Source organism: Rattus norvegicus, chromosome 1 (assembly GCF_021556685.1).
Source record: "Rattus norvegicus strain SHRSP/BbbUtx chromosome 1, alternate assembly SHRSP_T2T, whole genome shotgun sequence".
NCBI classification, from domain to species: Eukaryota; Metazoa; Chordata; class Mammalia; order Rodentia; family Muridae; genus Rattus; species Rattus norvegicus.
Genome location: NC_141534.1, coordinates 210,471,854 through 210,535,374, shown reverse-complemented (window position 1 = coordinate 210,535,374; position 63,521 = coordinate 210,471,854). Strand labels below are relative to the sequence as shown.

At 51.0% G+C, this 63,521-nt stretch overlaps 3 protein-coding genes across 85 annotated transcripts in view; 1 reads left to right on the top strand and 2 right to left on the bottom strand.

The window, feature by feature from the left end:
* Positions 1 to 9,271, bottom strand: part of Tnnt3 (troponin T3, fast skeletal type) — a 17,016-nt gene extending 7,745 nt beyond the window's left edge. For 12 of the 44 annotated variants that reach the window (XM_087621636.1, XM_087621669.1, XM_087621625.1 and 9 more), the window contains exons 1-2: positions 9,174 to 9,233; positions 6,337 to 6,375 (exon numbers count right to left, since the gene is read on the bottom strand). Coding sequence is in view for 21 of the 44 variants with exons in the window: in XM_087621381.1 (XP_087477507.1) it covers positions 203 to 241; positions 2,458 to 2,472; positions 3,720 to 3,734; positions 3,919 to 3,936; positions 5,177 to 5,194; positions 6,144 to 6,157; positions 6,341 to 6,357 (136 nt within the window). In the remaining 23 variants the exon portion in view is untranslated. Of the gene's footprint in view, positions 1 to 202; positions 289 to 1,986; positions 2,053 to 2,457; positions 2,473 to 2,680; positions 3,185 to 3,689; positions 3,735 to 3,918; positions 3,937 to 5,147; positions 5,195 to 6,143; positions 6,158 to 6,305; positions 6,376 to 9,173 lie in introns of all 44 variants that reach the window. The other 32 variants (XR_015661854.1, XM_087621381.1, XM_087621443.1 and 29 more) reach the window with 16 other exon arrangements.
* Positions 9,272 to 11,092: 1,821 nt separating this feature from the next.
* On the top strand, positions 11,093 to 16,910 carry Prr33 (proline rich 33). Of its 4 annotated transcripts, none has more exon segments than NM_001432566.1 (3): positions 11,093 to 11,173; positions 14,867 to 15,074; positions 15,647 to 16,910. In NM_001432566.1, coding segments are annotated over 2 exon segments (222 nt in total). In that variant the 5' UTR covers positions 11,093 to 11,173; positions 14,867 to 14,873; the 3' UTR covers positions 15,668 to 16,910.
* Positions 13,401 to 47,132, bottom strand: Lsp1 (lymphocyte-specific protein 1). Of its 37 annotated transcripts, none has more exons than XR_015630844.1 (12): positions 32,820 to 33,042; positions 32,408 to 32,544; positions 23,724 to 23,870; positions 21,671 to 21,832; positions 19,619 to 19,715; positions 19,195 to 19,287; positions 18,948 to 18,991; positions 18,714 to 18,795; positions 17,953 to 18,087; positions 17,560 to 17,740; positions 17,321 to 17,427; positions 13,401 to 13,764 (listed from the first exon to the last, which is right to left on the bottom strand). XR_015630844.1 is itself a non-coding variant. In XM_087573393.1 (12 exons), the coding sequence occupies exons 2-11, from the start codon at positions 32,419 to 32,421 to the stop codon at positions 17,338 to 17,340; spliced, it is 942 nt and encodes a 313-aa protein (XP_087429519.1). In that variant the 5' UTR covers positions 32,422 to 32,544; positions 32,805 to 33,042; the 3' UTR covers positions 13,401 to 13,764; positions 17,321 to 17,337.
* Positions 47,133 to 63,521: the final 16,389 nt, after the last annotated feature.

Here is a 63,521-nt window from a genome sequence, read left to right as displayed (position 1 = left end):
AACTCCATGGCGGCTGCACATAAAGCCTTAGCACCTTGTCACTGAGGTCCCATGCCAGGGAGAAAAGGAAGACAGACAGACATGGACAGATAGAGTAAAAGGGCTGGAGAGTTGACAACACAGACACTGGACTGTTGGTCCTTCTTGCCAGAGGCCTGTGCAGGTGGAGCAGGGGGCTGCAACAGCGGCTGGCAGGCCTTACCTTCCTCGTCCTCCTCCCGCTCCTCCTCGGCGACAGCATCTTCATGGTGTGGGCGCAAGCGCACATGCAAGAAAAAAGCCACGCGGCTGCAGAAGTGCAGAGGCCACACAGCAGCGGTGGCCACACGGAACAGCAGAGGCAGGCACGCACAGAGCCCCGTGCCTGAGAGTGGCAGGGCAGCTCCTACACCTTCCCATAGGCTTCATCCTATTCGTGGAAGCTTGCCGTCCAGGCTGGCCTCTAACTCTCAGTGTAGCTAAGGATGACTTTGAATTCCTTCTGCCTCCACCTCCCAAGTGCTGGGATGAGGGGTCTGCTCTGCCACACCTGGTCTATGCAGCACTGGTAACTGAACCCAGGGCTTTGTGCATGCTGGGCAAGAAGGCTGGGCTCTGAGGAGAGAGTGTGGGGACTGGAGCTAGGTTTCCCACTGGGAAGATCCTGAGGCTGTTCTCTACCTTCCAGTGTCATGGAATCTTCCGTTGCCTTCTCCCACCTAGTCTTGTACCTGGGCACATACTATGGTTTTGACAGTCACTCATTTCAAACTCTTTGTCGAAGTCTTTGTTCATAGATCCTGCCTGGGATCCAAAAATATTTTCTGGCTCATCCGTATCTGTGAGCTTTGACAGGTTCAGCCCTAGGACAGGGCCTCCTGATCCTGGGAACCTGCCCTCTGACCTCCAAGAGGCTTTTTCCCATGCGTTTTGGTGGGGCCTCTCTTCTTCCCTTCCTTTAGAGCCTTGCTAGGCCGGTTGTCCTGAGGAAAGGCTACTTCCTCTGAGTGTGACCCACTCCAGCAGAGGTTGGGACTGGTATTGACCACGGCTGCTCACCATCACCCTTCCTTGCACTGTCCATTAGCCCTGCGCTGGCTTTAGCAGAAGCAAGACCACTGACACATGTGCATTCTGTCTGCCTGGAAAATGGTGAAGCCTGACAGGGAAGCATCTGGGACTCCTAGTACATTTGCACTTAGCCAGGAGCCAACAAGCCCCATCCACCTTGTGGGTGGGGGGTCTTGCTGCATGTTCTGACCAGTGCCCTTCTGGAAGACCTAGTTCTTACCCCTCTGAAAGACATATGGTTACTTAACAACCAAAGTGTGTTGAATAGGCAGCTTAGATCTACAGGAGAACCTGATACCACTCTTGCCTAACATCTTACGAGTGGCCGCCCAGGGAGCAGTGGAGAGCTGTAGAGCCTTCGCCTGCATGAGGTCCAGGGGAGTGGCCTGGGGAGGAAGTGAGGGACTGATGGGCTCACCCTACCCTTATGACATTCTGAGGACAGGGAAGGATGGTGTGCTCCCAAGAGTTGTATGAGAGGCAGCTGCATAATGGCAAGGTAAGGCTTCCCCCGTGCTCTGTCTCTCCACCCTTCTGTCTGTCCATTTGTCTGCCAATAAGTCTCAGTTCTAGTCCCAGGGAGGCCTGGCAACCTGAGATGTGTGGCCTGAGAACATCCCTTCGTCCCTCTCCTAGCATGCTCTTATCCAGGTGCTTCCTTTCAGGCCCAGCCACCAGGAGCCTGTCAGCATGTGAACGGAGGGGCTGAAATGGGTTCCCTGAGTCCAGCCCCTCCTCCCTTCCCCAGTGTAACAAGCCCTGCTGCTAGGCTGACAGCCCCCCTCCTCCAACCCCGTCAATTCTGCTTGACGGGTGTGTCTGGCTCAGGCCCAGGCAGCAGGATGGGATGCTGGGATCTGACTGATTGCCTGTTCGCATGCATGGCCCCTGGCTGTTCCAGGTCTCTGACATCCCCACCTTGGGCCTCAGCCTGACTGTCTGCTTCACCCTACTTGCCCCTCCACCCTCCCTTCAGACTCACCCCTCCTTACTTTCCTCCCTCTGGCTTGCTATCTGGGGTAGGTTGGAGGCTACCTATCCAGCCTCTTTGCTTTGCTCTACATGTCCTGATGAGGTCACAGAGGGTCCCCATGAATCTCTAGCACCATCTTCCTAAGTAAGACTGACTCTGAAGACCCAGGGCAGCCCACACGCCCCATTCAGTCTTCCTGACGGAGGCACAAGAAGAGCCTTGTTGCTCCTTGTCCTTAAATGCTGTGACTGAAACTCACACTGTCTGCCACCGAGCCCAGGAGGTTAGGCTAGCTTCCCCATTCTGTACTGTCCTCAGCCCAGAGGCCAGCAGGGCTTAGTTGGTAGTGGGTGCATTGGTAAGGGAGTGAGAGACAGTTAATCAGAGAGGGGTGAGGGAGGAGGGGCATGGCTGTGAGGTGGACCTGGACCTACCTTCTTGGACTTCCTCTGTGGAGCAGCACCAGGGGAGGAGAGAGGGAGGGAGGAGAGAGAATGAATGAGTGCAAGGCAGTGTGGGAGAGAGGGAGAGGGACAAACAGGTGTATAGCAGAGATGGGTGAGTTACACGGCACCCTCTTGTTCCTTTTTGGCTGGCTCCTGCACACACCCCCACATGGCCACATATGTCATGTGGCATTGAAGTCACGTCACATACCTGGTTCCGGGGCTAAGGAGGGCCACGGAACAAGAGGCAAAACCACGGGTCAGAGGTCAGAGAAGGGATCCAGGTTAAAAGGAAACAGCCGGTCACCGAGGGGTGGGATACGTGCAGGGAGCGAGCAAGATACTGTTAGAGTTAGCTTGGGGTCACGACACCCTCAATCCCATAGCCCAGATTCTGGGGCCCCGGCTCAGAACTTGGGAATAGGAGGGGCTGAAGAGAACAAAACTCACCCCCAACCTGTCCTGCCTCACAAGTAGGGAAACCGAGCTGAGGGTTGGGAATCGGGTTCTTTCTTTTGTTGCAGCGTGTCATTTAGCTCCTTCCCTCATCTTCCCACCTCCTGTTTGTCCTCAGCTGGGCCCCAATCTAGAGCTGAAGCCTACTTGGAGGCTCTGGTACCCAAGGGGAGCAGAGTCTATTCCAAATACTTCTTTTCTTGCCATCCCAGAGCGAGGTGCTAAAGCCCTTTCCTTGGACCACTGCATGGTATAACCCCTAAAGAGGGTTGAGATGGAGAGTGTGATTGGGTTGATGGGGGACACAACTGGCTAGAGAAATTGACTAGGGAGGAGGCTGCGGTCTGTCCTCACATCAGGCCCTGAAGCAGGGCCTCTGGCTAGTGCTGCATCTCTTCCTAATGACCTGAGCTCTTTGGACATTTGGCTTGGTGGATCTGGCGTAGCAAAGGTCTCAGTCATCACCATTGGCTTTCACTGACTTCTCTGGGAGAAGGAGACTCAACCCACACCTGGCTCTATAGTCTCTCCCATCACTCCTGTACTAGGCTGCCCCCCTCTAGCATTGGAAACAGTTGGCAAAATTTGGGGTAGCTGTACAGTTTGTGGGGCTTCTTGGAATTCTCATTCTCTTTGGTCAAGCGTTGGCCATAGTTAGTGGGTTATGTGGGGCCACATGGGGGGCCCCTTGGTTGGCTGGTGCCACCTTGCTTTCCTGCCCCCTTCCCCACACCACATGGCTCCAGCCAGACCCTGGGCTCCACATGGGGACCAGAAGTCCTGTATCCTCATACCTTCCTCCTGGACTTCTGCAGCCGAGGAATGCCAGGGAGTGCAGGGTGGCAGGGAGGAGAAAGGATAGGATTAGAAAGGAGCACACGGCAGGCCCTTAGAGACTGAGGCTGAAGTCTCAGCCCTGTAAGAGGGAAGGTTACACCAAATTCACCATTAGAGAGCAAGGGCAAGTGGGGGTCAAGTCCTAAGCCAACTCACCTTCCTCCTGGGCCTCCTCTGAGGATGAGCAAAGGTGACAGAGAGATAGCATGTAGGGAAGAGAATGAACAAGGGCAGACATTAGAAACAGGGGCTTTCCTGGGTTCTCTTGGGCCAAGCAGGATGAGCAGGTCAGATTCCCATGCTTGGCCCACAGCGGCTAGCCACAGTGAACCGGGACCCTTAAGCATCATCCACCAATGTCCCTGTGGGGTACTGAGTTTGTACCTTCCTCAGGCCTTGCCCTCTATACCCTACATCCCATGTCTGGGGTTTGTAATTCTATTCTATAGGGCATGGGAGTGAGGATCTGGGTGAAGCTCTTGTGTTTAACCATTTCTGACCTAGGTGGTCCCATCTAGCTGCCCAGAATGAATGTAGGTCAAGAGGCTTTGAGAAAACAAGACCCTTATGGCCAACCCTAGGGAAGGGCAGCCCCCAGGGCCACCTCTCACTCAGAAACCAGCCTTTCCATCTACTGACAGCAAAATGTTTGCTCAGGTTGTTAAGGTAGCAGGTATTTTCAAAATATTTTGAAAACACAGCACCCAGCAGCCTTTGCAGGATGGCCTGTCTGGTGAGTCTCGTGAAGTCTCCTAAGCTGAGCAGGTGCCAGGAGCAGACAGCTTGTCAGGCCTGGGAACTGCTGTGCTGGGCTGCTCCCAGGTGCACCGAGACTCAAGGTTTTGCCCGCCCACACCTGCCCAGGCACGACAGAGCCAGGGAGGGGTCTCTGGCAGCCCAAGGGTACAGTGAAGGAGAGATGCTAAGAAAGGCAGAGAGAGAGAGAGAAAAGGATAAAGACAAAGAAGTAGAGGAAGACGATGGAGACAAAGAGAGACAGAGAAAGCACTGGAGAGACAGATAAGGAGACTATAAGAGAAGCTACAGTGACTCTGAGGGGTTACAGTGCATGAGGTCAAGACCTTTGTTATTAATGAATGAGTTTTAATGGCCAGAAACACACCCCGCTTCACACACCATGGACACAGTGACCACAGGGCATGTGTGAGTGGTTAATGAGTGTCTATTAATCCACCGAAGAGATAGCGGATTAATGGTTTAATTAATGATCAAGCCATTGACCATTAATTAAATAATGGCATTATTAATCAATAACAGTTAATTAATGATGAGTGATGATGGTTAATAGTGCAATCTTGAGGAAGGGAGTAAACTGTTAATTGTCAGCTCAGGGAGGATGCCCCAAGGCCTTCCCAGGGATGGGCTTTGAGAGGCCTCTGACTTCCTGAGTTACCTTCCTCTTCGTACTGTTCTGCATTAGAATAGAACAAAAGAAAGGAGCTGAGTTAGCAGAGATAGGACTGGAGGGGGTGAGACGTTTGAAGGACACATCCGCCTGCTCTGACTGTAGATAGCTGGTACTTGTACTAGCTAGGGATCAATCAGGTTTGGGATCTTTGGCCCAGAGATGCTTTGTGGTAGCTTAGGGAGATGGTCAGTCAGCAAAGTGCTTGCTATGTAAGCACGAAGACCCGAGTCAGATACCAGGATTCAAATAAAAGGCCAAGTGTGGTTACACACTCTTATAATCCCAGTGCCGAGGAGGCAAAGACAGGAGGACACACAGGGGCTTGCTGGCCAGCCAGCCTAGACTAATCATCAAGCTTCAGGTTCAGTGAGAGAGGACCCGACCCCCCGCCCCCATCTCAAAAGGCAAGGAGGAGAGTTCCTGAGAAAGGACATCCAAGGTTGATCTCTGGCCCACACGTATGAACACATGTGTAGCACATCTGAAAACGCGCGCGCGCGCACACACACACACACACACACACACACACACACACACACACACACACGAACACAGAGGCTTTGTGGCCTTAGAGGGGAAAACATTTCAGCCACAAGGGAGACATTGGATGTCTCTAGATTTCATGTCCTGCTATGGCCATGTGAGTGACCAAAGGTGACAGGGACAGGGAAGCTGCCCACCCAGACTCGAGTTCTCAGGGCTTCACAGACACGCAGGTATACAGGTTTGGGGCAGGTCAAGGTGTGAGCACCACAGGAAAAAAAGTAAGCCAGAGATTCAAGGTTGTTTGGGAGAGGGATGTCTCTGAAGCTCAATGACTGATCTAGCTGGTCAGGGAGTCTTGGGCAATGGGTCCCCATTGGGTCCATAGTCAAAGTTCGCCTCCCACAACAAGAGTGACTCTTCGTCTAGAGATGGAAGTGTATAGAGAGAAAGTAGAGAAGGTACTTACCCTCAACTTGTTCACTGTCATGGTGGAGGGTATAGTGGTGGGGAGAGAGAGAGAGAGAGAGAGAGAGAGAGAGAGAGAGAGGGGGAGAGAGAGAGAGAGAGAGATGAGTTTGAACTGTTGACTTGAGGCAAATGTCTGTAAGTGCCAAGGGTCCCATTCCACCAGCAAGAGAGGTGACCATACAGCAGGGTACTCACGTTTCCTCGTCAGACATAGTGGCGGTGGGTTGTGTCTGGAGAGGGAACATCAACAAAAGGGACAGTTTAGGAATTGCCTTGGTTTAGAAGCCTCACAAAAGCAGGCTCTCGGAGATGGGGGCCTAGAGGGAATGTTTATAGACTGCAGTTGAGGATCCCCTAATTGACCTTTCTCCCTATGACTCTGATCCCCCTTCTTCTCTTCCTGGTTCCAGCCTGGGACTTAGACTCCATAGCTGATCAGCCGTGGGAAGGTTGTCATATACATCCAACCCTGGCCAGATGCCCCCTGTCACCAGCATTTTCACGGAATGCCATCCAAAAATGGCAGAGACAGTCACAGGTTGTGGGTAAGAGCTTCAGGACCCTCTGGATCTGGGGACATCCTTGCTTGTCTGAATTGATGGCCTCTGGCTAGGGAACCACCCTAAAAAGGCTGAGCCCAACTTTAAGGGTATAGATATTCTGTCTGCCAGCTCTTCTTCCCTGAGTGAGCTCAAACTTCCTGCTGTGCCTCATGTTTGCCTTAGAAGTTCAAGCCCCTTTTGGGGTACCCCGGGTCCTTTTTTGTGTTCTCTGAAATCCTCTGAGCTACCCCTTCAAATTACAGAGTCCATAAACGTTCAGTCTCTATCTCCCATTCCTGTGAAATATTTGGAGACTGAACTCACAGGGGTAGGACATGGGGACTGGACTCACAGAGGTGAGCCTGAGAAACTTCTCTGTGGGAAGCCTGAGCTTGACAGCCATGTGCCGAATGGATTGAGCTAACAGAGCTTCAGGTCTCCTAGCACCTACATCTGGGACTGGATGCACAGGCTCAGGCATGATGGCTACAGAAGAGAGAGAGAACTTGGTTCCTGTGAATTGGTCATTGTACATGCCTACAGTGTCTGGGGCCTGGGAACCTTCAAAGAACTGTATCAGAATGTTGACTCAGGGTTTGACAAACAAAGGTCATAAAAACACAGCACAGCTGACTTGAAGACAATAGCTTTGGCGTCCCCAGGGAACACATAAGAAAACTTGTTCAGTGGCTAAAAATGCACCAGCAGCCCAATGCTAAGGTGGGAGCTGTTTCTAAGCCCCGTTGATAACATTAGCTTTCCCAGAACAACTGAAACTTCCTGCAAAATTAACCCACAGATACCTGGGAGGCCCGTGGCCAAGCACCAGGCTCAGCCCTGCCTCTCCCAGAGCCTCTGTGTAGACTTCACCAACCATAAGTAAGCCACCTGGCCAGACCTGCCCCATCTTCTTGCTCTGCTCTGATCTCTACCAGTCCTTCTAACTGCCTTCTTTACTGTCTTCTGCACTCCCCACCTCCAACAGGGGCACTCTGTGGGGTGGGAAGGCCAGTGGGGTGGAGCAGTTGAGCTGAGGTTTTGCTACCTCTGGTGTCCACTGGACCCACACACCTGTCAGCAATGGAGGGAGGGGGTAGTGTGTGTGTGGGGTGTTGTGCCAGCAGTGGAGGGAGGGGTAGTGTGTGTGTGTGTATGTGTGGTGTCATGCGTTTATAAGGAGCCAGTGGCAGCTGAAGTGTCCAAAAATAGGCATCAAAATTAGCAAGACTCCTCTGTCCTGAAACCCAAGATGGCAAGTGGGCAGGATACTGAGAACAACCCAGCCATCTTGGCTCCCCTCCTGGCTCCTACGGGCATCCATCCAGCAAGGACAGCCTTGCACCCTTCCAAAGTGAGGTAGCAATGCCCTTGTTTGAGGTTGGGAAACTGAGGTTTCTGGTCTTCTATAGAGGTCCTGAAGGCCCACTTGAGCATATCTATGCCTCCCCACCCCCATTTCAACATCCCTGTAAATTAGGGAGAGGCAGAGGTGGGGTGTCAGGGACTGGATGGGATGACCAATAAACAACAAACGACGGAGAGTGAAAACAGTTGTTCTGTAGGGAATTCTGGCCTTAGAAGAGGGTGCATGAAAATAGCCTGCGAGGTCAGTTTCCTTGGGGATCCATGCCAAGGTCCCTTCCTTCAAAGGTGACAAAGCCCAAAAAGGGGTAAGGGGCCCTTCACTCACTTGCTGTAAGAAAGACCCTTGTCACTTCCCACTTTGGGCCTAGTCTCCTCTGACCAACCTTGCTTGGTCCCATCTCCTCCAAGGATTCCCAAGGACATTCTAGAAAGCTCAAACTCAGGAAGTCAGGAATCCCAGCCTGGAGACTTAACAAAGGCGGGGGGCCTGGAGGGCTCGGGCCCACCTGTTTTCCCAGCCACACGATCAGATATGAGCTTCCTGCTTAGGCCCAGGGCCTTTCATTCCCTGTCCGGCTTCAGCTTGGCTCCTGATTGTCTTCACCTGAACCTTAGGAATCCGCCCCAGGGGCTCACAGATACCTCTCACTGGAGTTTCTACCTAGGTGAGGAGATAAGCCTATCTGCAAAATGGACCCAGCTCCCTAGGCTCCCGGGATGAGCTGAAATCACATTCTTTTTCTAAGGTCATTCTTTCAGAGTCCCAGAGTGGCTTCAGCCAGCTGCCAGGCAGGCAGCTGGAGGCAGTCCTCAGAGCTCTGGACAATGTCCCTTGATTTGATCCTTATCTTACCCTCTTCACTTCTCCCTAGATCATACCTTAGGAGGGCTCCTTAGTTCTGAGTCACCCAGGAGCCCCACTCCTTCCTGCTTTGCATGCCTTTCTATTCTGGTTTAGAGTAAGGTCTTCTATGTCATCCCAAGTTCTCAAGCGCCATGATTCTAGTCATCAACATTTAACACAGCAAGAGGCACAGGACCCACTGAATCCTTATATGCTAAACAGCCAAGCCCTGACACAGTCACCCACTCCTAGGCAGGCTGTTCCCATCCATACCCACCTGCAGTTGAGTCTGAGAAAGGTTGGGGGCTCCTTGTGGACAGGACCAGCAGCAGGCACTGTCCAACGGCCTCACCCCTTCATGTTATAGTGACATCTGATCTTCTCTGGCAGCCCATTGGCCAGCAGATGGGTGGCTGGGGCACGGGGCATGGGAAGGGGGAGGGTGTGCCCAAGCAGGCCCCTGACCAAGTATAGGAATGCCCCAGAGGAGGAGGCCCAAGGAGGCAAGGATGGAGGAGACAGGCCTGGAGGAGGAGGCAAGGTCCCCAACTGTTCCAGAAAGGTGTCAGCTGCTATTTTTACCCACCCTCCCCCCTCAGCAATGGGCACATGCTCGATGGGCTGAGAGAGGAGGAAAGCATTGGGTCTAGACCAAGGTTGTTCTTGAGTCAGGCTGTTGGGGAAGGGTCATCAGAGCCTGGGTTTTGAGTTCTTTGGTCCCCTGTTTCTCTGCCCAAGGTGGCTTGTAGAAGTGGGTACTTTGTTCAAGATAGGTGTACTCTATGTGGTACCCCCTGAAGCTCTGCCCTATTTCTCCATCATAGAGACAGCTTAAGATACCCACAGAATGAAGAACCCTGAGTCCCTGGCCCATGTCATACACAACCCCTTAGAGGCCAGGTCTATTTTTCAAGTACACATCACTAGAACACATCATATGAGAAGATAGGAGAAATGATGACCTAAACCTTGTCCATGGTTGTCCACCTTCTTCAGAGACTGGGGAAGGCTAGGCAATGTTTGGACCCTTTATTGGTCTGGGGGCTCCATACTAAGTTGTGGAGACCTGGAGGTCATATCTCTGTCCAGGGACATGGGCCCTGCTGAGCAGACCTGGTCATGAACAGACCTGGCCAAGTGCCTGGCTTTTCTTTCCTCAAGACTCCAGGGGGCACCATCCAACCATGGACACCTCTCCTGGGCCTTGTGTGCCCAGATAACCTCTAAGGAAACTGAAGCATCATGTAGCAAGAGATGAACTGGAATTTGCCATTCACTCTCTCAACCCTCCCAGACCCCATGAGTTGGACATGGCTGGTGGGGTCCATGGATCTGTTCAGTTCAGGGAAAAAGCCAATGTGAAGTGTAAAGTAATGGTAGGTGAACCCTAGGGAACACAGACAGGGCTCTGGTCCTTTCACATCCTAAGGTTAGAGACATCAGGATGACCAGCAGGAGGTTCATAATATCCCAGTCTTAGCTGAATCTTAAGAGAGGTTCTGGAAGGTTTGGATGGACCCACCACCCATCTCCTACATGTTAGGGACAGGGCCATAGAATGCTAGAGGCATACAAGATCCATCCAACTTGTGGTCCAAAGCAGAGTGGGGCCAGTCTTCTAGCCTGCTGGCTCACAGAACAGAGCTTCTTTCTTGCTCTCCTCTGTTCTAAGCACCTGCCCCTTAGAGGTCCCTGGAGTTGCTGCGCTACCTCAACCTTCTTGGCCAGAACCTATGCTTCCCTCCATACCCATCTACACCATTGGATAGATAGGGTTCAGTGAGCTCCAAATAGTGTGGACGCCCAGCTCAATCTGGCCTTGAGGGTCATGTAGAGTTTATGAAGCCCTGCACTAGTGCCAAAGGGACTCTAAATCTCTTCTGTGGTTAGGTCAGCCTCTCTTCTCATCTGGCGCTACTGAGACCAAGCATATCACTCAGTTGAAGAACACAGAGAGCAGACATGGGGGATTTAGACCAGTCTGTGGTTGTTGAACCCCTGAATCCAGAAGCTCTTGTCTGAGAGGAATGGGGGCCTTAGAGGCCTATAGGTGGGTATGTTACCATCTCTGTAGTGGCTCCTCATGGCCAGCAGGGGAGGATGGCTGCCCACTTCAGAAGCCTTTGGCATACGCTTTCAGTGAGGTCAGAGAGACCGGGCAGGTCTTATTTTGAGTAACAGTCACCTCCTCCTCAGGGGAACAGGCCCAAGGTACAGCGGGACAGCAGAGTGGGCACTGCTGGATCAGCTGTTGCCAGCCACCAAAGACTTGAGCAGGTAACACATGCAAGGTAATATACAACAGGTCCTACTTGGCTTGGCTGGGGCTTGGTGGGGAGAGGAAATAGGACAAGAGGCTCCCTGGGAATCTGGAAGAAGACCGGAGCCTCTGGTGGAGGTAGGGGACAAAGTCTGTTGGATAGGGTATGGAATTCTATCCAGGAGACTGAGAGGCAGTGGCTTTGAAGAGTAGTTGTGGGGGATCCCTCAAAGTCGGTGAACATCTGACTTTGACGGAGCCTAAAGGACAGAGGAGGTTGCGAGGAGCCTGTCCTTCAAGTATCTTGACTCCAGTGGCCTGTACAGTTGACTCCTGGAATAGTGGGGTTTTCAGAGTCCACTCAGTCTGGCAGACTGGGAGTGGAGGAGCCCCTGGACCCTGAGCCTCACCCAGCGCCCCTACTTGACCCCCTGTGGCTGGCTCTGCCAAGCCCAGGATAGTATTGGCTGACATGGCACTTGGGACTCAGCCATTGTGATCTGGGTGGTAGCAGCTGTCTCTATGAAAGTGCCTCCTGGTTCTAAAAACACACTGATTGGCTGGCTCTGCAGGTATTAGGGCACTCCCTGAATTCTAAAGTGAAGTGGGCCTTTACTTTAAGCAGGGCCTGGAGAAAGAAGCATCAGCTATTGGGCCTTTCAGGAGGCTGGCAGAAAGATGGAAGGACAGCGTCCTTGTGTCTCTGGCAGGGTGGGCAGTGTTACAGCAGAAGGAAGATGCCACATCTGAGGCACACCTTGCACCCTCCTCTTGAGGCCAAAGAGAGAGGCTGGGAGAGTCAGGGGAGCATGGTGCAATAAACGCTTTGTCCTCTGTCACCTGGCATGGCCATTTTGGTCCTGTGCGAGAGTCTTGTTCCCCGTCCTGTTATGGACCTTGAAGCAGCTCCTACCTGCTGCTCCTGGTCGACACCTCATTTGAGTAGGAAGGGCCGGAGTGTCCTCTGTCCAGAGAGAAGCTCCTGTTTGAGCAGAGTAGGGCTTGATCGTGGTGAGCTGTGAGCAGGCGGGATAAGGCCAACCTGTCTGTTTCAGCAACTGTATCTGCTGAGTTTTAATTGTTCAGAGCTATGTGTTCCTACCAGTGGGGTTTAAAGCTTTTAAAGTCAAAATTCTGTGTGTCTAGGTGGATGTTACAGTCAAGGTTAGGCCACCATTAGTCAAGAAGCTCTAGATTCTAGAGACAACAAGGTTTAGATTCGGGCCCAGGGTAGGCCTGGCAAAGGGAGGGTGTCCCTGAGGGACAGCCCAACTGCCATTCACTCACTTGTTCAGCCCTTATACACTCGCTCATCCTCACACATCAGCTCTTATAGTCACTGTTTCCCTTCCTTTCTTCTCTTCTTTCACCATCCATCTTCTCATATACTTATCTATCTATCCATCCATCTATCCACCCATCTTCCCACTCAACTACTTACCCATCAACCTATCCACTCATCCACCATCTATTCCCCCATCCACCTGCCACGATTTACCTACCCATCTATCCATCCATCTCTCCATCCAGCTACGTGTGTATCCATCTATCCCTCTATCTACCCATCGATTATCTGTCCTTTCACCTACATGTTCACCCATCCATCCATTTACCTATCCACTTATCCATCTGTCCATCACCCACCCATGAACCCACCCACCTACCCGTCTATCCATCTATGGATATCCAATGATGGATGTATCATTCTCCCATCTACCTACCCATCCACCTACCTAATAACTCACCAATCATTCATCTTTCTACCCCTCCTGTTCTTCCCATCTATTCATTTATCATCTATCTACTTACCTATCTGTTCATTCATACATCCATTAGCTACCCATCCAAATTCATCCAACAACCCATCTGTTCACCATCACGCCTTCAGAGAGCACTCTCTGGATACTGAGATGGGAAACGCCTGGTGGCATCACTTGTCCTTAGTAGACACTACCAGGAACAGATTGAAGTGCCCTTGTTCAGGTGCTATGAGGCGTATTTTGGTCCAGGCAAGGAAGTGTCACTGAAGTGTTATGTTCTGGAAGAGGAGTAGGCCACATCCATTATTGATACCCCAACTTGGGCCACCTCATACCTCCGATCATAACATACTACAAGGTCATAAGACAAGACAGAGTGGTTGCCCACAGAGCTGGTCAAGTCTCAAGTGGCCAACAGATGTGGCCCTTTCTGTTTTGATCACCACGTTTCCTCCTGTTAGCGAGCACAGGAGATCCAAATGCATAGGGGACACTCAATGCACTTTATTACACAAAACGAAGGATCCATAAACAGGGCAGGACTTGGAGTCCTGAGCATTCAGCATGGGGACAGTTACCCCTTGGATCTGGTTGGGATGCTTGCCTTCTCTCCTCCATCCTTCCTTGGGAGCTCTCGGCTCCTCTATGGGCTGGTCCCTTTAGCTGATGATGAGAAGCAGAGTTGGAGGGTTGGTCAGAGGATGAGAGGGCATAGAAGATGGAGGGTCCAGTAGCAAGAGGAGAGGCAAGTGGCAGCTGGGTTGCTGGAGGCAGGAGAGCGGGCCAGACTGGCAACAGGAAGCAATTTCTTGGTCAGGGCTGGGAGTGGCATCTGGTTGGAGTCTATCCTAGGAACATAGGCAAGGGTATGGGGTCCATAAGGCTAGAATTAAAGGAGCGGCATGGCCTGTCCCCTCCGCAACTCTACCTTCCTAGTGGCCATCAGACCCTACTATACCCTGTATTATCTGGGGGAAGCTCTTGCCTACAGCGGTCAGTTACCTGGGAGGCCTGCTGTCAGGGTGAACAGTATTCTGGGCCTGGGCTGGCTTAGAAGAGAATACTGACTACCTACTGAGGTGGCCTCCATGAATAAAACCCAGAGTTGCCCCAATTCCCAAGGACCAGTTCCCTAGAGGTAGCCCAGAAGCTGGGAGCAAGTGTGGGAAGACACCTCCAGCCCCCCTTCCAGTGTTTGCTCCAGCTTCAACAGGGCCAGCCCCTACTGCAACAGCCACAGGCTTCCTTCCACCCCAAACCAGATGGCCTCCAGCTTGGCCCAGATGCCATTTGTCAATGTCCTTGCAAACACGTGGCGCCCAGAAACCAAGATAGGCAGCTTGGCCAGGACCACCCTCAGCAGGAGGGCCGTGGGGATATCCCATTTAGTATAGCTCAGCAAAAACTGCTCCCATCTTCCAGCTAATCTACCTCTAAGAATACAGCCTCAGCTTGCCTGAGCCTTTGGCTGCCCCCCCTCACCACTGTCTCAAAGTACACGGACCCGCCTGTGGTCAGGCTGGCGACAGCATGGCGCCCCTCACGTGTCTACAGGCAGCCTGCCCTCCACCACTGTCCGGCAGCTGGCCAGGCACAAGCAGTTTGCTTGCAGTTCATCAGTGGGTCTCTGTTCCCATCCTGCACTACTTTAAGTCTGGGGCCAAGCTGGCACTCAAAGGTGGGCCAGAACCTTGAAGGCAGATAGTAACCATTGCACTCACCAAGTGACCTGGGGCTACTGTAAGTTCACCTCCACAGCCAGGTATGGTGAAGCTACCCACCATGACTAAAACATAAGAAGGTGCAGTTTTGGGGAGCATAGGAACTGGGGCTTCTAGCAGCTGAGTCTACACATTCTCCCACCTCCTCATACAGTAGGAAAACACCCAGCCCCTCCTGTGGGCAGGGGAGGGAAGGCAGTCTGACCACTGTTTCTCCTCTCTACCCCAGATCAGGGATGCTCATTTCGGTTGTGTCGATACCCCCGGCAGCAGGTGGCCCAAGACCTGAGCCCTCCCCTGGGCCCCCGCCACCCTTGCTGCCTAAACCAGGAAAGGACAACCAGCGACTTCAGAAGCTACTGAGAAAAGCTGCTCGGAAGAAGATGGTGGGCACGGTCCCCACCCCACCTGGAGCCTTCCGTACCTCCCTGTCCCCTGTGAGTGAGGCCAGTCATGACCTGGAGACCCCAGTCCTGTGTCCTGCTGAAGCCCCTCACACAGTGGCCCCTTTACCCCGCTCTCCACACACCCCCATTATTCATCACGTGGCATCACCCCTGCAGAAATCCACTTTCTCTTTCAGCCTTCCCCAGCAAAGGTCTCTGGCCACTCACTTCAAGGCATCTCCCAATCTTGAAGCGCCAGCCCCAGAAACTGCCTGCCCCCGCGGTGGCTTTGCCCATGTATCTGCCCCTACAGTAGGTGGCACCCACATCACTCAAGTGCACATCCGGCTGTCACCATCCTCACATATTGGGACTTCTGAGTCCCCCAGAATGGCCCTGGATGGTGATAAAAGCCTGTGTACTTCTGGAACCCAGTCTCTCATTCCAGTGGCTCATATTCGTCCACTGCCCACTGGGGTACAGTCAGTCAGTCCTGGGCCCGAGGAGCCCCCTATAACAAGGCCACCATCTAGCTTTCAGGCCTCAATAAACAGAGAAAGTGGTGCTAGGGTGGTGGTGCCCATAGCCCCTACATACCGCTCACCTGGACCCTCACCTTATAGCCCAGCTTCTGCAGCTCCTGAAACAAAATATCCAGAGGAGCTGCCCACAGCCAGGCCTGCCATGGAGCCCAATCATGTCTCTAGCCTCCCGGGAGCCTCGGGCCCCTCAGGCCCCCAACCACGCCCTGCTCCCAAAGTTGCACCTAAGCCCTCCCTTAGTGGCTGGACACGTCTAAAGAAGCAGCTGATGGAGGATGCAAAGGAGCCTGCTTTTCCAGAGCCGGAGCTGAACCTGGAGTCAACACAACCAGAGGTGCCAGCCCCCATGGGCCCACAGCCCCCCGTGTCCCGAGCCTCCAGGATGTGGGATGCAGTGCTGTACCGCATGTCACTGTCTGAGTCCCATAGAGGCCAGCCTGTAGGGTCTGGAGATAGGGGCCACCCTCCGACCTGCCTCAGCCGCCTGCCTTTCTTGTGCCGACCTCGTTTCAATGCCCGGAAGCTACAGGAGGTGGTCCGGCCCCCTCCTACCTTCCACCCAATTCTGGAGCTGCATTCCCAGCCCAAGAATTTCAACCGGACTGCTGCAGGTTGGAGGCTCCAGTGATGAAGAGTGGCCTCTGGGACTCTGGACTGTGGTAGACAGAAACTGGCTGAGGATGTGCATACAGAGAAGAGAGCCTTGGCCCTCACAAGTGAACAGGATGGGTCAGCAGGGTGCATGACCATGGTAGCTGGGTGCTAGCTGCTAAGGGGAGGAGCCTGTTGGACAGACACAGATCAGTTGGTGGGAACTGATATGGCAAGTGAGAGAAGTGACTGAAGCTGGGAACATGTGGCTGGTGGTGGCTTGGGGTTGGGAGAATGTAGACTGGAGAATGTTCGTGGATGGTGGGTGCCTAAATTCAGGTCTAGGGTCTTGTCAGTGCAAAAGGGCTTGGATAAGGGGGTATTGAGAGGTACATAGAACTGGGCAATGGAGGAAGGATTTTCTATGGTTCCATGAATGTCCCTTCTGATTTCCTGACAGCAAGGGCTTACTGAATGCGTGGTGTAGTGAAAAATCAGCCAATTTTAACAGTTGGGTAAGGGTAGGTCGAGCTAGAGGGCTACAGAGGCAGGGGCCAGGCATAGAGGAACCCCTAAGATCTGCCAGACTCTCATCAGCTGTGAGAGGAGGGATCCACAGGGGCCAGGAGTGGCTTCCCATTACAGCCACCAGGATTCAGCCAGGGTCGAGCTGGCAGCCCCACCCAGGATGTGATTACCCAGGGTATTACGGTTGTGGATGGAGCCACCAATAAATGTATGTACGCTACACAGACATCAGTTTGTGTTCTTAAATGGGATGGGGAAAGCAGCAGAGTTCTCGGGGGCCTTCTGTTGGGTGGAGGGGCCAAGGCAAGGTCTCAGCTCCTTTACTGGATTGTAAGATAACCCACACTCTTAGAGCTAAGTCACACCACCTTCTCCAGTGCTGGTTCACACAATCACGAACCCTACTGAATGGAGTAGAAGTTCTTAAATGGCATTTCGAGTCTCCTATGGACAGTACTGGGCCAACAGGACCCTGCTTAAAGGGACCAAGTTCTAGGCTCCAGAGAGCCAAAGACAACTGGTAGCCAGACAGAAGACATGGCAACTCTAAGGCCAGGTCTTCAGCCTGCAAGACCTGAATAGAGCCCACCCATATCCTCAGGAAAATCCATGCCATTCTCTGGTCCTTGGACTCACCAGGATGCATACGTGGTCTATGGTGCTGAGCCCTCATCCACGAGCACTTTCTCGTACTTCCCGTGTCCAGTGGCCACAAACTTGTACCTCTTTCCAGATGGGGTGCTCTGTTAGGTGAGACTAAGTGTCAAGGAGAAGCTATGGAAGGAAAGACTGACTCTGGAAAGTATTTGGGAATGGCCACAGCCACCATCTTTGATTACCATCAGTCTGTGCCTATGACACAGAGCCCTACCTACCTTGATGGTGGATGAGATCTTGGAGCCTCCTTTCTGTTCCCACAGACTTTTCTTGCTCATGTCTCCAGCTACTATATCCTGGGGGCAGACACAGGGTCTATCACAGGACAGACACTCATCATGGGACCTTTTCTTCTGCCTGGTGTTTCCTGGCTGGAAGGTGGAGGACCTACCCAGCTCACTTTTGGTAGGGAGGAAAGGAGAGTCATACTGCATGTTTATCAGGACAGCATGGATTTTTCCTTGAGCCCTGAAGCCTGTCCATCCACACTCCACTTTGGCTATCCCAGGTTTGCTTTTCCAAAGAACAACCCCAAGTCACCACCCCCACCATGCTGGCTAACTTCCCGTTCTCAGTCTTCCCAGTTTGGCCAGTCTGGGGAGGACTCCTACCTGGCAGGAGGGTGTCTTGGAAGCAGACTGAGTCTGCACCTCTCCTGTCTCCCAAAGAGTCTTGGTACTGGCTACAGCCATGCTGGGCAGCTCTATGGAGGGCTGGCGGGACAGCTTGGGAGTTCGGCCAGCAGACTGTAGAGGAGACAGAGCCCCGAGACAATTACCATGGTAGACATCAGTAACCCTCGTTCATCTCTGCATTTTTTGGAGGTAGGGATTCAGGACAGATGTCCTTTCCTTTAGTTGGCATCCTATGAGCTACCCCCAGTTCTGCCTCATGCCACATCTTGGGGCTGGAGGAGCATTAGTTGAATGGGGTATGTGAGTTAGATGGCGATCGCTGCGATGGAGGAATACCTGAAGAGAGGGTGTGGGTTGTATAGAAGGCTGTGGGCTTTAGGAAGGAGGACTCACAATGGATTAGAGAAAGAACATATAGAAGAATGCTGCCTGAATGGAGGGACAGCGGGTGGCTGAGTGGAGGAGTGCTGGTTGAGTAGAGAGGTGCTGAATGGATGGAGGGTATTAGGTAGATAAAGGGATACTGGTTAGATGGGGTGCATGACAGGGCAGAGGCATGCCTGTTGTGACGTAAGAGACCTAGGGTTTATGGAAGAGGTAATGTGAGTTGATGGAAGGACACTGGTTGGGCAGAGAGAGGGATATGATGAGATGGAGAGAGCTGCTTGCTTAGGTGGATGGGTGATGGTGGCATAGTAAAGAGAAGGTTTGGCCTCAGAGAACTGAGTATACTTCACCTCAGTGGCCTGGGTGTACTGCTGCAGGCGCTCATCGATGGTGGAAATGGGCAAGGTTGGTTGAGACTTCTTCACACTGTTGCTAGGGGTAGAAGAAAGGGAAAGCCTTGTTTTACCTTCCAAAGTCCTCCCAGCCCACCCAAAGCCCATCTCAGAGCACCACACCCCCTAATCTCCACCGGCAGCCACTCTCCCACCCTGTCTTCAAGAATGCCAGAGAGTACACAGACAAACCTCTTTTGAATGGAGCGGTTCAGGGATTCTGTCCTATCAGCCAGCTGTGGAGGATGCACAGGGGTGTGGGTCACGCATAGCAACATCAAGCCCATGTTCTATCTCGCAGTGAGTCTACACACTGGGTAACCAACCAACTTCCAACCCCACTTCCACATCACAGAGGTTTGCCAGTACAGCAGGGGGTAACAAGAACATGAAAAGCAGACAAAAACAGCAACAAAGCGGGTACCCAGGCTTCACCTACTTTGACGGTAGGGCTCAGGGGAGGTGAGCTCAGCTCAGCAGTGTCTTCCAAGGCCAAAGGGCTGGGGGTCCTGGCCTGATGACTTATCAGATGCTAGGGATAAGAAACATACGCAGCTTAGGTGACCCCTCCCTGCACCCTCCTGCCCCACCCAGGGCCTGTCAGAGCAGCGGTCTTCCCCTTCAGGGGCCCCAGGCCTGGTCTGGCCCTGACATGCTATAAGTCTGGAATCCCTGACTGCAGGGAAGAGTCTCTTGGTCATGGAGGAGGAACTTACCCAGAGGGTCACCAGCCTCACCACCCTTCTAAACTATGTCCTGGAAGGACTCAAGTATAGGGTTCAGGGTGATGTCTCTTCTAAGCCAGTTTATGAGACAATAACACCCACAGAGTATCACAGACCAGCCCCTGAGGAAGCTCTCACCTCTTCTGTCTCCCCAGAACCCCCGACATCATCCTCTATATTGGGGTCACTGTGGCTCAGGTTTGACTCCTCCAAGTGGACTTTAGCTTGGTGAGAACTATGGGAGAAAAGGGAGACAAAGACAATTGTGGAGGATCATTTTTTTTTTTTTTGCTTGGTTCTAGGCTATTTACAGTTCCAAGCCTCTGGTGTGTCATCTGTAAAATGGGGGCAGTCAAATGAGTTGGTATGCAGGGCTCTTAAGACCACAGTGATTTAAAAAAAAAAAATTCGTTTTTACCTCTCTGTCTCTCTCTGTCTCTGTCTCTCTGCCTCTCTGCATGCCTCTCTCTCTCTCTCTGCCTCTCTCTCTCTCTCTCTCTCTCTCTCTCTCTCTCTCTAAAGACAGAAGACAACTGAGGGAGTCATGGGCATCTAACTCAGGGTGCTAGGATCTGCAAGCACCTTATACCTCCCATTAAGCGTCTTACGGGTCCAGCCACAGCACTGTTGTAAGAGGATGTATAGGGCTTTGTTCAAAGCCAGCACTGTCTTCTACGGCCTCTGTGCTGAGAGGCCCCTTTGAAGACATTAGCTACTCACTGTTTAGGGCCACCCAAGTAAAGCTGGATGCCTCCTACAGCTCTCTATCTGGGCAAGGCCAGCTTCTGGGGGCTTTTGCTCTGTCCATATATGGGCAAAATGGGTCAGCAGAACATAACATTGAGGAGAGGCCATTAGGGGCCCAGGCCCAGAGTGTTTGGGGGTGCTGGGTCAGCAGATGGAACACTCCAGGAAAGGGACTGCATTACTGAGGCGAGGGGCCTTGGGGAGGGGCAGCTAGCCAGTGGGCAGCCGGGCGTGACTCTGCATTTGAGCGGCTCTGAACCTGGAGGAGAAGATAGTAAATTCTTGTATTTTCCATGATGTCAGGCCCCTTGGTGAATGTGCCAGCCAAAACCCAAACCCACCGCCCAAGGTGGGCTGGGGTCGGAGCCAGCAGCAGCCACACAGAGGGGCCATTCAAGAGCTGGCGGGCCAGGCGGCCAGGCGGGTTTGAGGGTAGGGCGGAGGCTGGCGCACCAGAGCTCTGCTGGAAGATCTAAAGTGCCCCCTGCTGTTGAACAGGGGAAAGGAGTGAGCTAGCGGCAGGGCTGTAGCTGCCTGCCTAGAAGCCCGGAATATGCAGAATGCACGGAGGCAGATAAGGGGAAATTGAGGCTGGTGATGGGCAGACCCAGGACAGCTGGCAGTGGGCAGGCTCAGAACCAGGGTCCTAGGAAAAAACAGGGATTTTTTTGTAAAGGATGGTTGTGAGCTGAAAATGAAGTGCATTAACTGAGAAAGAGTTCAGCAGTTGCTCCTGCTGACCCAGGAGCCTCTGAGGGGCTAGGAGTGGGGTAATTGCTGAGGGAAGACAGCTCAGCCTTTGGCTGTGGCCCACTCAAGGCAACAGGGCCCTGGCCTCCAATTCTGGGGCTCCCTAGCAGGGCCGGAGACCCTCTCTTTCTAGGCCTGATGGAAAAGACAGACTTAGCCTCACACCTGGCCCTGAACAGTGTGGGAAGGAAAGGTGAGACTTCAGCAGCAGCCCCTCATCTCCAGGCCCAAGGGGGCTTCGGGCCTCCGTCCATCCTGATTTAGACAGGCACACACGTCCACACATCTGGAAAACGTGTCCCCGGGGCTGCCTCGCAGGCTCACATCTGGAAGTACCTGCTCCCCTTCGTGGGAATGGAGTTCAGCCAGCCTGGGGAGGGCTGGCGGGCGTGGGCTGCAGCGCCTACATTACGTAAGTGGGCTGCAGCTGTGTGCTGATGTGGCAGCCCCCCCAGTTGGCCTCAGCTAGTCAGGATGGGGCCCCCCAGCCCTGGGGAACCCAGGAATGCAATATCCCCATTACTCTCTCCCTGCAGCCCCCTCGCTGGCCATCCAGCCCTATCTCCCTTTCTTCCTACCTCCCTATCCACTTCATACTCTTGGAGCAGTGTTTTTAAGGGGAAGGGTAGGCAGAAAGACTTGTCCAGGCCCAGGCTGGGGTCAGAGACAGCCAGTGCCTTGGTCCACACTTACCTGTCCTCTGTTTGTTTCTCCTCTGCACTCTCACTTGGAGAGGGTTCCGACCCCTCTGCAGTCCCCTCATTCTCCCAGGATTGCTGCCTTGGTGGCTCCTGCTTTTGAGACCAGTCACCAAAACCCTCATCTTCATCCAGTTCAGAGGACTTCAGGCTAACGCTGAAAGGACAGTGAAAGAGAAGGTTAGGGGATGATCTTCAGGCTACAGCCTATGCTCCTTCCCTTGTCTCTTCCCTTACACCCTAACTCCCAGTGTAAGCGTGACCATCTGCTTCATAGGTGGCTCTCCATGGCTGTTTTGTTTGTGATCTGAAAATCACTCAGGGTAGAGCTGTGCATTCCCTAGCAGCCTATGAGGCTGAGTTCCTGAGGACAGAGTTGTGCTTTCCTTTTCTATCTAGGGCTCCCTGAGGGCAGGACTATGGCTCCACTATCAATCTAGAGTTCCACAAGGGCAGGGCTGTGGCTCCACCATCAGTCTAGGGCCCTCTGAGGACACAGCTATAGCTCCATCATCAGTCTAGGGCTCCCTGAGGGTATAGTTATGGCTCCACCATCAGTCTAGCGCTCCCTAAGGATACAGCTATGGCTCCACCAAAAATCTAGGGTTCCCTGAGGACACAACTATAGCTCTACCATCAGTCTAGGGTTTCCTGAGGGTGCAGCTATGGTTCCACCATCAGCCTAGGGTTTCCTGAGGGTACATCTATGGCTCCACCATCAGTCTAGGGTTCCATCAGGACAGGATTGTGGTTCTACCATTAGTCTAGTGTTCCCCAAGATCTCAGCTATGGCTCCACCATCAGCCTAGGGCTCCCTGAGGGCAGGACTATAGCCCCATCATCAGTCTAGGGTTCCCTAAGGGCCAGGCCATGCCTCCTTTATTAGTTTATGACTCCTTGAGAGCAGAGCTGCACCTTTTCCTTGATGGAAGGTTCTCTAAGAGTAGGGCCATGCCTCCTCATCAGTCTACTGCTCCCTGAGGGCAGAGATAGTTCTCTCCTGTCAGTCTAGGTCTCTCCAAGAGCATAGCTTTGTCTCTTCTTTCACACTAAGACTCCATGAGTACAAGGCTATGCCTCTCCCATCAGTCTAGGGCTCCTTGAACACAAGGCCATGCCTCCCCAACAGTCTAGGGCTTCCTGAGGGCAGAGATAGTTCTCTCCTGTCAGTCTAGGTCTCTCCAAGAGCATAGCTTTGTCTCTTCTTTCACACTAAGACTCCCTGAACACAAGGCCATGCCTCCCCATCAGTCTAGGGTTCCCTGAACACACCAGGGCTGTGTTTCCCTCATCAGTTCTCAGCTCCCCCAAAGCAGGGCTCTGCTTCTTCCTTCAGTCTGGGGCTCCACAAGAGAGGGCTATGTTCTCCCCCATCCATCTAGGGTTCCTTGAGGCTGCTGTGGCACTCAGGCTGGTCCTTACAACCTTTCTCAAGCTACAGGGTGAGTTACTGGGTAAGAAGGAGTTGGGGGCTAGAAGGACCCAGTAACTGAAGACCTGGCTGAGAGGCCATGACCCCAGCAGCACCCCACCCCGCCCAAAGCTGCTGACTCCGAGAAAATGGAACAAAACAGGGCCAGGAGGAAGGGGAGAGTTATTGGAAAAACAGCCCAGCCCAGCCGCGGAGGCCTCCTGGGCCTGAGGAGGAAACGAGCCGGCCCGTGGCCGCCAACTTGGACGTGGCCTCCGTGAGTCACCGGCAGCCAGGAGTTTGGGCGGGGGGCTTGGGAGCCAGGGCCTCATGGCTGGGGTCAGCACCAGTCCAAGCCAGGGCTGGGGCCATTCAGGGTGTCCAGAGCCTGAGTCAGGGCCCCTGGAGGCTGGGAGGGGAGGCCTCACATAACTTTGTGGACCCTTTCCTTTGGCTAGTCAGCATCCCGCAGATGGTGTTTACTGGGGACTGTAGTGATTGATGCCTGTCCCAAGAGCCAGTCCCTTCCTCTAATTCCTACACTGTGGCTCCAAGGCCAAGCCTGACTGACCCCCTGTATGTGTCTCTGCCCAGGTTCTGTGTGGCAGTAGATAGGGTTCAGGACCCAGCAGCTTACAGTGCCTGCTGCCCTGGCTGTTCCAGGAAATGGCCACCTTCATCTTCTTCATCTTTGTCCTGGTCCTGCAGCTGCCTCTCTCGCTCCCGTTGGCGCTGCTCACGGGCGGCCTCTTCTTCATCTTCTTCTCTCCACTGAGTTGTGAGCCTGGAAGGACAGACACAGAGACAGTCATGCTATGTGGCTGAGATAGCCATTTCATGAGTGACATAAAAGGGTAATGGACAAGCCCCGTTGCCAGCTGGTGAGGGTAAGCTCTGGACCAGGCTGCAGGCCTCAGTTTGGTCTAAGAGAAAGGCTACTATGCAAAGGCAATTGTGAAAGTGCCTGTGGTCAAGGGCTTAATCCCAGGGCTCTACATATAGGTGACCCTCTGCAAGAGACATCAGTGTTCACACAGGCTTCAGGCAAACCAATGGGACTGATAACCAACTGTCCTGTCCTGCTGGCTGCCTCCTAAGCTAGAGCAGAGTTACCTTGTTCCATGTGGGGACCAAGGAAGGCTTTGGGAAAGATGACAAGGAAAGGGTGTGTTTGGCCATGGCTGCCAGTCAGATAGCTACCTCTAAGGTTTCCATCTGGAACCTTCTTTTCTGCCTCCTAAGAATGCCATGTTGGTAGCTACCACACAGCCTCCAAGTGTGAGACTGCATCTAGTAGCCACCAGGTCAGGCTCTCTTTGTCTATCAGGGCCTTCCTTTCTCTACCTTGCACTTAGGGACTTTGAGTACTCCCACCCTCACCCCAGGGTTCTCTGTGGAGTCTCTCTGGGTTGTTTTGAAAGTGGGGAAACTGAGGCAAGCAATATCTACAGCCCTCAGAGAAGGCTGACACTTGGGCTCCTTAGAGTCTATTTCCCTAAGCCAGGAGACAGTCAGAGAAATCAAGCTGGCTGAGCCCAGAGGACCTAAAGACCCTACACAGCAAACCTATTTTTCTGGTGTCTAGTAGATACCTTAGGCTTTGACCACTGCCCCCCTACCCGGCACCCCCCCCCAAAAAAAAAAAACCAGCTGGAGCTTTGAGGGACTGGGTCCTTTATTTCTACAGTTCTTACTGCCCCAGGCCCAAGGTGCCTGGACTGCTCAGAGTTGTCTCCCTTCTGGGGTCTCCTTGCTTCCCGGGCAGTGTCCGCCAAATGACCCCACATCCCGCTCCCCTCTGGGCCTCAGTCCCCCTGGCCAGGAAGCCCTGCCAGTACATGATCTAATCTCTCCAGGTCTCCCCTAAGCCTCTCAGACGAAAGCCAGGCCTCTCCACAGGCTCCAGGATGAGGTTCACTCCTCCCTCATCCCCCACCTCCCGCCCCACCAGCCACATGGGACTCCAGCCACGAAAGCTGCCTGCCCGCTCCCACCTCGAACCCCCAAGCCGAGCTGCCTGCCTCAGCCTCAGAAGGGCCTTCAACTTCCAGCCTGAGAAAGCCTCTTAATTCCCTACACCTGGCTCCCATCACCGGCAGATGCCGAGGGCCTCCTGGCTCCCTCCGTGGCCTCAATCAATGTGGGGGCCGCTTTTGGCCCCTTTCCACCTAGTAAAGTATAGCTTTGTGTGCTGGGGGCTGTGGGTCACTCCTTGCATACACGTCTACCAGCAGCCCCCCAAAAATATCAGGGCAGAGTGGCTGGGGAGAAGAGAGCCCCCCATTCTTCCTCCTTCAGAGGCAGACCATAAAGAGATACTCCCTGGGGTCAGTTTGTTCTTGCTATCTGAACCTATATATGTGCAGGGTAAGCGTACATGTGTTTGAGCCTACGTGTAAAGTTCTTGTGTGTGTGTGCAAGCACTTTAAAACTGGGGCACAGGGCTGAGCTCAGCTCTGTGAGTAAGATTATCCTGAGTGTGTGTGTGTGGTGTCTCACTTTGAATGGAACCAGAGCCTCACCTGTTCTAATAAGGGCAACCTCCCTCTAACCATTTTTAGGTGAAGGACCCCTTGGGGTACTTGACTCTTGGAGCAGAGAATCCAAGTTACCACAACCTGTCACCAACACACACAGCCTGGGGAAAGGGGCTGGGGAGCTTGGTTTGCAATGAGTATAGGAATAAGTACAGGGACCCAAACACAGATCTCTCTCCTGACATCTCGTGTGGCCACGTAGGCACTAACACACAGGCCCTCCTCACACACGTGCTCACACACAAGTATACAGGGTCACTCTCAAACATGTGTAGGCAAGGGTAGGGAACAGGGATCACAAACAGCAGGTCCCATTCCCTCCCAAGCTCCCTCAGGGGGCCGCCCCTGCCTCACTATTTACTGTTTTGCTAACCATCACCCCGACAACGTGGTGCCGGCCTGAGCCCGGACTGGCAGGAAGCCAAAGTGTATTTTCTGGGAACATCCTTTGTGGGACCCACCCCCTTCAAAGTTACCCTAACTTAGCCCTTCCTGGACAAAGTCTTGGGGACACAGTGGGGGTACAGAAATAGGGGTCTACTAGCATCACCCCTCCAGTTCTTTGCTGGAAAGAAGCTTGTCCCAGCTCCTGACCCTGCTCTGAGGCTGAGGAGGCCTGGGGCCCCTTTCCCCTGCCTCTTCCCTCCCGCCTGCCTCAAGCAATGAGTAATGCGCCCCCTCCCCATGACCTCACCCCGTCACTATTCCACAGCTGGGCTCCGTTCTGGGAACTGGAAGGGGGTGGCTCTCCTGGGGTGGGGTGGGGTGGGGGCCTCTGGCCTGGGAAAGGCGCCCCCCGGCCAGCGGCCCAGACCCCTTGGCACGTTCTTTGGAGCTGTCAAGACTCTGGCGATGGCCGCCCCGCCCGTGGCCCTGGCCCGCGCAGCTGCAAGGGATTTGGCGTTCCCGTACAAACGCAATCAGGCCATTTCCTGAGTCTGTTCTGGCTCGGGGGGCCCAGGGCTCAGCCTAGGGGCTGAGGAATGGGGCCCTGTCCCCCCACATCCTGCCCACGCTGTCACAGGGCTTACCGCAGGCTGAGGCTGGGTTGGAGCTGGGCCTGGGGCGCGGGGGGGGGGGGGGCTGGAGGAGAATGGGGGGGGCGCGGGTCCGTACCCTGGTGTTCCAGGTGTGTACCGACCCCCACCAGCTCCCACTCTGAGTGGAGTTCTTTAACTCAAGGCAGTCGCCCCTGCCTCTATACCCCTGTTCAATGTCTTGTCTCTCTTCACCCTCTGCACCCCTACCTGCAGCCTAGATCCTGCTAAGAGCCAGGAATGCCCATCCTGGGTCCAGTCCTCCCAGTCGTTACCCACCCTCTTTGTTCTTTCAAGGATAATTCCAGAAGGTTGACAGGCTTCAATCCCTGTTGCAATTCTGCCCCCTGCAGGCTGCCCATGTGACTGCCCCTTCCAGTCAGTTTGAACCCAAAGGTCAACACCTATACTGTTTTACAGTCCCTAGGGGGACTCTAAAGAGGACTGGGGCGTGGGATTGTGCAAAGGTATCCCAGGTGACCTCCTTCAGGCCTCCTACAGGGACCCCTCCCATCACCACCTCCTGGGTAGCTGGGGACAGGAAGTAATGAGGAGCCTGGGGGCAGCCACTGGGAGTGGTTGAATTGACTCTCTGGGAACAGCAGGTTTCTCTCGGCCTCAGGGGAATATCTTCCCCAAGGTCACAACCCTGCTCTTCAGGGTTCTCCTGGGGAGAAGGAGCAGAGCAAGGAAAACAAGACAAAACAAAACAAAAAACAACAAAACAAAAAACCCTCCTGCAGTAGGCTCCCAGAGATGGGGGCAGACCTCCAAAGTGGGATTCAGGATCAGTCTCACACTCCTGAGCACAAGTCCCTGTAGCTGCTGGCTGCAGGGCCCATTGACTGTTGGATATAGGGGTCCCATTCCTTGTGGACAATCTACAGAAGGGTTTGGGTGTACAGATTCTTACTTGCCACCCACTTCGGTAAAGAGTCGTGGAAGCAGGTATGTGGAGTGAGCTCAGAGTGCAGAGCTCTGGTTATGTAAGGCAGGCAGGAGAGTACAAGTTCCCTCCCTGAGGCTGAGGAGAAAGGAACTTGGTCCGCATCCCTGGACACCTGGTTCTGGTTCAGTAGCCTCTCCATCATCTTTCTAGCACAGGATGGACACGGTGGGGTTACTCTTTCCTTATTGTCAGGGTCAATGTACGGGGTGTGTGTGTGTGTGTGTGTGTGTGTGTGTGTGTGTGTGTGTATTGAATTGGGTAAGACCCTATCTCCACAGCCCAGAAAAGTACTGCAATAAGTTGGTTGAAGTGGGTGGCACGATCTTGACCACAGTTATAGAAAAATGGATGGAACCTTTAGGCCAGAAAGAAGGGGAGTGACTTGAAGTCAACTGCCCAAGAATTCTGTAGACCTTGGAGGGGCTCCATGGCCTGCAGGGTGGCCCCTCTAGGCATGAGTGGATCCCACATTCAGGAAGCCCTAAGTCTGGTTCGGGAGCTGGTGGGAAAGGATAGAGGAGTGAGATGCAGGCCAGAAGGAAGTCGGAGGGAAAAACCAGCTCTGTTCTAAGCTGGGAATGGGGGACAGGGAAGTGCCCTTCAGAACAGCCCAGTGCCCATGGCATGTGCAGCAAGACCTGGGCCTGGGCTGGGACAGGCTGAATAGAGCCTGGATCTGCAGCATGGGATGAGAGGGACAGTCTCCCTGGAGACTGTCAGTACTAAGTGATGGCCACCAGAGCCCCACCCCGAGTGGGGAGACCCTCCAAGGGGTCCTGAGCCCCAGCCTGAGTAGGCCAGAGATAGCCAAGGGAGTTGGGGGTACATAGCACAGGAAAGTTGGGTACTGCCCAGGTCAATGTTCTGTTCACCGTGGGCGGAGAGGAGAGAAAAATCACCCAAGTTAATACACCTATGGGATCTGGGCTTCCCCCTCTTAGAATTGAGTCCTCTATTCTGTTCTGAGTTCTTTGTCTGCCCTATCCTCCGGACACACAAGCAGCCTACATTCTTGGGACTTGGTTAGTGCTTTCTGTGCAAGGGATATCTCTGAAGGGTTCTGGTAGCCAAGCCCAAGGGGCGGGCCTTAGGAAGATTTAAAAAGTTAAGATTGGTTGCCTGGGGCTATGAGAGTCCTAGAAGGTTCTGGGCAGGGAGAGGAGATACTCAGAGCCATGAAGGCTGCCTCAAGGGTAAATAAAAGGCAGATGAGGGGGAACACAGTCAGTGAGGAGTTAATTGCTGTCACTGGGGTAGCCCAACACAAGGGCCCCCGATGGGAACGATGGGAACGCCATGGAGGAAACTGCAGAATCAGGATGAACATACCCCTTTCCTGCCCTGGGGAAAGAACAGGCTAGCAGGTGGAAGGGCAATGGGAGGTGAATTGGGGCAAGCCTATGGGTGCATGTCCCAGGGGAGCAAGGACAAGGGTTAGGAGGGACCCCAGCTCTGTAAGGGAGGAAGGAATGAAGGAACTCCCCTACACACCACACACACACACACACACACACACACACACACACACACCCTTTACATAAGACTCCAGGCCCGGCCTGGGGTCCTAGGATTTAGACATCCTGCTGAGTTGGCTGTGAATTCCAGCTCTCTCCTTCCCACCAGATGGAGGTGCTGTTCATCCTAGGTGGGCCAGATGACTGCCACTCTTGGTACTCTTTGAATGCAAAAGGCTCTGGGGTGGGCGGGGCTCACGGGGACTGTCTTCATGAACTGACCTAGAACTGCCCACTCCCCCGCACCCCTAACAGCTAAGGCTAAACTGTGCTATCCCTACAGGCCAGCTCTGCCCCCAAATCTGCCTTTTCTCATGGGGCAACACAGTACATTGGAAGACTCTAGTTAACCTCTACTCAGGACCCCCAAACCTGCGGTTTTCCCAGTTGGTCTCAGCCTGGAGTTAAGTGCCAAGGTCTCTTAGAGAAGGCCATCTGCCTGTCAGGCCTGTCAGACCACAGTGTCAGTCAGGCTGTGCTTTTAGCTTTCTCCTCTGCCTTTGTCCCACCTGGCCTCTCTTGACTGCTGGATCCAAACCCCACCCACCCAGCAGCTCTTCAGTTCGCTCTGTGGAACACAGCAGGACAGTCCCTCTATTTTCCTGCAGTTGAGTAGGGAAGCGAGGGAGACCAAGGCTTCATTCTCACACCATTCCTGGCTCTGAGGGCTTGTTAACCTGTTCTTGCTCAATAACACTCCAATGTCTACTGCATGTTCCACTGCCCTCACACTAGCTGCATTTGCCTTCCCAGGCCCATGGTGCCCCCCTTTCTCTCTTAAGCATCCTCCTGACAACTGGTGCCAACTATGGGAAGCATTCCACTGGAAGCATCTTGGTGCTGAGAGGCCAGTCCTGACCCTTCGGTGTAGATAAAGGGCCACATAAGCAGCCGCAGGGTCTCTCAGTCACACAGGGCAGTTGGGTGGCGACATGAAGCTGACCCAGTGGACTTAAGGCAAGGTATCATTGCCCTTGCTGCCTGGAGGCGTGGTGGTGGGAGGGGCTGCTTCAGAGTGATCAGGGCATCAAAAACGTAGGCATCTGGGAGACCTCTCCAGAAGAGACCATGGTTTGGGGGATTTGGAGAAGGGAGGGTGTCCAGTGCTAAAGCTGGTTTTCCTCCAGAGTGTTCTCATAATCCCATCTTTAGTACAGAGGCATATCCTCTTATCCCCATGTCTTTGGTCTAGGTCCACAACCATCTTGTTGTGGCTCCCTGGCCTCTCGGGGCCTTACATAAGAAGGGGGATCTTGTATCTGTCTCCCATCCTCACCCCACAATCTGGGGCTACCCACTTAGTATCTTGACACCTGTACATCCCTTCCTGGGGTGATGGACACTCAGATAAGGCAGGAACCAACTCTCCTCTGGGGTGAAGAAGGGATATACACTGGAGCCACACTTCAGGGAGGGGATATATCAATCCACCTAGGAAGAGCCTGACTGCATCAGGTATAGTCCACACCTGTCCATCATACCACTCAAGCTGCCCAAGCAGCCCCCGCCCACCCTATGTCTGCATTTTGAAAAGGTGTCAGTCAGAGACTCAACTCAAGGTGTGGCTGTTTCAGAGGAGGGTTCTGCCGACTCTATCTTTATGATCTTGAGGCTAAGAAAATGGGGATGCTGCAGGCCCCTCTATCCCACACCTCCTCCAGAGTCTGGGTCAGGGTTCTGCCATCAATGTGGGGTCTAGAACCAAGCTGGTTGTCCCACAAAGAAGCCCGTCCCCTCCCCTGGGTTTTGGGAACCCTACCTCTTATGATGTACTTCCTGATCAGTCCACTGCTGGCAGCTTCCTCATTCAGGACTCCCAACTCAATCATCTCTGGCCCAATCTGACCAGTCCCACATGACCCTCAGGTCTAGGGGTGGACACCAAGGGCCTAGACCTCCCATCTGTTACATCTTGTCATGACGGCGGCTTGTGCTGGCCTGAGCTTGCTTTCTCCCTTTCTCTCTGCACACTGTGTCCTCCATGTCACTGACTAGACTTGCCACAGGCTGGGGCAAACTGTACAACAGGCATGAGACCTCCCTGGTGCCTGAGCTCTGCTGCTCAGAGCTGCCTTCACATGGCACACTCATCACCAAGCTCCCAGTGGGGACTGGGCTCAGAGAAACCGTGGCTCACAGCAGCAGACAGCCCTGGCAGAACGCTCACAGGGCTCACGAGGCAAGGCTCTGGCACACTCCCTGACACGCGACGGTGGCTGGCACTGGCTCGAGACTGCCATCCCCTCCTCTTTCCTCCCTGGCTGGCTGTACCCAGATCCACCTCGCCCTAAAGGCCTGGCTACAGCTTTCTTAATGGATGCTGCTCAAATGCCTCATCCTTCATCTGGTCACAGGTTTACGCATTGTTTAACTCGGCTGCCCACCTGGACAGATGTGTCGCAGGTGACAGTGTATGGTCAAGTCACTCTTCCAACCCATCGTCCTATGCCTGGCCCTGGGTCCCCCGTATGCCTCCGTTTTCCTGCCTCTTTGAGGAACCAGATAAGGAGCTGGGCACCGACTGATTGCTTTCACCATATATCTGTTCCTGGACCCAGGGACACCCTGCCTGGCCCTGTGGCCACATCTGTACACAACCCCTCAAGGACTGATCATTCCCAGGATGCTGAGGGAGGAAGAAGTCGATCCCAGTTTGGCCTGCTCCAACTTTCAGCCTAAGACATCCCTCTCAGGTCTTTGAAACTGAACCCAGCTGCTGCACGAAGCAGGAAAGGACAAGTCTCCATGGGCTGGGAGAGACTCACACATCCCTATGGATGTCACATCGGCTGAGGCCAGTGGGACCTGAGCTGGTCCCCTGGGCCCATTTCCTAGCCAATGCCTAGAGGTAAACTGAACAGCCATATCTGAGGGAGAGAACAGGCGCCATGGTTCTCATGGTGTCCCCACTGCTTCCGCTGAGGCTCAGAAGGGCAGAGTCCTAGACCTGAGAGACCTGAACATGACCGGGTGGTCCCCTTGCCCTCTTTAAAATAAATGCAAGGAGACAAAGCGGCAACAGGAGTCAAGGAGCAGGACCCAGGTCAGGGGGTCTCTTCTTACAGCGCTTCCTCTTCCTTGCGGGCTTCGAGCCTCCTCCCACCGCCACCTTCATCCACCCCCTTTCAATACCAACCACTCCCTGCCCAGTTCAGCTAAGCAGGGACAGCACAGAAGGTACCCTCCCTCCATTGCTGGCTAGGCACCCTCCCCCCCACCAAAGTCCCCCATGTACCTGGTTCTTGCTCTCTTTCTTTGCTCTGCTTCCTCTTCTCCATTCCTACCTGGTAGGGCACATTTTCTCAGGAGACCTCCAAAGTCCCCAGGAGCATCCAATGTGTCACTCCCCTGGCACCAGCATCTCCAGGGCAGGCTCTGTCTTCCCTGAGTACCGTTAGCTATCTTCAGCATGTGCCCTGCCCTGGGTGGATCGTAGCAGCCTCTCAGAGCCACATTCCCTATCCTTGGGACATCAACCTGCACAGCCAGATCTTAGGCTGAGGGCCAGATCCAGTCTCACTTGGTAACAGAGCCTAAGAAACTCTCTCTGCCCACCGAGCCATCTAAGGAGTTTAACCCCAGATACCGCCCAAAGCCACCAAGCCTACCTTTAGCCACTTGCTCACTTCAGCCCCTGTGCCCACCTGAAGCCCTCTGCCCTGCTGTAGTCCATGTGCCCACCTGTCCTCCACAGACCTTGGTGCTCCATCCTGGCATTGTTCTCTGGCGAGATGCTCTGGGCCTGTAGCAGTGTCCCTGGGGACTGTGCCCCTGCAGCTATCCCAAGGGTCCCAAGAGTCTCTGGGTGTCCCCTCCTGACTCCGGCAGAAACATAGGGTGGGTGAGTCTCTGGGTGCCTTGGCGCCCTGGTTGCTGCTTGCTGTCTGATCTACCCAGCTCTGACGCACCGGCTGGGACTGGAACCGGAACCTCAGTCCTCTGGGTTCTGGCCCTGACACCCTGCCCAGGGGGCTGGGCCACTTGGTCCCTGTACCCCCTGCTGCTAGCTCGGCCAGGCTCCAGGCAGGACAGGCTCTGGCAGACAGACCACCCGGCCCGTGGGGGTGCCGCCCACCGGCCACCCGGCCTGCCAGGGTGGGGCTACCCCACCCTCGGGATCTCGGCCTCCAATGGGCCCGTGGAGCCACGCCTCCCTGGACACTGTGGTTGGAGGCCTGGCTTCCCCTCCCCCAACTGGGCCACCCAGCAGACTGCCAGCCCCATCTGCTACCCTCTGCCACACTGGGATCCCCGGGGACCCAGTGGGCCACACGTTTGGGTGGGAGCCTGCCTGAAGAGTCTTACACCCCTGGGGAACCATAGGCAGATGCCATGCTATCTGCTGGCTGATAGGTGCTAGAACAGATGAGATAGGCTCATACTACCCAAGGGAGTTTTGGTTGGCGATGCTGGCCAAGGTGACTCCTGGCTCAGACTCTTAGGCCAGCATCAACACAGGTGCTCCTGACCAGCCCCGCTGCTCTTAAATCTAGGCCCAGAGGACTGCAGAACCAGGTAGCTGGCTGAGAGTCCAGGTGATCATCCTTAACCCTGGCATGACCTGTGGTGAACCTGGAAGGAGCCTGACTCTCCTGGTACGGGAAGTGGCTACCTAAATCCCTAGCACAGGGGAGCAGGAGTAAGCTTGGGGTTTGGCCAGTGCCACATTAAGACCCAATTCGAACTCAGATTCAACCTAGGAGACCTGGGGGGCGGGGGAGATACTGTCCATCTTCTCACTAGTCCGTAAAATTGTTTTTTATGAATTTAAACTGGACTCGCTTTTGCGCCTTGGCCTCTGCTGACTGACTACACAGTCACCCCTCCAGAGCTTGTCACAGAGGCGACTGGCAGGCCTCTGCTGCCAGATGTGGTAAGAGAGCCTTGGGTTCCTGAGGGAAGGATCTAGACAAAGGCAATGGATGGGAGGAGGTAGGTTCACCATTGCCTGCTGGGTGACCTTGAGCAAGTCACTCGACCTCTCTGAGCCTACTTTCTCTGTCCAACAGAGACAAAGTAGAGAGAGACATGTCCTCCAGGGATGGACAGTGTTGGCTGCCATAGACATGCGGACAAAAAGCATGAAGGGGCCAGGGGTGAAGGGTGTAATGGTGCTAGATGGTAGATATACATGTCTGCACATATGTGTATATTAGTGCACATATGTGTGTATCAGTACACATGAGGGTGTGTCACCCCCCAGTTCAATCACAGGACCAGGCTCCCAAAGATGCACGGCTTAGCATATATCTACCCCAGACATCACCCCATTTCATGTATCATAGACCCACTGTACACGTGGACAAATATTTCTCCATCATCCCTCACAAGGGATAAGCCCTTGGATTTACTCCCCCATTCCATCCGAGTTCCCTAAGACCTCCCAGGGACCTGCCCCCCTGTCCTGCCCACTGCTTAACCATTGCATGCCTTGGTCTCTGGGACTCCTTCCATATTTCCTCAGCTCAAGACTTTGAATGGTGCCAAACCTAATCCCTGCTCAAGGTCTTCTTGCCTTGTCTATAGCTTTAATGGCCCCATTGCCCTGCTTCTGGGTTACCAGGACATCATCTTGGTGGTAAGACTTGAGGCTCTGTCACCCTAGAGCCACCAGCATGCTGGGATCGGTCTTCTGCTTGTTACATGGTACTAGTGAGTTGGTAGGATTGAGCAAAGCTGCTCCTAATTTCCAGGACACAGGACGCCATAAGGGATGGTGACAATGGAGGCTACATGCCAGTCTGGACAGGAGGGATGTCTATCCTGTGTGAGGTGGCCATGCATAAGGGCCCTGAGCAGGCTGGGCTAGGCCTGAAAGACTGGCATGAGACATGAACATAGTATTGGCTGGGGCTAGAGTGGGTTTAAGAGGCTATGGAAATGGGCCAGGGAACAGGCCCCAGATGAGCAGAAGAGTCAAGCCGTCCTGGCTGGGAAGGTCATGGCAGGCTTCTTGGAGGAGGTGGTACTGAAGAAGAGCCTTACTGCTGGAGGAGGGAAGAAAAGGGCACAGCAGGTGGCTCAGAGAGCAGCAATGAGCTCTTCGTTATTAGAAGTACCTGAGATTTGCAGGTTCTGGGCCTATCGTCTGCTCTTCTCACACACATTTTACATCGGAGAAGCCAGACTCTCAGAGTAAAGACTCCAAGGCCTAAAGTCCAGTGGCCAGAGAGTCAGGATACCCAAAGATTCCAGTGCCTCCCATTTGTAAAGTGGGGGGGGGGGTGACTGGTTAGTTCCCAGGGGCAGCAAAGAGATTGGGGGAAGGGCAGCTACTCTGACGATAAATTCTCTGTGGGTCCTGGGGACACACAGAGGGTGATGGGAGGAAGAAGTGCAGCTGGCTGGCTGGCCAAGATGATGGTTTTGTGCTAGGCTTCACTATCTTCCCGTGCATGTGCATAGGCAGCCGGGCACAGCCTGTGGGCCACATATCTTGCCAGTCCGGGTGCAGGGGGTACCATTGTCGGCAAGGGCACCGCGGGCACCGTGCCCGGGCTGGGAGGGACCTACCTCAACAGCTTCTGCAGGCCCCGTTTGCTAGCATTTCTCCTCAGGAGTGTGGGGCCATTCATGCTGCCCGACGACGCTGTTGACCTGGCCTGACCCCTGGCCCTGGGGACACAGCCTGCAGCTTCAAAGGCTCCTGGTGCTCTGGCCCAGCACCTCTGCTCTCCTCTGCCTTCTTCTTCTCAGTCTTTCCCCTTCCCTTCTTTCTTTTCCTCTCTTCTTCCCTGCCCTGCCCTGTCCCTTTTCCTTGTCCCTCTCTTTGTGTCCTTGTCCCTGCTCTCCTCCCACTGTCAGTCTGTCTGGTCTCTCAGGCTCTGACACCCCTTCCCTGTCTCCTCCATTTGTCTGTCTGTCTGAAGGATGTCTGTCTGTCTCAGCCCCTCCAGTCCTTGGGGGCGGGGGTCTGGGGCTGGCTCCCAGATGGCAGCCCCAGGCCCTTCCACTGTCCCTGGACCCTGTCTCTGTGGGTCTCTCTCCCCTCTCCTTTCTCAGGACGCCTAGCAGCTGCTTTCCTTTTGTCCCCCAGCCCCCTTCTCCGCCCCCTTGGTCTCCTCCACCTCCACCACCTCCTCCTCCTTCCGAGACTAGTAAAAATGTCAGAAAGAAACCCTCCCAGCCCCGCAGTGTGGGGGCCTGGCTGGACCTCCACGCCTGCTTGTGGGCAGCATGGTGGTATGCCCCCCTCAGACCATCTCGGCAGCTCTGTCACTTCCCACCTCTCTGCCTACCACTTCACTCTGGGTGCCTGGCTCACAGGTCACCTCCCCATCCTCAGAGCCTCTTGCCCAACTCTGCCTGCCTTACTGGTCCCTGCTCTGAGCTCTGCTTTCCCTGACCCCTGGTCCTCTCCTCCCAGGTCTGGGCCTCAGCTGCCCCTGACCTGGCTGACTGCCCCTCCTTGCCCTTTTCCTCTCTGGCGTTTTCATCCCTATCTCAGTATTCCTCCTACCTTCCCTCCCCCATTCCTTTCCCTCCCTTCTTTTTCTCCCTCCTCCCCCCCTCCCCCTTCTCCCTCCCTCTGGGTCTTCATTTTCCCTCTGTTTATTCCCAGCTCTCTGCTCTTGTATAACCTCCAGGGGAGGCTGGGCACCCCAGGAATCTTCCCAGGTCTTCTAGTTGGGAGGCCACTGCCCTCCCCAGAACCTCAGGCTACATTTGGAGCAGGGAGTAGACAATACAGAGAGCATCTTCTTTGGTGTAGGGAGCCAAAGTCTCCAGGGTGGAGGAGGGTACCAGGGTGCCCTCACCAGCCAGCCCCCCTACCGTGTCCTCTGGCTCAGACCCAGGGACAAAGCAGCCCAGCCCATTGTTTTTCTGGTTGGGCTTAGTCACTGTGACTCACTGGAGAACACTGGAGGCTAGTGGCTGGGCTGGGGGGGAAGTTGCCATAGGCCAGTTTTGGGCAAGTAGGCTTACGTCTGGTGGCTTCCTGGATCACCCACACTCATAACTGGATAAGCAGTACTGCTAGACCCATGAGCCAGATGGCAAAACCAAGGCTGACCAGCAGCACTGGGCCAGGTCACAGAGCCAGAGTCTGGCAAAGCCAAGACCATAGTTGAGTCATTGACTGCCAGCAACTGCCCACTGTGTCTCTCTACATAGCTGGCCCCTAGTTGTCCTCTATCTCCATACTTGGAAAATAGGCACACATGAGTTCCTGTGACCTCTAGGTGGTCCAGGAAGTCAAATTCCAGGAAACCTGGGGACTACTGAAGATGAAGGTGGGCACTGGGGGGTCACATGAATGGCTCACTGGTGGTAAGGAGGTATGCCTTAAAGGTGGCAACACAGATGCAGTCTCACAGGGATCCCCAGCTCAGATCTGCAGTGACCAAAAAGCCGACTACCCGCCTTTTCTGCCACACTTGCTACAGGATGAGATCCGGCTGTTCTGAGCAAAGCTGTTACAGCATCTCCCTCCCCCAGCATCTCCCAGGAGGAAATGGAGCCAGGGTGTAGAGCAGAGACGACAGAGTCCTCTGCCTTCTCTAAGAGCACAGAGATGTAAGAAAGAACACACTCAGAAGCTTCCTCTGGTGAGCCCATGCGAAAGAGGTCACCCAGTGGAACCAGACTGCCCAGGACACCAGCTTGTTCTGTGCCTGCATCATAACTTACCACACCACTTCCTGGCCCCTGTTCCTATTCCAGCTAGACAGCCAGGAATGACATGTGGTCGGGGCAATTTGGGTTCAAAAGAAGGAAGAATGTTTCCAGACGGGCAAGGGCTGCCTTAATCGGTGGTAGTTCTCCTGAGGAGATGTGGAATGATTTAAGGATTTGAAGCCATGGCATGTATGAATGGACGAGAGGACAGTACTAGCCTCACTGTTACTTTTCTACCTGCCCACCCACTCATCCGTTTATCCATGCATACATGGATATATACACCCACTCATACACCCATCCACCTACATACTCATTCATTTATCTACCTACCTACCTACCTATCCATCCATCCATCCAGTCTTTATTATGCTTGTACTTTTATCATTTATCAACCTATCAAGTCCTCAGCATGCTTATCCATCCCCTTACATGAATATAACACACCCTACTACTTAGTTATTTCAAGCAACTGTTCACACATCTATACCCCTGTCTACTTGTCTTTCATTACCTTTTTCTTTTGAAAAAGAATTTGCCGATTGACCAATACATCCAAGTACCCATCCATCCATCCATTTATCTGTTCATCTTGTACTTCCATTTATCCACTGATCCACTTAAACATCTTTTAAATCGTTAAGTTTGTTATTATTAAGGGAGACCGTGTGTACCACAGTGAGCGTGCCGGGGTTAGAAGACATCTTTGTGGAGCTGGTTCCCTCCTTTCTTCTTTACATAGATTTTGGAGATCTAACTCAGGATACCAAGTCTGTATGGCAAATACCATTTTACCACACTGAGTAATTTCATTAGCACACTCAGAAGAAGTGTTCAGCAAGCCAGTCAGAGCACAATAACCTCCCATTACATGCTAACTAATACTATCTACATAGTCACCCTTCAATTTGTACGTGCATTTGTCTAACCAGGAACATTCTTTCAACCCATGCTTTCATCTCCGAATAGTCTTCTGCTCTTATTTTCGTTCATCTGCACAGATATCTATGTTTTACTCATACATCTTATTTATACATACATCTTCGTGTGTGATACTGTATGCATGGTCATCCAAGCAAGCCAATAACATTACAGGAAATCAGCTGCCAGCCTAGTTATCATTATCTACTCTTCCCCCTGAGCCATCTTTTTACTCACATATCCATGTAATTATCCACATATTTATCCATCAGTCTGTATGTTTATTCAAGAAGCACGAACTGAATTCCAATAACTTAATGTGCTGGGAATTCAGCACCACTCTCTAGGGCTCATAATGCTGACATTTTAGTGGAAACAAATAAGTAAATATGTATCAACACATTGCAGATGATGGGTAATGCTGCTAAAAGTATGAGTCAGGATAAGGAAATAGGGGGCACCAGGGGACCAAGATGCTTTGTATGATGGGTAAGAAAGGAAAAAAAGTTTAGTGGGGAGGAATAAGTATTTCCTGGTTTAAGAAGGATGGAGAGAGACTGACTGGCTTTCTTACAATGGGAGAAAGTATTTCAGAAAGATAGTACAAAATTTATGATGGAGAGGTGTCTTTTATATCTTCAATAGTTCATCTCATACCAATTTATCCATTTCTTGATTTGTCATTTGTTTATCTTACCACCCACAAATCTATTGCTATATCTATTTATCCACTATGTATCTATAGTCACAATCTACCTGTCTTGATATTATATCTGCCCTGTCATCTTTTATTCCATGTTCCCATCCTACAATATATCCATTAATCCATTCCCTGCATCCATTTATCCACCTATACATTTATCCATCCACATATCCATCCACCCACCTATCCACTCTCATGCACTTATCTCTCCAGCCTCCATCCATCTACTTGCCCACCCACTCACTCTTCCATCCATTCATCCAACCACCCACTTACCCATCAACCCACTCATAAATCTACTCATCCACAAACCAGCTCACCCACTCATTAATGCAGCTCTCCACTCAGATCCATCTAACCACCCATATATCATCTATCCATCCATCCATCCATCCATCCATCCATCCATCCATCATCAACCATCCACTTACCCATATATCCATCCACCTACTTATCCATTCATCTATCCATCCTTCCATCCAGTTACTCCATTCATCTACCCACCCATATATCTACACCCAGTCAGTCACCCATTTACTACCCTACTCATTCACTCACCCAATCATCTATCCATCTATCCCTCATCCATCCATCCACCTGTTCAACCATCCACCCACCCACTCAACCATATATGCACCTGTTCATCCATCTACCTTCTTACCCATTTACCTATCTATGTATCCACACATTCATAATCCATCTGTACAACCCCCATCTACCTACTCATTCATCCATCCACCCATCCATTTATCCAACTAACATTAAGCCATCTACTCACCCTCCCATTCATTACACACCCATTTAACCATCCAACTATCTACTTATCCATCTATCCATACATCCATTCACTCATATACCCACCCATTTATTTATCCATCCACCCATCCATCCATCCCTATATATTCATATTATCCACTCACCCATATATCAATCCATTCAGTAATCCATTTACCCCTTCATTCATTTATAAACCCAGTCATCCATCTATCTACCCCTCATCCATTCCCATCTCATCCATCCACCCATCCACATATCCACTCATTCAACAACTCACATATCCATCCATCCATCCATCCATCCATCCATCCATCCCTTCTTACTTATCCATATGCTCATCCATTCATCTATCCACTCACATACTCATTCATCTACCTATCCACCCACCCATCTTCCTACCCATATATTCAGTCATCTACTCACACATGCATTCATCCACACATCTACTTATTCATCAATCTATCCATACATCTATTCATCTAACCATCTACCCAGTCACCATTTTATCCACCCACTAATCAGTACATCCATCCACTACACATCTATTCCTCCATACCTATTCATACATCAACTATATATCTACCAATTCATCCATTTTTCTACCTCATTCACCCACTCACCAATATATACACCCATTCAGTCATTCATTCACCCCTTTCATTTACCAATCCATTATCCATCTATACATTCATTCACTCATCTACCCATCACATATCTACTCATTTGTCTACCCATTCATCGATCTATTAATCTCTCCATCCATCTACCAACTTATTTATCTATCTACTCTATTCATCCACCCATCCATCCAACCATCCATCCATCCACCCCTCCATCTACCCATATATGCATCAACATTCAGTCATCCACTCATCTCCCGATCACCATCCACCCATTTATTTATCAACCAATCCATTCATCCATCTAACTTCACTCACCCATTTGCCCACTCCTCCACCTGCCTATATACCCACCCATTTGGTGATCCATTCACTCCCATTTATATACCCACCCATTCATCCATCCATTCACCCACCTTTCTACTCACTCATAAATCTACCCATCCACCAACCCACTCACCCATTCATCAATTCACCTATCCACCCCACATCCACCCAATCAGCCATATATCTATCCATACACTTTTATTTTCCGCCCACCTGTCCATCTATCCATCCATTCACTTCCTATTCATCAACCTACCCATACATCCTCTCACACACCCATATATCCACCTATTGATCTACTCATCAATCGACTCTATCTATCTATCTATCTATCTATCTATCTATCTATCTATCATCTATCTATCCCATTTATGTATCCATTCATCTGTGCATTTATTCATCTATCTGCAGATCTATCCATATACTCATCTATCTACCCACCCATACATACATTCATTTATCTACCCACCTTGCTGTTTTCATACTTCCTTTTTCATCCACCTTTCCCTATATTTATATATTTTCTACTACTGATTCTTTTTTTCTCATTTCTTTCTTCTTTTTAATGACTAGACATGGCTCAAAAGCTCATGGCTTGAGAATAAAGCCACAGGAAGTCAGGTCCCTTTTATAAAATAGACCCTAAACAGAACTTGGGAAGCATAGACCTTCTCCCTTATCCATACATCTTCGTAACCCCCAGCAGACATATTCCAACAGAAATGCTCACAGAGCAGTGTACTATATGGAGAAAGACACAATAAGTCTACTGGGGGAGGGGTCTGGGATAGTGGCTTTTAATAGTAATGTGGCTCTGATTTACATAATAGGAACTCTCCAAATGTTTCCCCACACTCATCAGCTCCATGTGTTCCCCTTTCCAAGCAAAGTCTAGTGGGCCAGAGCTAAGGGTGGGGCTGGAGAGCTGGGTGTGGTGACAAAGCCAACTGTGGTTGGAGCTGAGACTAGGAGAAAGGGTAAGAATCTTTCCAGATTTCTTTGGAATAAACTAGCCAGATTCATCTGTCTTGAGTTCTATTGCTCTTTGAGGCAATGTTCCTGGGAGAGGAGGGAGAGGTAGAGGAGAAGAGGAGGAAGAGGGGGAAAGGAAGAGGGAAAATAAAAGAAGAGGAGGAAGAATGGAGGGGAAAAGAAAGGGGAAGGAGAGGAAGAAGGAAGGAAAGGAGGAAGAGAGGGGGAAGAGGAAAAAAGTGAGAGGAAGAAAGGAGAGAAGTGAAGGGAAGAGAAGGGAGAGGAGAGGAGAAGTGAAGGGAAGAGAGGGAAAGAAAAAGAAGGGAAGGGAAAGGAAGGGAAGGGAAGGGAAGAGAAGGGAGGGAAAGAAAAAGAAGGGAAGGGAAAGGAAGGGAAAGGCTGCCTTTAGGAAAGAGGGTACAGCCACCTTGGGGAGGGAGGGTGGTTCTCCTTCATGCAGACAAAAGGATGTGGACCTGAGAGGACCCATCTACTAGGGATGGAACCCCACCCTCATGTACTCATCCAAAGGGCAGATGGTAAAACCAAGGCTCTGGAAGGAGAGTTGGGGGTAGGACCCATGCCACCCATGACAGACAGGATCTCCTAGCCCTTCTAGACAGTCCCCCTGGTCACACTGGACTGGGGTTTGTGCTGGCTCTACCTATTCTCCCACAGCCTACCTTGTTCCACCTCTGAGGTGTCCTGATATGAGGAAGGGCTCAGAGGGGACAGATGCATCTTCAATTTGCAGATTACTTCCTTCTGCCAATTGATGGGGGCAGACAATCTTCCTTCCATGCCAACTTACAAGTTCCCAACTTGGAGGTGGTCAGCAAATGGAGCCTGGTAATATTGGCCTGGCCACAAGAAAACCCAGGGGCTTTCCTGGCTCACCCAGTGTCTACTCTCAAATGCCTACACTCTAAACCCATAGCCCCTTGCTTTTCTGCTAGCTCCTTGGTGCTGGCTAGGAGTGGCTGGCTGCTGAAAACCTAATCCTGGGAATTGGATGGGCTGTCACCAGGTAGCCCCTTTATCCAAACCTGTCCTCTGAAAGAATCAAAGCACTGCCATCCAAAGAGAGGCCCTGATGCCTCAAGCCCCATTGGGAACTCACCCCAAAGTTACTTTGTGACAGGGAGACTGGGGCTCTCTAGAACCAGAAGAACTCCCCACAACCCTGTGGTCCAGTGCTACTGGAGCAGATGCAGAGACTCATGGTTATGCCGGCCTGGACAGTGCCCTACAGAACACTTCTACTGCAGCCTGGGATGTCCCCACAGATCACCCACCACTTGATCTGGGCTTTTCCCACAGAGTACCGCTCACCCTGACCCAGTCCCACAAAGACCACTGGTTCCTTGTCAACCTCCTTTGCATAGCAGTGGGTACACTCTGGGGACTCTCATCAGAGTATCCTAAGAAGCAGCCTGGAACAGCCTAACCTAGCTCTTCACCCTAAGCCCACAGAGGGCATGTCTAGTCACAGAAAGCCATCTCTAAAAGGGCCATCCTTGTGGGGATGGTGTTACAAGATCTTTGCAGGCTGGAGTCTTAAAGAACTTGGTTGGCAAAGACACTCAGACCAATGCTAGGAGAATGCTAGAAGCAAGCAGCTGCATTTTGAGTGTGTAGTCAGGGAAACTAAGTCACAAGAGGGTGATGTTTTACCCTTTCCATCTTCACCTTGACCCCTATCCCAAAAGTCTGAGTTCCCAGAGGAAAGGGCCTGGTCTGCTTCCTGTGGGTCTCTTCCCCAGGCAAGCCTTTACCTCCTCATGGCTCACTAAGCCCTTGCACATAACCTTTTCAGGGAAACTGAGGTAGAGGAAACTACTAGTTTAATAGTAGTGTCACCCTGATAGGGACATCCCGTCCTGGGCCATCTGTCCCCAGCCTCTTCTAGAACTGCCTACTTCAAATGGGGAAAGGTGGGCCTGTGATGTCGCAAATGTGCCAGGCATCTGGTTTCCCCTCCTTAACCCAAGGTGGAGATCCGAAGGAGCTGGATGGAAGGTGGTAGAAAACCTAGGACCCATTAGGAGGAAGACCACTGGTTGGGTGAAGTTTGGCTTCCTCTCTGTCTTCAAGGAGTTCTGACTTGGCCCAGCCTGGCTCAACTCTGTCATCTGGGGAAAGAGCTCCAGGACTTAGTTCCTAGGTTTCCAGCTCTCTGAGCACACCTTGAGAGGGCAAGTTTGGGGTCCCTCCACTGGGCTCCTGCCTCTCAGAAGAAGCCTCTCAATAGTGTTCAAGGCCTCTGATTAGAGTTCAGAGAGTCAGAGGGACAGGAGGTCCAGTAAGGAACCCTGCCTAGGTAACCCTTAGATTGTCCTATTGGTCAACAGATTTGGACATAGTCCAGAAAGGTTTCCAGGATTGATGGTCCAGAGCAGGACTCTCAGCAAAGCAGCATCAGATGACATCCCAGGAGCCAGAATAGCCATGCAAGTGAGAGAACAGATGGCCAGGTAGAATAGGCCAGGCCTGTGCAGAGGTGTCCCTTCTCCTGAGTTTGCTCCCAGTGAGAGGAGGCATGGCTCCATGCAGAGCTGGGGTATCAGGACGTGGGTAGTGTTTGAATCTGAAGCCTGCAAAGGCATGCTGAGCCTCTATCTGTAAGCTACATGACTGCCTTGTAGCTCCTGAGGCACTGCACAGTGGAGGTGTAGGGGAATTGAAGCAAGACCTTCCCTCAGTGTCACTCAGCAGTCTCAGCAGAGCCACTCGCAGCCCTGTGGAGATGCCACACCCTGCTCCCAAGAGACAGGAACAAGCTAATGACCCTGTGTTGGGTAGTCAGACAGGGAGAGAGCACTCCAGCAGAGGAAGAGTGGCAGTCCTGTATCAGTGGTGTGGGGAACACAGGCATGGTACACAGTAACCTTCCTGCCATCTGAGGCTCTGTGTGAGAGGCTTGCCTTGGACTTGATGTGTATAAGTGTCCTGCTATGCTCACCCTGGTATACCAGGGCAGGTACGAAGGAAGTGTCTGGCCTCTGCCTAGTGTGCCCGTTCCCCTGGAGTGGGAAGGCAGCATGGCGTGGGGAATTCCCCTGATCTGATCCAGCCCAAACTGACCCTGTTCAGCTCTGGCCTTCTGGGGCTTCCTGAATGGGAACTTCTTAGGCCAAATAACCCCTTCTGGGGACCGGGGACTTTCTTACCATTTCAAACGGAGAACCCCCTGGTCTGTGAGTCACCTTGTAAAGGCACAGTCCCTCCTCCTCCGGGGTCTCAGATTCGTTTTGAAAGGTCAGTAGTGCACTTTGCTCTTTCTTCCTCCATTTTGGGGAGGATGTCTTTAGGGGGCTCCCAGGCCTCTTTAGGCCTTAGAACCTCAGGACAGGAGTTCCTGACAGATGGACACAGGTGCAGCCCAGCCCTGGTCCTACAGCAAAATGGCTAGGGATTGGCTGTGGCTGCCAGAGCTGTGGGCACCCTTCACTGTGCTGCTTAGACCTCGGCATCTGAGACAGCTGAGAGAGGGGGCCGAGGAAGGGCCTAGGAGGAGGGTGGGGCTGGTTTGGCTGCTCGTAGCTGCCCTTCTATGGGCACAAGGTGGCAGGGGCACTGACGTGTGGGCATTTCTGAACAGGGTCACAGCTGTTGCCTGATCACTCTGTTCCACACACACCACAGCTTGTGTCCTCACCCAGCCTGGGCAGAGTGTCCTTGGAGTCCTTCTTGGGATGTCACGATGCATGTCCCCCTTCCCAGGAGACAGCCTTCAGAGAGCCTTTCTGAGAACATGGCCCTGGAACCCCAAGGCTGGCACAAGGATGCTGACCCAGGCCAGAACAGCCTCTGCTTAGCCTCAGACTCCTTTCCTGGCCTGAGGGTTCTCTGGCCAATTTTCAGACTGGGGTCCAAATGCAAAGCAGTAGTGGGGAGACCCACAACATGTACCTCTCAAAGTGAAATTTCTTCCCATTATCACTGGTAAGGACTGAGGACACTCACTACTGTCCCTTCCCATGATCTGGAGTCTAGCTCCATCTGACAAGGAAGCTTGCAAAGCAGAGACCTGCAACCTCCGCTAAGGTGGACCTTCTCTCACTGAGCCTGTGACTGAACCCTAAGGCTCCCACCCACCCTGACAGCCTGACAGCTCTGGTAGAAATTTTAGGTCTTACCTCTTTCTTCCCCTTCCTCTTATACACTTGGACCACAGCTCCCACATCCTGCTCCCCATGAGGCTGCTAGCCTTTGACCTGTCCCCAAGACCTGACACTCTCTTCTGAGACCTGTTCCTGGGACAGGACAGAGCAGGCCCCAGTGGCCTGGCTTATTCCCCATGTCTGCCCACTAGCAGCTTCCCTTCTCATGTCCCCCTCCCCCCGCCTTATGACCCAACACAGGGAAGATGTTTTAAAGGGCATCCCTTTACATCACAGATGCCCTTAAGCAGCTGGCAGCCTATAGGCCTCTCTGCTCAGCCCTGTCTGTGGCAGGGCAGTGGCCCCCTTTACCTCTGCTAATGTTCATTCCCAAACCCACTGTACCCAACAGCAGTGCCTGATACACAAGACACTATTGACCTTCTCTATCCCCCACGTAGCAGCTTTGGGAACCCCTGGGGCCTGGTCACCTCTCAGTATCTTAAGGCAGGCCAGGCCCCTCACACAAGCCTACAGGTCAGAGGTCAGGATTCCTAGGCCCAGTATCTCTAACACAGTTAATGCTCTCCCACTGTTTAGGTCATATCCAGGTACTCCCAGTCCCTTCCACACCAAGCATCCACCCCCTTTGTGTTGGCTATGAACCCTAGCCAAGGAGATCTAACCTTCTCCAGTTAGGTCAAGCTATAGAGGTAGAATAGAGGAGACACACACCTCTGTGGTTAAGAGAGGGTTTCTGAAGGCTAAGTCCTCGATTGGTAACCACTATCTGAGACTCTGCCCACTCGGGACTCGATACAAAGCAAGCTGCCCCACAGTGCTCACCCTTTGTCGTCTTCTGCATCTAGCTCTTCCTGCTCCTGGCATCTGGGATCGCTGGCAGCCTCCGCCATGGGCCTGGTGTCTTCGGTGTGGATGCACTTGTTATGGCTCCTGGTGCTTCTCTGTAGATGGGCGGTGGCCTAGAGTCTCGGCCCCCCAACCCCCCGCCCCAGGTTTCACTTCCTCCTTCCTGTAGCAGGTTGAGGTTTGAAACCTATGGGACTTGTTTCTTTTCTTTTTTTTTTTTTTTTTTTTTTTTTTACTATGTTGCTGCAACAGAAGAGGAATGAAGAAAAAAAAAAAAAAAAGACTAAACCCAAACCACTCATCAGGAAGTGTTGAGCAAGCTGCAGCCTCCTAGAGTGGCAGAAAAGGGCTGAGGGCAGAGGTGAGTAAGCTTGCTCCTTACAGCCCTGCCCCATGCAGCTGGGACATCCTGTGTATCTCTTACCAGCAGACCTGAGAGTAGCTAGTTCTCCCACAGTGTCCAGAGTCCATGGTCCCTTTAGTGTCTGTGGACTGCTTTCAGCTACTTTGCATGGAAGTCCTCTGTGCTTCGAAGTGTGCTCATAGAACATGGTAGAACTTAACTTTTGCTCTTTAACCATGTCCGGGGTCCCACATACGGTGCTCCCATGGTCTGTGGTTCTAGAGCTCGTCTCAATCTGTCTCCATTCCTAGCTACTGGGTGCTCATGTCTCCCTGCTCTGTCATCTAAGTTCTCTCTAATCCTGCCTCTGTGCTCTGGGCATTTGGAACTAATCGCAGAGTTCATTGATGTTCCCAACTATGATGGGGTGGGCCATGGGTTCTCCTGAGAGGCAGGACCAGAGGAAGGAAGGACTGAGGCTTCTGGGAGGGAACCAACGGGACTCTGGGTTATAAAGGAATGATGGGGAGTGTGAGGACCAGATCCCAAAGTCCCAGGACTTGCTCTGGGAAGTCCCAGGAAGTGTCACTGGGACAGGTTGGGGCAGCTACAGCATGGTAGATTGTCTCCTTGAAGCCTGCTGGCCCAAGAGAAAGAAAGGAAGGAGCCAGTGCCCTCTTTTCCAGCACTGGACAGTGGGTGACCTGAGAAATCTCACTGTGAGGTCTTGCAGGAGAAGAGGCCATAGAGTGTCATCTAGAGGTAGACCTGTGTTTGCAAGCCTGCCTGACTGCAGCGAGCCCTTTCTTAGCCACATGGCTCAGTGGTGGGCAGAGCCTGCCTCACTCTATCACAGTCCTGAAGAGGGGGCATCAATAAGGCCGAGGTGAGCGGTGTTCGGCAGATTAGGCAGAACACCTGCCGGCTTTCTCCTCAGCCTCCTCTCCCCTTTTGCACTTTGCTTCCTTGGGACCCTCCTAAGTGCTCAGTGGATAAGTGGCTAGGAATGCATTTGGCAGGTGACAGAGCTATGCCACTTCTGTTCTGACACCTCTTAAGAGGTTTTCACTGGTTCCTATGTCTGTCACAGGGCTCGGCTATCCAGGCACCTTATCTGGGCATTCCAACCCCTAATCTATGAACTTTCTCTGGCCTGCTTGTCCTTAGGGCTGGGGGATGGGGAGGTGGAAACCATTGGCTACCTACAGACTGGACTGGTTTCCTAGTTTTCAGGGCCTCTAATCCAGCAGCTAACATCTTTCCGATGGAAATTTGGACCTTAACAGCATAGACCCTTCGGGCCTGCAGAAGGGGAAACCCCAGTGTGGTTCTCTCAAAGCTGAAGTATTGTAAAGTCAGTCCCAAGAGTAGCAGTGTGGAAGGCAGGACTCCTGAAAGGGGATGGGTCTTATACCCAGGTCACATCATAAGAGTGACTTTCCTGTAAACGTGAATTTTAGGCTGGCAAGATGGCTCAGTAGGCAAAGGTGTTTGAGACTAAGCCTGATGATCTGAGTTCAATCCATCAGACCCACATGGTGAAAGGAGAGAACCAATTCCTACAGGTTGTCCTCTGATCTCCACACACGTGCCCTGGCACATACACAGTGGCATTATCTGGGGCTTCCAGCCCCTACTCTCTATGACCTCTCTTTGACCGGCTGGTTGGTTCTTAAGGCTGAAGGATAGGCAGGAGGAGGCCATTGCCACCTAGAGGTTGGGCTGACTTCCTAATTTGCAGGCCCCTGCTCCAGTTTTCCAAATGGTAATTCAGACCCTACCAGCAGAGGCGTGCGTGTGTGTGCACATGTGTGTGTGTGTGTGTGTGTGTGTGTGCATGTGTGCGTGCGTGTGTTTATATGAGCCCTCCCTAACAAGGTTGTCTTGCCACTTGATGGGCATTAAGGAGGCCTCCCAGGAGTCACCCCATGTTCCTGTATGTCCAGTCTCCAGAGCTGTGAGCTAAGCATGTCTTTGTTGTTTATAAGTCACTCTGTCTCAGGGATACTGTGTAGCAGTGGGAAGTATATCAAGATCCCTGGGACCTGTGGGTGCTATGTGAGCTGTCTCACCCATTATTTTAGTCCCATCTGAAATGGGAGATTTTATCTTCTCTGAGTTTCATGCAGACCCCAGCCATCAAAGAGGGTGCCCCTGCCTTTCTGGCCTGTCTCCATCTTCCCAGACTGATGCAGAGGCTGAGCCCTCCCATTAAGGATTGGATTGCATACTCCAAGATGCATATGTTGAAGCCTTAAACCTCAGGACTTCAGAATGTGACCTTATTTGGAAATTGCCATGTTGCAGATGTAACCAGTTAGGATGAGGTCATTGAGGGGAAGGGCCTGTTCCAAGATGATTGGTGACCTTACGAAAAGAGGAAATTTAGGCACACGTACACCACACACACACACACACACACACACACACACACACACACACACACACACGAGAGAGAGAGAGAGAGAGAGAGAGAGAGAGAGAGAGAGAGAGAGAGAATAACTCCACTTAGCCCCATAGTGCCTGCTCTATCTGTCTAGTCTTCTGCTTCCAGAATGAGAAAAATATGTCTGCTGTTCATAAGGTTTAAATCTGAAGTGTTTCTCACAGGCTCATGTTTTGAATGATAAGTCCCGTGTGTGTGTGTGTGTGTGTGTGTGTGTGTGTGTGTGTGTGTTTTGCTGGAATAAAACCCAGAGCCTTGTAAGGGATCTACCTCTGAGCTGTATCCCCAACCCTTTGTGCTGCTAACTTTAAAGACTGTGCAGGCTGTGTACACTCATTTTGAAGCCTTTGGGAGGTGGGGCCAGGCTTGGCAGAAGTAGGTCAGTAAGGACAGAACTTTGTAGGTCCCCTACTTTTGTGTCTGGGTTGTTTTCTCTATTTTCTAGTGAGCCTCTGTTGAGGTCAGGCTGTGCCTTACTCTAAGGGACTCCATATTGTATAAGACAGTGGCTTTCAAGGCTGTAGACAGTTGCTTTGGGAGCCGCCATTTCACAAGCAGCTTTGCTTTGAATCTACTTTGATGGAGAAGAAAGACTGCAGCCCCTGGCGGGACTCAGAACTGCACCATCTGTCAGGTATTCCCTATACAGTACAGACTGATAAATAAGTATTTCCTGGGAACAGAAAGGGAGCCACACCGTGTGTGTGTGTGTGTGTGTGTGTGTGTGTGTGTGTGTGTGTGTGTGTGTGTGTGTGTGTGCGTGTGCGCACACGTGTGAATCGAGGCCTTAGGGACTGAGAGTGTATTAAAATCATAGAGACCTGACCCAAGAACTTATCAGACACCCAACCCCAAGGGAAGGGTGTCACTTCCTTACTTGCCCCCCCCAACTGATGGACACCTAACACCGTGATGGCATGGCCCCTACCGACCTGTCATCTGATACCTGGTGTCAAGGACTGACAAACAGAGCAATCCCCCACAGGTCTCAGGAGCTCCATCTGAGCTCGGTCCCCTCTGTTGATGTGTCCTCCTTGATTGCCTGCCAGTCTACTTTCACCCCTCAGGACTTGGACCCCCAGTTCTCTGCTCCGGAGCCCTTTGGATCTTTCACCTGGCACCTAGACTCAACAGCTTCACCCTCACACCTTGACTGTAGCGGCTGCTCACCCCAGCCCTGGTTTGGTTTGCTATCTTATCAATACAGACCCTCTCTCAGCTCCTGGAACCTCTTGAACTCTTCAGGAGCCTGGAACTTGCATTCCTTGTGCAAACTGCATCTGATACTACGGATAGAGATGCATTCATCGTGTGCTCCGTGGGACCTGAGAGTTAATATTAGCAGTTAAGATGGGAACGCAAGGAGCTGCATGTGTTTCAGCTGGGCTACAAGGGAGCAAGTTGGGGTCATGGAAACCACCAAACCTTATACATGTATTGTTAATGGATACATTCTAACACTGTTTAAAGACACAGACTCTTTGTGTCTTAAATAGTGCTCTCAGGGCAGCCTCTACGTGAGGGATCTCTACCATGTGCTCTCACTGTCCAGGAAGGAGCCCCCCCCTCTGTCCTTCCTGCTGTGATGAACTGAAATGTTCCTCAAACCAAGTGCCAAAACAAATTGTTCATTCATTAAATTGTTTCTGCTGGGTATTCGGCCACAGCTGTATATAAGTATAAGTTTATATATAAGTTTTATGTAAGTTTAGTCACCATCTACAGAACACTCAGTGCGGACTTCCTATGTGTCTGTCAAACAGGTCCAGACCCTCGAAGGCCTACAGGGCAGGAAGCGTCCCTATCTTCCAGGACCTGTAGGAGTTGTATCCACAGGCTACATGATGATGCTCTGGAGCCCTAAGAGTGCCTTAGAGTCATGCATACTCACTCTTTCCTCTCCCACTACCTTCCCCATTCTCAACAGACTACGTGTCTGTCCTTCCTGCTTCTTAGGGAACATAGAAACCAGGGTTCTAGGTGTCCTGATGCAGGTTCCTTCCAAATAGGAGAGCAGACAGGCTCCCATTGGCTGTGGCGCTCCTTGAACCCGGGTTCTAATCCTCCCACATTTCAGGGCCACCACATTCTGCAGTCCACCCCATCCCTTTCAGGGTTACATTCTCTACCATCACCTTTATTCTGTCTGGACCAACGAGTGTGCTGAGATAGGGTGCTCCTCGTAGGAAGTGCTGGCCAGTTGGTTGTCTATGGTGTGCGTGTGTGTGTGTCTGTGTCTGTCTGTCTGTCTCTCTGTGTGTGTGTGTGTGTCTGTGTGTCTGTGTCTCTGTGTGTGTGTGTGCGTGTGTGTGTGTGTGTCTGTGTCTGTCTGTCTGTCTCTCTCTCTCTCTGTGTGTGTGTCTGTGTCTGTCTGTCTGTCTCTCTCTGTGTCTGTGTGTGTGTGTCTGTGTCTCTGTGTGTGTGTGTTCGTGTGTGTGTGTGTCTGTGTCTGTCTGTCTGTCTCTGTGTGTGTGTCTGTGTGTCTGTGTCTCTGTGTGTGTGCGTGTGTGTGTGTGTCTGTGTCTGTCTGTCTCTCTCTCTCTCTGTGTGTGTGTCTGTGTGTCTGTCTCTCTGTGTGTGTGTTTGTGTGTCTGTGTCTGTGTCTGTCTGTCTGTCTCTGTGTGTGTGTGTCTGTCTGTCTGTCTCTGTGTGTGTGTGTGTGTGTGTCTGTGTGTCTGGGTCTCTGTGTGTGTGTGTTCGTGTGTGTGTGTGTGTGTGTGTGTGTGTGTGTGTGTGTGTGTGCTGTCTGAACTCCCTGCTGACAAAAGTCCTTGTCAGTCACAATCCTTCCTCCTTCCCCCAATTCACACACATCATTGATTCACTTGGAGTCATTGACTCCTCGAACTCCAAAGGGCAGTATTAGATCAGGACAAAACTAAAATAGTGTCTAGGGTCAAAAGACTGATAAAGCAAGGGAGGATTCAAGCTGGAGCTGGGATGCGCCCTGCTTTGCCTAGGAAGACAGGGTGGGAAGGCATAGCTGAGGAGAACACCGGTGAACTAGGCAGGGCAGATCATCTGGAGCTGGAAATATCTCCCAAAGGCAGGAACGAGACGTGGGCAAGTCCACTTCTGGTTTGTTCCCAGCAGCAGACAGAGCTGCAGGCAGCTGAGGTGGTCCCTAGGGGGGCAGGGGTGTGGGCAGAGTGATGGGGGTGGGGTGGGGGGAGATTTAATAGAGATTTAATGGCTTCACTTGAATAAGGGACCACAGAGACACTATGACACCCAGGTCCTGGGTGGCGAGACCAGGTGGAACTTTCACCGACGGGTAAGCAGAAAGAAAGGCAGGCTTGGAGGGCTGAGGTTTGCCTGTCACTTGAGTGTAGGAGAACTAAAGATTCCCAGGCTATAGCCTGCGTTTCTTTCTGTGGAGTTTAAAGGAAAGATGGGGTGGGTACTGTTAGAAATACATTCGGGACCACAAAGAAAGAGACAGACCATCACTCCAACTGAAGGCAAACTTTTCTTCTGATCAAGAGGGTGGGCTGTTCTGACTTAGGTGGTGACTGTCTTTTCCCCATTCACAGGGGCCCTCAGTCCTAATTTAGTTTGTAGTCTGACAAGAATCGGCACCCAGGGAATGAAGGAGGAAAGGGAATAGGGTCACTGCTCTAGGCCATCAAATTCTTGGAATGCAGCAGGGAGCCTTTGTGTAAACAAAGGTTTTACTGAGTGAGGAAATTAGACAATTTGTGTAAGTCTTACAAGGTGGGGGAGATAAAAATATTTGAATTCCTTGTTCTTAACACAAGTTTTATAGTGTTTGATAGAAAGGACTCATATTTGATGTTACTTCTAAGTCCTCCCTTATTTTTAACCGTTCCGTACTGTCTTAGAGTAGCACACAGAAATGGGGAGGGTGTACCTGTCCAGTAAGAGTTGACTCAATACGAGATAGTTAAGTCCTTACAAGGAATTAATTCCTGTACCTGTTTCACGATTTAAGCGAAAGCCACCTTCCTAGGGGTGGTCCCTTGACCAGGAGACTCACCTGGCTCCATTGAAATGTTAAGTCTGCACCCAGACCAGAGATCCTATTCATTTGATCAGGAAGGGTTTTCTGCTAACAGGCTGGCTGTCATTGCTACTTTATTATTCTGCCCCTCTAAAGACCTAGAAGCACTTGAGAACAAGATCAGACATCCCAAAACACTTTTGGTATCTTTGGCCCCTGGCAAAGACGAAGCTGCCAAGAGTCCTAAAGGACATTTCTAGCTTGTAGTCTAGAAAGAAGTTGGTTACTTTTCTTTGGGATCTTTTTACCCTAAACTGCCTAGTCAGTTTCCCCCTCCTGATCTTATGCTTCCTCCCTCTGAAAAGGTAACCCTAATGCCACTATAGCATGGGGTTCCTGACTGGTCTGGCAGCTTCCAGCTTGTCAGGTCCAAAAGAAACTCCGAGGCAGAGTTTCGGCACCAAATGTATAAAATGAGGCATGACTGCTCCAAGGTGTGGTGGGGGAGGAGGTTTTTATTGTAGATATAAAGAATAGTGCAGCCAGAGGCATCTGGAATAGTCCAAGGCAGGGAGAGAAGCTAGTAGACTAAACATGACCAGCAGACTGAACCAGGCCATGAGAGCAAAGAGAGATGAAGAGAAAGAAAGGAAGAGAAGAGAAGAGAGATTGAGAACAAAGAGGAGAGAAGGCCAAGAGGGAGGAGGCTGAAGAGAGGGAACAAAAACAATGCATAGCTCAAATAACAGGGTTATAAAGGAATGAGAAGCTGGGGGAAGGGAAGCTCATGAGGGTAGGGGACAGGGCCCCAAGAGCCAGGGGGAGGGCTGGAGAGATGACTCAGTGGTTAAGAGCACTGACTGCTTTTCCAGAGGTCCTGAGTTCAAATCCCAGCAACCACCTGGTGGCTCACAACCATCTGTAATGAGATCTGATGCCCTCTTCTGGTGTGTCTGAGAAAAAAAAAAGAAAGAAAGAAAGAAAAGAAAAGAGCCAAGGGGAGCCAGAATGCCAGCATGACCTCTGTAACAAGTACTCGCAATGTTGAGGGAGCCTGGAGGCCAGCCTGTGCTTTGACAATAAACATCACAGTTAGCCATTTGCCTCAGTTTCTTTCAGACTTGACGTGGCTGAATTTGGGTTGTCAGGTATGGCAGTTTTGGGGTACCCCCTCAAGAAGGTCTATCTAAAAGACCCCAACTGTTAAATATAGGAAAAAGGGAAGTCCTTGACTGATACCTAGAGAGGATTTTTAAATGGCCCCCAAAAGTCCGTTAGAATCTCTTGGGCTCACAAGAGCCTTTATCTGCTGGGCTCTTTGTTCTTCAGCCTCTAAGGCTAGTTTCCAGAGTAATGGATGCACAGTTTGTATTCATGCCCTTTGATAGCTGTTGGATCAGTTAAGTTAGCATGATGTCCTTCCCATATGGCTTCTAGATAGGGAAAGAAGAGATATTGGGCTGTCATTTAAATTTAGGTTAGAACAATAGCGGACTTGTCTTCCTTGGCTGCTGGCAGATACTGCTGTGAGCCAAAGTCTGAAGTCTTCTATCTGGGCAATCTTTTTATGGAGAAGAAAATATTAGTGTGATATAGTTGTCTAAATAACATCTTCTGTAGACTTATGTCGAATGTCAGGGGCGTGTGATCCATTGGACTGTTACCAGTCCTCTTAGTCCTCAGGGTGTTTAAGACCATGCAGGTGGTTAAGATTAATTTCTATCTCTGTACTGTCAAGATCAGTTGAGGATCTGATCATTAGGGGTCACTTGGGCTTGGGAGGAGCCTTGGACTCCCTGAGCCCTGAGTTGTCCGTATCTGTGAGATTGTGTAAGGCCTTGCGTGGCCTGCCTGTGACTTCCCTCGGAAGAACTGAGGAAATCTCTCCTCTGTATTGACCTCCTTTGCAGGCAGGATGCTGGTTAGAACTCACTGAGTGGGTCTCCATGGCCTCCCCAAACAAGAGAATAGGTGACTGTTCACACTTACAGGACATTTTGAGATGGACTACAGTCCCCTGGGACTTCAGTGATCTTGGAAGACAAGAGGCAAAATATTCTGCTGTTAATCCCTCTAACTGAATTAGTATAGTCTCCAAGGATGTTACTGAACATTCAGAAGATCAGTTACACCAGTCTAGTCCTTTTAACTACTGTATAATATTTTAAAAACCAGATATTACCAAATAAACTTTAACAAGAAATCCATTTAGCTGTCCTTAAAATTATTGATCTTGGGGGTGGGAAGAAAAAAATTATTGGTCTTTGACCTTAGAAATTTGAAAGACATCTATCTATCTATCTATCTATCTATCTATCTATCTATCTATCTCTTCCTCTTCCCCTTTTTCTTCTCTCTCTTATATTCACAGACACATGGCCACACACAGATACACACACAGACAAACACACACAAATGAAGCTAGGCTACTTGGGCTAATACCATATTCATCATCTTAAAGTCTCATCCTTTGTGTATCTTAATTACCTTGCTCAGACCTTCATAATTTACATAAGCTTTCTAATATTTTCCATTCTGGAAACATCTAGTCATTTTAATCTTCATATATATAAATCCCTCTTTACTAAAACAATTTCCATGTTTACCTCATAACATTTTCTTTTCTGTTCTTTTACTTTTACTTTTCTTTTTTTTACTGATACCTTTCTTAATACCCTCAGATATAATAACATTAATAAATGAATTTACTATCTGTTGTGATAATTTTCTCCCTGAGGGATTCTTAAGCAATATGTATCCCCTCCTCATAAAGTTCCACAGATCCAATTTCATCAAAGTTCACCCGGGGGAGTCAATGAATTTATTGGGCTTACTTATTGACCATTCTGTGAGGGGTTCCTGGCTGGAGTGTGGATTCACAAAAGCAGCCACACTGGGAAGTCTACACTTGGTGTGGATAATGGCTTTCCACTAGCTGCACCCCCTTCTCCCTTACCTTTTCTAGCATACATACTTTTAACTCCTCTCCCAAATCATGAGGGAATATGTGATTAGGGCGGAATTGCATACAACTGTTCAGGAGAGAGGCTAGATATTCAAAATGATGGCCCAATGACCCTTATCACCCACTTCCTTCTACAAAAGAATATAAACTGTCAACAAACACAGCATTGGCCATCTTTTGTGAGTAGATATAGATGACCTTGTGAAGGCAACGATGTCTTCTTGGCTTAGGATAGAGCTGGGCAAGAGAAAGTGGAATAGAAATGACACACGTGGTAATTATTTATTAATTAACATTATTTAGGTTCATACTGTTAATTGTGAAGCTTGGAGAGTTCCCAGGCAAACCTTATATAAAGACAAGGCAGTCTTTATACACTGTATGGAGTCACTAGCACAACCGCTTTTTTGGTTCTGAATGAGTGTGTAGCAGGTCCACAGGAGCAGTAGATACACAGCAGAACACCATCATAATATGTTTACAGCATACAGCAAAGCTCAACTAAGAAATTCCTGTTAAAACTGAAGTTATTATTGAGAGATCTTTTTTTTTTTTTTTTTTTTTGGTTCTTTTTTTCGGAGCTGGGGACTGAACCCAGGGCCTTGCACTTCCTAGGTAAGCGCTCTACCACTGAGCTAAATCCCCAGCCCCTATTGAGAGATCTTTAGACACAGAGGGTCCCTCTGTCCTCTCCATAGATGAGCATCCCATTAGCTGTTTTCACCACAGACATTTTTATCTTGTGTGATAAAAACTGAACCCATTGGGTAAGGGTCTTGCTATTGAGGCCAGTGGCAACTAGTTGGGCCAAAAGCACCTGCATTCCTTATAATCTGATGAGATCTGTTCAGACGTGTGTCATCATCTGTTGGATCATGTACTGGGAAGAGGGATTAAAAGAGACAGAATATATATGGACACACACACACTAATACAATATATATTATAGTACTATACTAGATAGAAACTTGAATCTGAATGGGCACCTTCTCATGATTGAGTAGCAGTCTGCATCCATCACAGAGAGAAGTGTTCCGGTCCATCCCTGGATAGACTTGAATTGGCCAATACTGACAGTTTAGATGCCTCTGTAAATGGAGGCAGACAACCTGAAAAAGTTGGTAAATATCCTACTCCCTGTAAAGAAAATAAGTTGTTAGACAATATAATACTCTTATTTTTCTATAAAGGGCACCTTTCCCCCTCTAGTTTATATTCAGATTAGACCTGTGTGTAAAAAAATAATTAGACATTTCTTTAAGACCCATGGATGAAGAGATCCCAATGGATAGGGATGCAATGAGGGGGGAGTCTTTACTGACAAGGACCCATCAGTGAGACAAAAGAGAAGATACTTGGAGTGTCTCCCAGATCTTTCTTGTCTCCTTCTGGAGAGTTCCTAGCTCTTACCCATTTCCTCATGAGTAACCACAAAGAAAGGAGATATCTATCACATTAGTGGCCTTATTGATATAGACGTGGTACCTATATACTTCCTGTCCTTATTAGCCACCATGAAGAAGAGAGAGTCCCTTTAGATTATCCATGCCTACAAATTCGACTCTAATAACCTGTGACCTTACTGAATTCTCTCTTATTTTTTCCGTCTGATTTTAATCTGTTTATGCTAGATTCCTGTCCAGCAAAACTCCTGGGGAAAAGTATATCCTCATATGCCAAAGAAATCACTCAACTTCTAATGATTGTATAAATTAGCTTGGATTTTGGCTCCCTGTGGATTAAACTTCCAATGTTTCCTTTAAACACTCCCTTTCACCCTTCACACTTACAATCTATCCGTCTGTTACTTTTATCAGTCTGAACAGGAGGCAAACATGAGAGCCCTCAGGGTGCCTTCCTCTTTTAAAAGATGGCTTTCTGTCACTTGGGCTGCCTGGGTTAGAAAAGGTGTAGTATGATTTACTACACACTGTCTTGGAATAAGAATCCATAATTTAGAGAAATCAGTATACAGGAAGCATTCTCAACAACGTAGCAAGAGACAGCATCAGAATATATTTTTGCACTTTGCCTGTTTACGTCAAATCAACCAGACAGTGAAAACACAAGCACAGTATCCAGGACGTGATGGGGCAAAAGTAAGTGGACAGCAAACATGGAGCAGAGGAGCCCTGAGTAGCTTAGAGACAGATAGTCTTGGAGATTCTCCGTACCAAAAGCAGGCATTAATACCCAGCACAGCCTGCGTCTCCAGCCTTGTGCCCAGGCAGATAGGTTCTTCCTTGCCTTCAGCTCTTGTAGCTGCCCACTGGTACAGTTCGTCGAGCACCTGGCAATGTATTCTTTTGGTTCCCTTGTGGGTGGCCTAGTTAGGGTTACCATAGCTATGACAAAACACCATGACCAATAACAAGTTTTGAGGAAAAGGTTTACTTCCTCACACTTCCACACTGTAGTCCATCACTGAAGGAAGTCGGGGCAGAAATTCAAAGCAGAGCAGGAACCTGAAGGTAGGAGCTGATGCAGAGGCCATGGAGAGGTGCTGCTTGCTGGCTCGCTTCTCCTGCTTGCTCAGTCTGCTTTTTTTATAGAACCTAGGACCTCCAAATCAGAGGTGGCACAATGGTCTAGGCCCTCACCCATCAATCGCTAATTAAGAAAATGCCCTACAGCTGGATCTTATGGAGGCATTTTCTTAATCAAGGTTCCCTCCTACCAGATGAAGATAGCTTGTGTCAAGTTGACATAAAGTTAGTCAGCACATCTTGAGATCTGACTCTCAAGAGTTCACGGTGAGCTGATGTGAATTCACGAGAGCACTGTTTTAAGTCTAACCACTTCAAAGTGTCAGCTTCTTTTGATACCTGTCTAGTGTCGGAGGCACATGGCTGAGAAAACTCTTAAATCCCTTCTATAAACCAATATATATATATATATATATATATATATATATATATATATATATATATATCATAGGAAGCAATGAGTCAAAATTACAACAAAGCCAAAACAAACAACAAACAAACAAAACACCCAAAAAAACAAACAAACAGAAAAACCTAGAACAAACAACTATGATGGAGACTGGGTGTTGCTTCCTTAGCATAATGTAAAAGGGGACAGTCCCCTGAGGTCTCAATGGCATCAGAAAATGTATGGGTGCCCTATTTTAATTATCACATGGCATTCACCATGTTTATGATGTCATTGACGAAGATGGTGAGAAAACACATGGTTACTTTCTGGTCCTGAGCCCAGCCCCATGATAAAGTGAGCTCATCCTCTATCAGGGCACAAGTCCCTGTGGGATCCACACATAACACAGATTAAATGTGGACAGTTTCACCCATTTCTTAAAAAAGATGCCTTGTTGGGTTAGCATAGGACATAGTTCTTAATGACCTTGCTGGGAGGCCCCAGCTAGAAAAAAAAAAAAAAAACAACCAGAAGGAGGAAATCTATGGTTCTAATTAAGAAAGTTGAGTCCCTGTATCTTCCTAGGCAAATTGTAACTGTGGACACCAAGTGTTGTCATCTGGGTCTTGTTTTACCATCCACTCAGCCCCTAGGCAAAAGAATTTTGCTCGGCACCATTTTATCCCACTCAAGCCTCTTGGGGGCTAAGATCAGATAGCCCTGTGTTGGCTAGAATTTAAGATCTTTGGAAACCAACTAATTAAAATAGTTAATCCTAATTTAAAACTTTAGCCGCCTTGAGTGGCACTTATACCCAGTGAGAAAAATCAGCTGTTGAATGGCATCGTCTAAGGAGGTCAGATTTAACCACACCAAAAGACTGCTTTTACTTTTTACATCACCTGATTATTACACCTGATGTGATGTTTCCCAGGTTCTTTGAGGGAACTGGGGAGAGAGAGAGAGAGAGAGAGAGAGAGAGAGAGAGAGAGAGAGAGAGAGAGAGAGAGAGAGAGAGAGATTCTAAGGCTAAGATGGGGAGACAGGCTGGGCCTGGGGGCTCAAATCTGCAATGCTAGCCAGTTGGAAGATTTGAGGCAGTAGGATCAAAGTTCAAGGCCAGCCTAGGCAATTTTTAGTGGGACCCTGTCTTTATTACAAAGAGCTTAACAGTAGACCGCTTACATAGCTTAATGGTAGATCATTTGTCCAGTACACATGAGACCCTAGGTTTATTCCCCCATGCTTAAAATGTAAGAAAACAGGGATCCAGGCCTTTATTAGAAGCTCAGGTTTACATGGCCTAGGGGACACGGAGAGTTGGGTCCCTGGGAGAAGACTAGGTGAGGAGCACAGGCTTGGTGACAGATGGGAGGTGGCTCATGAGTTGAGCTAAGAACAGTCTAAAGTGTGAAACCAAGGATGCGGACATGCCAAGACAGGAGAACAAAAGGCAAGTCTGCTTTGGTGATAGCTTCTTTAGTAGCTTTGCTAGAAAGCACAAGCAGGGTCAGGGGGCATGGGGATTGCTAACTGAGTCTGTGCAGAGCCCCACCAGCAGCAAGGAGGCAAGGTCCCCTGTGCCAAGTCTGGCTTATCTTCCTAGGAGCATACAGGCTGGGGAGTGGGCAGGACCCCACCTGAAGGTGGGGGAAACACACCATGGGCCATGCACATGGCAGAGCAGAGCCCTGGAAATGTTCTGGTGGCAACTTGGTCTTTGGAGATGGGAGTTAGACAGAGATACAAAGACAAAGGGAAGGCTGGAAACAGGGCAGGAAGCTGAGGTTCTGAGGTAGTAACTAAGGTTCAAGGCCCTGCCCACCTTTGTCAAGCTATGCTTGCAACCCCACACACACTTCCCTATTCTTACCACCTACCCAGCCCTACTTCCTTGGTTTTCAGCAACCAGTTTTAAAAGCAAAGCCTCATAACTCGAAGTTGTAAAAGCAAAACCTAGGCACACATCATGTGGGATATCAGGGGTTCCTCAACTTTTGACTGCGCTGGGTTCCTGTAGACATTTCCCACCCTCATCCTTCCTACCTCCCCCTCTACTGCCACTAGTCCTAGGCCTTTCTCATGTCTAAAGAGACCCTGATTAGCATCTCAGCCCAGATCCCACTTCTGGTCCTTACCCAAGGAATTCCTCCAGACCCCCAGACAGCCAGCTCCTTACTTGCTCTCGACCTCCAGGGAATGACCCAGATTCCTCGCTCCCTTGACCACTAAGTCCCAGGCTCCTACTTGTTCAATATCTCCTTTAGTATCCTCCTCCCAGAGATGGTGATGGCTCCCATACCCCACCCACATCCCACCTGACCTCCTTATAGGGACTCCCCACCTCTGGAAATCTTTTCAGAAGACAAATCTGTAGAGGAGGTCCATACCCTGCTTCATTCAACCTTGATGCTTTGTGGATGTATGACCTGTCAACTGAGGCAGACAGGGCCATTCTGTGGGGGTCGCAGACAGCATTAGGCACAGGGGCAGGGCTCTGTACAAGGCCCTTGGCTCAGTCAGCTTGGTTTGATTTGTGGAGGTCTCTTTTACTTCATCCATTCACTGGATAATGTAGCGAGTGCCCACAAATCTGTCATTCCACCCAAGAACTATATCTCCTAAGATGTTATTCTTTTTTTTTTAAGATTTATTTATTTATCATATATGAGTACACTGTCGCTGTCTTCAGACACACCAGAAGAGGGCAACAGATGCCATTACAGATGGTTGTGAGCCACCATGTGGTTGCTGGGATTTGAACTCAGGACCTCCGGAAGAGCAATCATAACCATTGAGCTATCTCTCTAGCCCCCTAAGATGTAATTCTTGTGAAGAGTTCTACTCTTTGCCCACTGCCCTGACCCACCCCAGGCAACCACCATCTAGAATTTTGTTTTTGACACTGAAAAAAAAGATAGTTTCATCTTAGAGTGGATAATATTGATTGTCAACTTGACAGGATTTAGAGTCATCTAGAAGATACACCTATGGGCATTGGGTGGTTTACATGAGAACAATTCCCCTTATTTGGTCCCTAGGTGGTGATCCCATTTGGGGAGGTTTAGGTGGTGTGGCCTTGCTGGAGGAAGTGTGTCACCGGAAATGAGCTTTGAGATTAAAAGCCTAGCAGCACCTCCAGTTTGTTCTGCTTCGCGCTTGTGATTAAGATGTGTGTTGTCTCCTTGCTCTGGCCACCACACCTACTGCTTGCTCCAAGTTTACTCACCACGTTAGAGTGAACCACAGGTGAAAATAAACTTTCTTCCATAAGTTGTTTTTCGGTCAGGCTGTTTTATCGCAGCCTCAGAAAAGTGACTGATACTTTGACATGTCGGAGAGGGAGTTTCTCATGGAGCCACTGAGGTGGGAAGACCGTTGTCTTACCCATCTCTTCCCTGTACTAACCTGATCTTGGAACACCCGTGTCCCTTAAACACAGGTTCTTATGGGATCCACTCCTTCTGACGTCACCATGCACAGCTTCCTGGTGAAGTGCCTCATAATCCCCGGCCCCTAGGCACATGCCTAGTCGGGCTGTTCTGCATCTGAGCCCATCCAGCTCAGATTTACTTTACCCAGCTCTGTGGTGAGGCAGAACTGTCTCCAGAGGTCTGGCCTGCTGCTGTCTGGACAATGGGGAGAAGGTCCAGGATTAACCTGGTAGAACCAGGATCCCAGATGCTAGAGTGAGGGCCAGGGAGCCATCCTCAATGAAGTGCATTTTGAGGATCAGTGGGCACCCTCCAGGGTTCCTCAATGGCTCTAGAATGGGAGCAACCACTTCTGGAATCCCCCCACTGGAGATCTAGGACCCTGATAGCATCTCACACAAAGCAAGGATGTGGACACGGCCGTGCCAAAATGACTCTTATCAGACTAGTTGGGGATATT

Excerpts from the sequence above, each read along its gene's own strand:
- Lsp1 (XM_087573286.1), bottom strand. The coding sequence starts at position 32,534 with ATGCTGAAGATAGCTAACGGTACTCAGGGAAGACAGAGCCTGCCCTGG. Across the intron at positions 18,992-19,194 it reads CCCTGAGCCCTACCGTCAAA|CTGGCTGATAGGACAGAATC; the intron begins GTAGGTGAAGCC and ends CATCCTCCACAG. Across the intron at positions 18,088-18,713 it reads AGTACACCCAGGCCACTGAG|TCTGCTGGCCGAACTCCCAA; the intron begins GTGAAGTATACT and ends TCTCCTCTACAG.